The sequence below is a fragment of the Brachyhypopomus gauderio genome, chromosome 15 (genome assembly GCF_052324685.1).
Source record: "Brachyhypopomus gauderio isolate BG-103 chromosome 15, BGAUD_0.2, whole genome shotgun sequence".
NCBI classification, from domain to species: Eukaryota; Metazoa; Chordata; class Actinopteri; order Gymnotiformes; family Hypopomidae; genus Brachyhypopomus; species Brachyhypopomus gauderio.
Window position 1 is genome coordinate 9928540 of NC_135225.1, and position 72089 is coordinate 10000628.

General features: G+C 43.2%; 3 protein-coding genes and 1 long non-coding RNA gene across 13 annotated transcripts in view; 2 read left to right on the forward strand and 2 right to left on the reverse strand.

Moving 5' to 3' along the window:
• LOC143476374 (uncharacterized) overlaps positions 1 to 2655 on the reverse strand; it is a 17881-nt gene extending 15226 nt beyond the window's left edge. The window contains exons 1-2 of the long non-coding RNA XR_013121285.1: positions 2524 to 2655; positions 2001 to 2104 (exon numbers count right to left, since the gene is read on the reverse strand). This is a non-coding gene — a long non-coding RNA (uncharacterized LOC143476374). The remainder of the gene's footprint in view (positions 1 to 2000; positions 2105 to 2523) is intronic.
• A 6468-nt stretch (positions 2656 to 9123) lies between these two features.
• cyp1b1 (cytochrome P450, family 1, subfamily B, polypeptide 1) lies at positions 9124 to 13722 on the forward strand. Its single transcript, XM_076974548.1, has 3 exons — positions 9124 to 9497; positions 9671 to 10685; positions 11681 to 13722. Exons 2-3 carry the CDS (start codon positions 9679 to 9681, stop codon positions 12234 to 12236), a joined length of 1563 nt encoding a protein of 520 aa, XP_076830663.1. The 5' UTR covers positions 9124 to 9497; positions 9671 to 9678; the 3' UTR covers positions 12237 to 13722.
• A 1897-nt stretch (positions 13723 to 15619) lies between these two features.
• rmdn2 (regulator of microtubule dynamics 2) lies at positions 15620 to 42349 on the reverse strand. 8 transcript variants are annotated; one of them, XM_076974636.1, is made up of 11 exons: positions 42267 to 42349; positions 38960 to 39364; positions 31515 to 31689; positions 31027 to 31129; positions 29899 to 29959; positions 21885 to 21960; positions 21092 to 21169; positions 19942 to 20040; positions 18202 to 18255; positions 17672 to 17752; positions 15620 to 17560 (listed from the first exon to the last, which is right to left on the reverse strand). In XM_076974636.1, exons 2-11 carry the CDS (start codon positions 39361 to 39363, stop codon positions 17513 to 17515), a joined length of 1179 nt encoding a protein of 392 aa, XP_076830751.1. In that variant the 5' UTR covers position 39364; positions 42267 to 42349; the 3' UTR covers positions 15620 to 17512. The 8 variants fall into 8 exon arrangements, with proteins under 8 accessions (XP_076830751.1, XP_076830752.1, XP_076830753.1 ...); XM_076974637.1 differs by lacking the exon at positions 42267 to 42349 and adding an exon at positions 41439 to 42191; XM_076974638.1 differs by lacking the exon at positions 42267 to 42349 and adding an exon at positions 40732 to 40799.
• A 17860-nt stretch (positions 42350 to 60209) lies between these two features.
• On the forward strand, positions 60210 to 68669 carry cdc42ep3 (CDC42 effector protein (Rho GTPase binding) 3). Of its 3 annotated transcripts, none has more exons than XM_076974954.1 (3): positions 60210 to 60872; positions 63820 to 63989; positions 66902 to 68669. In XM_076974954.1, the coding sequence occupies exon 3, from the start codon at positions 67116 to 67118 to the stop codon at positions 68106 to 68108; it is 993 nt and encodes a 330-aa protein (XP_076831069.1). In that variant the 5' UTR covers positions 60210 to 60872; positions 63820 to 63989; positions 66902 to 67115; the 3' UTR covers positions 68109 to 68669. The 3 variants fall into 3 exon arrangements, with proteins under 3 accessions (XP_076831069.1, XP_076831068.1, XP_076831067.1); XM_076974953.1 differs by having other exon boundaries at positions 63835 to 63989; XM_076974952.1 differs by lacking the exon at positions 63820 to 63989.
• Positions 68670 to 72089: the final 3420 nt, after the last annotated feature.

The window sequence follows — 72089 nt, forward strand, 5'->3', positions numbered from 1 at the left end:
GATTTCATTCCACACTATTATCAAGGTAGGACAAAGTAATAACTGTAATAAAGTAATAACTGATCTGAGGGGGTATTTGAGTGTCGATTGAGATGAGAAGGTATTTGAGAGTTATTTGAGTTGAGAGGGTATGGATTAAATAGATAAATGTATGATAGCAACAATTTACAATTTCCAAGTCACAATCATGCAAATTATGAAGGTTCACAAAAGTTTACCCATCAATTTGATTGGATTTAGTGTTATTTAAAGTATTATTATTATTATTTGTAATAAATTTGAAGTCAAAACGCATATTGCTAGCAATACCAAAATTCACATCTTAAAACACAAATTTCTTTTTCTTTTCTTTTTTTACCCTTTCAAGAATTCATGAAATTATTGATAAAAACAGAATTAAATTTAGAAATTGAATAAACTAACGTTATGTTTGTACAATACATATGAGTGCGGGAACATAGTATAGCTTAGTCAAATACAATGGACATTCAACACAGTCGATGTGTTAACATTGGATTTATGGATATTTAGGGATTTAGGGATATTTATGGATCATAATTAATAATAAGATTTTTGTGGTATGTTTTTACATGAGTGGTCGAAATGTTCTTGATGTTTTTGCAAATTATTTAAGTAATAAAATCTTGAAGTTATAAAATCTTGATTGCGAGGACATGTTCTGAGCAGAACCTGGAGGCCACTACTGCACACCCTCAGCAGGTGAAATGTGGAGTGTCAGGGACAGATAAGGAGTGAGAGGAGTGAGAGGGTTCTCTCTTCTACTGCAGACGACTGAGTGAGGCTACGCTCAGATATGTGTAGACACACACTGTGCCCTCCAACTATGTTTCTATTTCAAATAACAAATTCAGAATAGTTCATATTGTTCTTTTACTCCTGCACTCCTGTACAAAGCACATAATAACAGCAGCATCAACACTAAATATAATAATACAGTACGTTCAATTTATAATGCCATTTTCTTAAACTCAGCACTACAAATGATAATAACAAAAGTAAAGCAAAATAGTAGTTTAAAAATACTTCCAACTTCAATGAAAGCCAATCATAAAAGATCTAGAACTTTAAAGCAGAAAGGTAACCCAACAGAAAGAGTATTAAAATAGGGTACCAAAAAACAAAGGCGTGTAATAATCTCTCAGTGAGAGAAAAGGACTGAGTTATGTAAATGGAGCAAAGAGGTTTTGGTAATGTCTTTGATGTAAGAGTCAAATGTTAACTGACTATCAAATATGACACCTAGGTGATGTACTTAAAATCTGCATTGTAAATAGCAAAAGTGCCAGACTTGTGGATTGATGACTGCCAGTTAACAGAATCTCAGTCTTAGAACAATATAGCTGAAGTAAATTCTGCTGCATCCAGGTTTTTATTTGAGGGAGACGGGGTTCCAATTCCAATTCCAATTAAGAAATAAAGCAGATTCTTAATTGCACTTTGTTCTGATACAAATTTGGGTGTCATTAGCAAAAAAAAAAGTGATCTGATCATAATGATCTGATCCAAAGGTTAGACAAATATTAAACAATAATAGCGCAAATACAGATCTTTAAGGGATGCCTTGGCAAACCCATATCAGAAATCTATTGCTACATAACAAAAAACGTGGACGGTCAGAAAAGTAAGATTTAACCCAAGTTTGCAGAGTTCCTGATAAACATTTTTCCATACAGTTTAACAAAAGAGAGTGTCAAACTGCATCAAATGCAGCACTGCAGCCCAACAGAATAATAATGTTAAGAGCCTCTGAGTCCACCAAAACAAAAGAATCATTCACAAACCTCACCAGTACTGATGCAGTGCAATCCCCAGCGCACCAAACCCAACTCTTCATTACCTTCATACTGTATCAGATGTTCTTGAAGTTGGGCCAAAATAACACTCAATGGATTTTAGCCAGAAATGGGAGATTAGAAAATACACAATTACAACCTAACACTGTTGAGAGGGCCAAAGTCTAGTGTGGTTTGGTGGTTTACCTGCTTAAATGCCCCTGGTTCAACTCATCGATCACTTGCCAGGTTTAGTAGGTCTGAGCAGAGCCATCACCAAACTTTGCTGGACAGGCCCTCCAGTCAGTCAGCTACAAGCAATTTCAATACCAAGTTGAAAGATCCATACACAGCAAATTTGAAAGTGTTAATTCAACTCCTAGGGTGTTAAATTCAACACTTTCAAAGTGTCTATATTGGTCCACACGGGATTGAGTTAAAATAACACTTTTGAAAGTGTTAACTGTGATAGTGTTAAAACAACACTCTCAATAGTTGAAATTTAACACAGATCAGTGTTGAATTTATCTAACACTAGAGTGTAGTGTCAAATGTTAACACCATCTATGGTGTTAATTCAACAACGATTAAGGTTCAAAATATAATAACTCGATGGAAAGTGTTAAATATAGCTCAACATAGAAAACTGAAATTTTAAATACTTCTAGTAGTCAATAATCCCCAAATTCACTTCCAGGAACAAACCACACAAGTTGCAGTTTGAATTCACCTGTATATCAAACAAGCACACCACCTAAAACAGCACTGGCTTTGCAATAGCTACAACAGAAGTCACGACGTCAGCTCCAGACTATATGAAACTGCTTGTGCTGTAGACCAGCGTTTCTCAACCAGGGTGCCGCGGCACCCTGGGGTGCCGTCTGTCTTCCTCAGGGGTGCCGTCAAAATATTCTGATGTGAAAAAAAACTACAGTGTTAAAACTTGAAGTTTTTATACGCTTTAAAACGCTTTAAAACATAAAAAAAATTTGGTGGGCGTGTGCTACGTAGTATACGTAGGAATTCTGGGAGAAACTCTGTCAGGTGTTGATTTAAAACTCAACACCATACAGAGTTTCACAAATTTAACTCCCCGGAATAACACCAACTCTTTTGGGAAAAAACACTCATATCGTTGATCTAGAGCAGGGGTACTCAACTGGCGGATCCGGACCCGAACGCAGTCCTGTCCGGACCCAATCTCATTCCTGATTAACCGGATACGGACCAAAACAAAACCGGAGCATTTATTTCAGGGCTATTGAAAAAACACTCCGTCACGAGTGTTACGTTCGCCACCCCCCCCCCCCCCACCACCCACCCCCACCCCTGCCTGCCTGCGAGGGTCCGCGCGGCGAAAATGACGTAATCGCTGTGTCGGGTCGCGAGGTCTCGAATTTTGTAACTTCGCGCGCGAACTATTCAGTCAAACAGATATTTGTTGTGAAACCAAGTAGTTACAATTTCAAGCATTTTAAAGTACTTTAACCTAAATTCCAGCACTTTTCAAACCTGAAGCACATAGCAACATTAAAATTGGTCAGGTAAATGTTCATTCCCCTGTTTTGAGGGGTGTTTCTATCACATATCGTTTCGGAGAACACTGCAGTGACGCTCGCGAAAGTATAAACGCCCCCCCCCCCCCCCCCCCCCCCCCGCTCAACAACGTTCGCCACCCCCGCCGCACCGGACCTCAGGTCACAGGTATCTGCCAAAATTGGACCGCGGACAAATTTAGTTGAGTACGCCTGATCTAGAGTAAACAAGTGTTGAATTAACACTGTATTTTTAACAGGCAACAACAACACTGGAAATTTAACACTTCTGAATTTGCTGTGTACATACATGCCTATAATTTAACATGTAAAATATTCTCTGCTACTCAAACATTACAGGAAGAGGTCCTAAATTCCTGTGCTGGCCTGTGGGGGAATGCCAGGAATTCTCAATGATATGCCACTACTCTGTGAATAAGCAGGATATCTGATATGGTCATAACAATAGGCAGCGATGGCAATGTGTCTGTTGTAAACGACATCTTGATTAAAGTATAATGTTACTTTAGGAGTTTGGTTTCCACAATAATGGGATTACATATATTGTTTACAATTACATTACATGAATCCTGAATCAGAGGGTAGGGTAGAGTGTGAACCCTCGAAGCTTAAACGCAGCCATTACAGTGATTTATGGGAGTTATTAAGGTGAGCACACATGCACATTCGGAAGAGGAGCACACTAAAGGGGCTGGACTTCATTCCACCATTTCTTCTGGTGGAAGTAGACAAAGTGAACACACGGCCACGGGGCACACACACCACGTGCAACAGTCATGCACAAGCACTTCATCATATGGGTGACTTCAGACCAATACTGCTGAAAAGCTCTGAGCTCGCTGCGTTGCGTGCGACTGACAGGGCAGGAACACACACACACACACACACACACACACAAACACTTAGAAGGCTTCAGACCTGTCTTCCTTCACAGTTTTGACAATGCTCCATATGGTTCATACATTATCACCAGCTGCTTTTTTAGAAGCACTCCTTCATTAGGAACTCATACTTCATTAGAAAACCAATTACAATTTAAATAATTAAAATATTTAAAGTAGCTTCAATTTCTTCATCATGTTCAGCTTTTTACTGTCCTTTTTTTTGGACTGCTCTCAACATAAACTAAGAAGTTGGTGAAGAGGCTAGTGAATAATACATAATTTATGCATGTACAAAAATATACAGTATATGTATGTATATATTGTATGTGTAAATAATAAATATTTATACATTTGTTTCCAAAGCTAGTTCTTTCCCAATATGTATTTAAAAAAATATATTATATAGATAAAATATTGAAGTCTCAAACACATTTGCAAAAAAGGAAAATATACAAGAAAATATTTAATTATAATCTTGGTACTGGCAATAAATGTCGCTACAGAATGATATTTAGAGAGTCGGCATAGAGTCCAAGAAACATAAAAGAAAGAAAAAGAAATATGTATGGCTTTTAAAAACATGAAAATGCTGATTAACTTACTACTTTAATTGTAACGGAATCTTGGCAGCACATTCTTGCCTCAAACCCCCCCTCCCCCAACCCCCCCTGGCCTCCCCCTCCCCCTGAGAACATGTTACTCACATGGGTGTAATGAACTGGGTTTACGATATCCAAGGATTCAGAGTTCTGTAGTGTACAAGTACCAACATAACTTACACGTACACACACACACAGAGTGAAACTCAGCACATTATCAACACAGCAGTATAACAGGAAACAGTACACAGAGGTTGTCTAGCTATCAACACAATTATATATATTTTATTTCCAAGTGAGGTATGATTGAACAATAAAAAAAAAGAAAAGCTATATCACAAAACAGTGTCACAGCATATACAACTTGCATGTGTGTGTAGTCTGTCTATTGAGGATAAGGAGCTTTACATGTCTGCATAGTTCACAGAAGTGTTGGGGGGGGCACCGCCCTTGCAGCCTGAGGTGATGATACCAAACACAGCTCACATCTGCTGTCCGTCACTTCCTCAAAGACATGAAGCAGTTAAACGTTATGTAATGTGTAAAGGACATGGGCAGGAGGTTCTTGCCTGAATGTACCTCTGCCTGCCTGCACAGAAGACACAGAAGATGCATGCTGTGACCAAACCACTCAAACCCTTGAGACATGGATTCAGATATGAGAAAGTCCTTTTAACTGTACTGTGAGGGGGCAACCCACCACCTCACAGTACAGGGTGAACTCATTAGCTAATTGTGTTGAGCCTGCAGGATGTTGACATGCCTTAGTTACAGGAGGCATTAATTGTGCAAACACACATCTTTCACCACTGATTCTTTATTGCGTGACAACCTCCCGTGACTGCTGGCAGATATGTGAGAAATGCCGCAGTGTTAACAGCCAAGTGAGATTAAGCCATTGCTTGCCTTGCGCCATAAAAGGGATCATGTCTCTCAATTTACACGCATTAACAGGACAGAACATCAACAATTAATCACACAAATAAGTCCTGTTAATATAAACAATATGCTGACATATTATTGACATAGATTTGGATGGTTAACATACTACCTTATAGATTCCTTGTGAGGCTTATCTTTTAATCTACCTATATCTACCTTCCTGACATAACATAAAACATAGAACAATAATTAAAACCCCATTGACATAAGATTTTGAATAAAAGAAATATTAAAAGCATGAATATAAAAAACAAGAGTATATATTTATAGTTAATATATAATACCATAATATTTAATATTATAAACAAAAATGTACTGGTAAATGTTTCTGTCTACTTCAAACTGGAATGTTTCCCATTTATATACTCTTTTCAGCAAAAAAAAAATCAAAGAATCTTTAAGTGATTTGAAGTTTTTTAAGGCTGCATTGCTTAACAATGGACTCAATTGCTTTAGGAAGAGCAAAACCTTTGCGCCCAAGAAACAATAGTGAAACAAAAAAAAAGATTGCATGTAAATTTATTTATTTTAAGGGGAGTAAAAATAAATTCGGCTTCGGTTTGATACTGCATTATGATCTAAAATTTATGTTGGTACATGATACTGTAAGATGATGATGGAGGCACATGTACAAAATTATGGAACATGGTAAGACAAATCAAATCAGGCTAATGAGTTAAACATGCTACTGTACATAGGATTAGGAATTCCAAGGTAAGAACATATTAAAAACATATATATATATTTTTTTTACATTTTTAAAATTAAATGGTTTTGGTGTGTTTTGATGTATGAAACTAGTTTGGTCCAGTGGTGCTAGTGAGCATGTGAACCATGATGATAAGATACAGCACTAAGAAATAAAGTCACACAAGTCTGTAAAAAAGTGCTATTTAATGGTAAATTTTGCTACCTAATTTTACTGCTTAAACACCTTCCACTTCTGTTCTCTACGCCCACCTTGACATGACAGCGTCAGTGCTTAACATTATCTGCGGTTAGATTCGTCTACCCATGCGGGCTAACTGTATCATTTATGGCTTTGAAGGCAAATAATCCCCAGAGAGCATTCAATATTTTTCGGATACAAATTTGGGTCTTTCGAATCAATATTTTCGATTTAACAGACTATTTTATTTATTTAAAATCAAAGACATGAACATTTTTAAATCAACACTTTAGTCTTTAGTCGCCTTCCCCACATTGGGATCCTTTGTAGTCCGTTCCAAGTATTCTCCCCACCTTTACTCGAAACGACGTTTGCATGTGCATACGTGCACACAACACCTTCTGTGCTAATGGCTTGTCTGGGTCGAGACTTCCTTTGTCGACGCTGTCCGTGGTACTGAAGAATACCGAGTATCAAGATGCTACTCGGGCACAGACAGATTGAAGCGCAGATGCTAGCTATTCTGTTTACCTGTTAGTGTAAACACATAATATTAAAAATTGCTCGCCAGTGGCTTCCATTCCTTATCAAATCACAGGCTATTGGCGAGCTTTTGAATGTCTAATAATCACTTAGTAAACATTTGGCATAGTTTAAGTAGTAGTGCACTCTTCCATCAGTTATGTACCACACCATAGCGTTCTTACTTTTGCTTATTTCAGTCATAAAGTAAGACAGGAAAACGCAAGCGAAGAAGAGGATGGCAAACTGTAACGGATAATGCTAATACGGATTATCTAAGAGTTATAGATAGCCTACTTTATAAATAAGGTAAAAAAGTGAAATGAAAAAAAAAATTTCCTAAAATCATAGACACATCCAACACACAGTATACTCTTCAAATGCAAGCCAGTATGCAAGCCAAAGCTCAGCCTCATAGGGATAAAACACCGTCAGTATTTGGTACTGCCTGTTTTGTCTTTGTTAGGCTAATTGTCTGCCAGGATCTTAGGTTGACGCTACTTAATCAGATCGACACTATAGCCACAACGCACGAAATACGAACTGTATTTAATACACGGAATACTGGGCCTATATGGTTGCGAACATTAAACTTTAATTCATAATCAGCTAGCGAATTATCTATATTTTACTTTTCCGTTACAAGTTTGTCTTGCTATAGTCCTAAAGAAAACAACAACAAAAACACTGCTTAACAGATTTTGTCCCATACAAAAATTCCTTTCTGTGATGCATTTTTACACTCTGAATCCAAACGTGTTTTTCAAATTTCTTTATCACTCATAGTAATAAGAAGGATGTTCAAGCCCGGGAGATTTATGTCCAAATCCGACCCAAAATTATTTTTCCCTCCCAATCGGCCCAAACTAGAGACTGAAATGAGCCGGCCCATCGGGAATCCTCCCGAATCTCCCGATTAGCCACTCCGGCTCTGCTCAAGCCAAATGTAGGAGAAAATCGTACTGCTGAACGTCTATAGATATTTAAAATGTAACAACACTCTCATGTAGTATGCATGTTGTATGCACGAAATATGCATGTAAACTTAGTATAAAAGTGAGTTACTCTGTCACTTAAAGCATGCATTATAAAAAGTCCTAAAACCAGATTTGAATTCAGTGTAAAAACTAATACTTATTTTAACTATTTTAGTTTGTGGGTCAAAAAAGGAAAAATCTGTTGCCCAGAAAACATAACTGCAGAACAAAATGTGTTATAGTGCACGAACATAACAGCAACATCCATGTAATACCACTACAACTACTAGCCTACTATTATTATTACTACTAATAATAATACATATAACTACAGTGGAGGCCACCTTACGGTTCATCCATTGGATAGGTCGGTAATATGCTGTGATCAGTAGCCTACAATAGTTGGTCGGTATATGTCTTTTGGTCTACGAGTAATGCACTAAAGTTTAATTTAACATATGTTGCTTGTTCCTAGGAATAATCACCCAGGAAATGCATAGAACATATGCCTAGACTAGAGAAGCTTTATCTGTCTGTAGGTCAGCAGAATCACTTAAAATCAGTAATGCCTACTTGTTTTGAGCTACAGTGTTCACTACAATCCTTATGTCTGTCGATAAAAACTTGTTTCGCATCATAACACTAAGGACTTACTTTTGTTTTGACCTGCTATCTTATTTTTACGAGTGTGAAAGTAGCAACCTTAAAAGTAGCAGTACCTTGAGTTATCTGTGGAGTAAAGTCCCGTTACTGAGCTGAACTTACTGTGGTGACTGAAGCGCTAAATTGCTGATGCCGCATTCACCGCGGGAGGCACGAGAGGCAAACATTACTCACGCGCGCGCCTCTTGAGTGTCCCTGAGTGTGTGTGTGTGTGTGTGTGAGTGGAGCTGAGAGAGAGGGAGAGAGAAAGAGAAGGAGGAGGCGAAACCCTATATGTAATAGACTAGCTGACGAGCTATGATGTTATTCGCCAGTTTATGTTTCTCGTGATAAATCACTTTACTGCGCTCGCGCCAGCACTATTTGAGCTGAGCGCGTGCAACGGCTCCGTTTGTGCAGAGGCTGCATATCCCAGCGGGGTCGCCATTCGGTAGCACCGACTTAATACCATTTTCTGCTAAACTAAAATATTTGGGCTAAAATAATTTGCGTGACATTACAAAGGAACGAACTTTCATTTTGGCATGTGTATATTCACAAAGCACTGCAAGTAAAACTTAGACGTCGCGTCTAAGTCAAGTTTTCAGTGAAGAGACGTCTCATTTTTGTGCACTGCGTCTGGTCCAAAGTGACCATAACATCTACTGGACTGGAACAAATGCAAATACACAGGTAAACTGATGCTTAGGCAGTTAGTTTTTATGCAACATTGTTTTGGTAGACGCTATTTTGTAGATCCTGTGCAACAGTTTAACAGACTGAGTGATCTCGGTTTGGCATTCAATTTAACGGAATTAGTCATTTTGAATATGACATGCAATAATTGATTAGATCATTTTTCATAGGTAATGCAATGGATCTACCAAGAATGATAGCGGACGCCACCCAGTTATCCACGCGGAATGTTTTACTTATATCGGTGGTTGTTCTGGTGGGAATACGCCTCTTGTCCTGTCTCCTGCAACACGGGAGCGCGCACACCTTACCGGGTCCTTTCTCGTGGCCGATCATCGGGAACGCCGCGCAGCTTGGCCACGCGCCTCACATTTATTTCTCTCAGATGGCTCGGAAATATGGTGAAGTGTTTCAAATCAGACTCGGGAGCAAACCCGTCGTGGTACTGAACGGCGACGCGATCAGGCAAGCCCTCATCACCAAGGGAGCTGACTTTGCGGGGAGGCCAGATTTCCAATCCTTCAAGTTCGTCTCGGCGGGCAGGAGCATGGCGTTCGGCAATTACAGCGAACACTGGAAGATGCACCGAAAGGTGACCCAAACCACACTACGAACTTTAACCACTAGGAACATCCATACCAAGCAGACGTTTGAGAACCACATAGTTAGTGAGGTACAGGAGCTGATCAACATCTTTTTGCGCGAAACTCAGAAAACAAAACACTTCCAGCCAAACCATTACCTGGTGGTGTCTATCGCGAACATCATGAGCGCCTTGTGCTTTGGGAACAGGTACTCTTACGACGACCTCGAGTTTCAGCAGATGGTGGGAAGAAATGATAGATTTACAAAGACTGTTGGGGCGGGGAGCATCGTGGATGTGATGCCGTGGCTCCAGTATTTCCCAAACCCCATAAAAACGTTGTACGGACAATTTAAAGAGCTAAACGACGAGTTTTACGAGTTCATGCGTGTCAAGGTTGTTGAGCATCGGAAGACTATCGAGTCGAGCTTCATCCGTGACATGACCGACGCCTTCATCGTTGCGCTAGAAAGGGGACTGGGCGGCTCGCCCGGAGTCTTTCTGGATAAGGAATATGTAACACCTACCATCGTGGATATCTTCGGCGCAAGCCAAGATACACTTTCGACAGCTCTACAATGGCTACTTCTAGTGCTCGTCAGGTAATTTTTTTGTCATGTTTCTATATAGAACAATATCGAACATGCATCATTGTAAGGGTGGTATTACCATAAACCACCTTTTAAAATGTTAAATCGAGCAGCCGCTAAGTAAAAGTGTCCAAGCGTATGATAAATGTCTGCGAAAGTGGAAAGTCATATTTATTTACTTAAATATTTATTTATAGTGTCCTAAAAACCGAAATATCTCTAGTGAGCAAATAGCTTTGGTTATGCCCGTGTTTAGCCTTCTAAGAACACTCATTTCCTAGAGCGCGCGCTTCACTGCGCACGAAGGTGTTGCGTAATCACTAGAAACGTTGCCAAGGGGACACTACAATCTACCCAACAGCAGAGGAGCCCACAGAACGCACGCTACATAAACTACATGAAAAGGACGAACCAGAGCAACACTGCGAATATGCATCACGAAGAAATAAGATTACCTGCACAATTCCAGCGGTGGGATACAGCAATGCAATGTAGTTTCTGCATCTCTACCAAATATTTAACTCGCGCCCTTATTGTCAAGCCCTTTATCAGATCAATGATGTATGCGTAATTTAAATAAATGTAGGTGCAAAAAGTAATGCAAAATAGTTTATTTTATACTTGGTTTCATAAGGGCATAAATAATGTCAGAAGTCATTAATGTGATTGCTGGTTAGTCTGGTAAACACTTTGGCTGAGGGAAAGAAAAAAAAACTTTTCTCTGTTCTACACTTGAGCTTCAGTAAAAATGCAACATAGTATGCCTATCATAGGGAGATTTTCCTTGCCACTGTCGCCTTTGGCTTGCTCATTAGGGATCTGGACCCATGCGATTGTAAAGCTGCTTTGTGACAACGTGTTGTGAAAAGCGCTATATAAATAAATTTGACTTTGACTATTAACATAATTAAGATACTATGCATATTAACATAATTAACATAGTATGCCTATTAACATAATTAACATAGTATGCCTATGAACACAATCTGTTTCATCGCACACAACAGGTATCCAGATGTTCAGAAGAGACTTCAGGATGAAGTAGATAAAGTGGTGGGCAGGAGTCGTCTCCCCACAATACAGGACCAGCCTCGTCTTCCATACGTCATGGCCCTCATCTACGAGGTGATGAGATTCACCAGCTTCATCCCTCTGACAATCCCCCACTGCACAACCACCAACACCTCCATCAATGGCAAGCTGGTCGCCAAAGGCACCGTGGTCTTCATCAATCAGTGGTCCATGAACCACGACCCCAAGAAGTGGGATCAACCAGAGATCTTCAACCCGCTACGCTTCCTGGATGAGGACGGGGCACTAAATAAAGACCTAACCAGCAGCGTGCTGATCTTCTCTACAGGAAAGCGGAGGTGCATAGGGGAGGAACTGTCCAAAATGCTGCTTTTCCTCTTCACGACCTTCATGGCACACCAGTGTGACTTTACGGTGGAGAAGCCACCACCCATGGACTACCTGTACGGGCTGACTCTCAAGCCCAGCTATTTCCAAGTCGCTGTCACTTTACGTGAAAAATCACAGTGCGTCTCACAGGAAGTCCAATAAGCTGTGTCCGCTGTACCGAACACAAAGCACAAGAGCGTGAGCAGCAGCTCGTGTTTGATGCACAAGCAACACAAAGACAGAAACACTGTGCTATATGCAAAATGAAGGCAACATAATGTACAGTGAACAATGAAGTAACACATACACATGTACCGTGAGGTCAAAGTTAACATAGGCATGTCTTAACATATTAATATATTTATAAATTGACTATACTCAGGCAGAACATTTTATTTGACAATTTATGTTGCACCACCTAGGACTACACTAACAAGAAATTAATTAAATTCAGGTTGTGGAACTTTATAGCAGCACTGAAAAAATGACTTGTAGTTATAGGAGAGACATAAAGCAAAATTCAGAGCCATGTGACAACCTAAAATAATCTAAATAAATGGGTTTCTAAACTACTGTTTTGTGCTCTGAAAGGCCGTTGATGTTTGTTCTAATATCAGTGGGCCTGTCTTTTCCTCTCCTTCTATTCCTGTTCTATTCAGATGACACCGCCTCTGAATGGAAAATAGCTAATCTGTCTGTCTGTGAACAAAGCACTTTATGTATTTTGTCTGATTAGCAGTTAACAGTTTTTGCAACCTAGCGTTTCTTTATTCTCAGTGCTCACCCATGTGAGAGTGGCACCAACAGTCCATTACCTTCAACTCAGTCTCTTTAGGTTCCTGGTCACTATTGTACTCCTGCTAGAAGAGTCCATACTGCAGTCTTCCCTTTAATAAAGCTGGGAAAATTGCAAGAAGGACTAACATATTTTAACAAGTAGTGGTGTAGAAATGAGAATGTATTAAATTGTATATTCAACAGGTATATAAAAACTATGGATGAATGGATCTTGCAGTCAATAAGTGATATTTTGTGTTATGAGGTTTGGAAAATGTGTTTAGTCAATACCAGAGTAGAATATGCTAGGTTTGATGAACAGTGCATTAGCAGAGACAACCTTCTCAGCACCCGGGTGTCTCTTGAACTATCTGTAGGGAATAGAACTGACAGAACTGGATATTTGGCAGGTTGAGTTATAACAATATATCTAAGTGTGCTTAAGATAGGAAAACCTCTATTGCAAGTGTGTTGTGTCCAAAACATTGTATTTTCTCCACATTTTCTGAGCTGTTAACAAGATGTAATATAAGCTGTTAAATCTTATTAAATCAATCCCTGCACCTTTAGATGATATATAAGCTACTCAGGGTACAGATGAACATATCATAGATGAAGCATGACCCCCCCCCCCCCCCCCCCCCCCCCAATTAAAACATCGTCATCATCATCATGATAAACACTAGCAAGAGAGAATCTCAGGGCTTGCTAACTAACATGTATATACATTACACATTAGCAATTTTTGTTTGTCATAATTGTCATAGCACATGTTTAACATTGTAAGAGATCTATATATTAATAACAAATCTAGATTATATCAGTGATTTTTTTAGAAAAGGTATTATTTTCCTGTCATTATTTAGTACAAGATGCATTTATTCTGCACTTTGTGATTCAATGATATATTGTATTTTTCTACCTTATATAAATGTAGATTTTTGGCTGTTTTACAAAATACAGATGTATACAGTTGATGGCTCGTGTTTGAGAATTATTTAAACATCAAATGCAACTTCCAAATGCATATCAAAAACAATATTACAACGTTTAGTGTTTTTGAACCTGAGATGATCACCTAGATAAGTAATTTATAGTGAAAGTGTTGAACCAATTAAACACACTGTATTTACTGTTGATTAGCCTGGGCCATATCTGTAGACTTAAATCAGACCACCCATGACATACGGTAAAACCATCATGATTGTACCTTCATTTGTTTGTGCCTTTACTGATAGCTACTATCAAGCACGGCGCTGTTCTGTTTTAACATGACTGTAGAGTCTATATTTATGGGTAAGAGCTCCATCCAGAGCGGCTGGAAGCAGGTGAGGTGTTTAGGGCAGACCTTTCCCTGCACTGTGCCTTATCTTCCTCCCCCAGTACATCCTGTTCTCCATCGGCCAGAGGCCTGTAGCTAGGCAGCCAGTCCTGAGTGCGTGACAACCGCAGATACAGCCAGCTGATTACTGACACACCTACACCCCACGCGCCCCACCGCTAAACCCGGAAAAGAAAAGGCAAAAATGCAAACACTTTCTTTGCTATTCTGAGATCTGGAGTCATGGGAAGGGTCAGAAAAGGATGCTCTGTAGTAGAAGCACACGTATTTTACATCATTTTCAACAAAGTTTGAAGCATCAACTCAAACGAAAACACAAATAAAAAGATCACCCAGCACCAAATCTACAGTCATGTACAGACACTTAACAATCACTGGAATATTAACAGTCCTGAACATGAAGGGGCATGGACACATGAAAAAGCACATGGACGGAAAGAAAGATTGTGAGCACGGGCCAGTGCAGTTGACAAAGCCATAGCTTAAGGGTCCTTCCCATGACAAAGTGCATGGTCACGAAACCTTAGTTCTTGGGTTCCTGCATGAGAAGGCTCACATTTGATCACTTGTACATAGACACTGTCATTAGCCAGCAGCCCTGGTCAGAGAAGGACATTTTAAAGGGGTGACCGATTTTCTGATAAAAGTGAGATATTTAAACAGCTAAATCGAGCGTGTATGACTACACAGCTCATGTCTTCACCGTGGATATACCACTGCCTGGTGTTTCCAATGAGATAGGCCCTGCTTACCTCCACAAACTCTGGAGTATTTTGAATTTTGTATTACTTCGCAAAATTCTAAACTAACAAACCTAGCAAATATCTTAAATGTCTGACAATTTTTTATGGCTGGTTGTCAAGTATGCAATTTAATTCTAATTAATATAAGAATCTTACATGATCAACTAGAACCCCAGAGCTTTGGACTGGAGTTTGCAGGATGAAAACTCAAACAAAAAAAAAAGTAGTTACATCAGCTGATGAATTACATCAGTTTAATGCTAAAACAAAACCCAAGAAACTCCGCAGCCTTGCCATGCTGCCTGACACCAGCTTGCAGAGTGATGAACTCGGGCCCTTTGAAACACTGTCCAAATTCACAGCCACATGGGAGAAGCAGTTGTACAGAGGTGAAAGGGTCACTTCCCTCTGGAAGCTACACACAGGCAATGATGGCTTCCTCTCCACAGACCCTGTGATGAGTTTCGGTTTCAGATGTCCACATCACGGGAGGACAGGGGAGAGAGGATGTGTAACACGAGAGGGGTCTCCGTGCTTAGAAAAGCTCTCTTCCACTTCCTTCCTTTTGTGTTCTTTTCTGGGCATGGATCATCTCCTGATGGCGCTACCAGTGTATGCTTTGATTCTCACCCAGCAGTTAGAGCTTCCCAGGAGCAGCAAGGCAAACTAGACATTTCCTCCTCTGAGGTGGGAGGTAGTTTATTTGTAATAGTTGTATTCAACTGCAAATGACAAACTAAAACAAAGTTAAGTCTACAAATTCAATCACAATGAAAGTAAATTGCACACTATTGTATTCGCTTCATTACAACCACACATCCTTTTCTACATATGTCAACAGTACAATCAGTGAATAGCATATTTAATAAAGTAATACCTAATATATAGATCATTGTATGTGCACACTTCTATGCACAACTCATCGGCAATACACAATATAGGCTGTAAAAGTTTTTATGGGAGCACAACCCTTTAGATTACAGTTCAATAGATTATAACATGATACATTCATCTCTAGACCTGAAAAGCACATTCTTGGACTAAAAGTAAATTATGATCATTATAAGAAATCTGTTCATAACGCAGTTATACACTCTTCTCTAGCTTTGGTATACCTAAAACAACTGTAGTGTCTGAAGATACACACAAAAGTATAATAAGTTTAGCCAAAATACATCGTGCTCCTCAAACAAAAAAAATCTGCCATGTGCCTCAGACCATTTAAAATAGTTTTTAATAAATCCTTAAAAGTAAAAATATAACGTTTCCAATGGTTATGCATCCCTATTGTTAACAATAGAATGCAAGTAGAAAATTAAAGTAAATACTGCAGACCATCACCATCATTTCTGCTTATATCAAAGGAAAACGGGAGCTGGTTTAGTTCATCTAGTTATCTGCACTTGGAAAACCAGTGCAGTTTTCTTTTCCATTTGGTTTTTAATCTCTGCACCAGGGTCCTTAGTTTAACAGTACGGTATCCCCGCCACGGTATCGTTTCACGTTGTCTTTCTGGTACAATGACAAGAAAAACCCCTGACCCACACTGAACCACCCATTCCCCTGTCAAAAACGACTGTTGCTTTTAAGCTAAAATATAATACTTTAATAACAATATTTGGAATATTACGGAACATTATATGTATAATGGTGAGCGTTTCCATCGTTATGTTGCATTATCACTGGAAAAGGGCCCTTTTAGTCACACAGAGGCTAAAGAGCCTCTTCCCTTCTTAACAACAGATGGTCCTTCAGTTATGTTAAAATGACTGAACCAGCACCGCCCTGTCGGGAGCAAAACGCCAGAAGTATGAGCCAACATGTTTGAGCTCAACAGTCAGCTTGAATAAACAAAAATGCTAATTTGGTTAACAAAACAAACAATAAGAAACACAGACTCAGGAAAGCACCATGTTTGGGCCAAGTCTGAAACGAACCGAGAGAGGTGAACAAGGTACAACATGTTAACTGTAGCCATGCGGTGATGATAGGCTTTGTGTTGTTCTTGCATTTGTTGTTTGTTTGTTTGTTCTTGCCAATGGAATGTGCTAGAAACAGGGAAGAAGCAAATGAAAGGATGGATATGCAGCAATAGTGTTCCAGAGGTCCAGACTGCTCTCTACCAGCTGAGAGTCCTAACAGAACCCACGTAATCAGCAGTAAACAGGCACTGATGAAAGGTTTTGAGGTTCACCATAAAAATGCAACTGTGGCTATGAATGTAGACTGCTGTAGGTCTACTGTGAGGGCAGTTTATAAAACAAACAAACAAACAAACAAAAAAGTTTAGGTGAGACACTAGTTACATTGACATCATGTCAACAAGAGTCTACAGTATATCCACTGTACTCCGCACATGCACACCACATAATGGTCAACAAAGTACACGTCACGTCTGACAGAAATGGTAGTCCTCAGTCGAAGGATGAGAAGAAAAGAAACAAAAAATATGTTCATGGTCAAAACTGGAGCCAACGCCGTTAGGACCGTGGAGAAGGAATGGCCCCTGAAGGCCCCGGAAGGCCCCGGAAGGCCCCGGAAGGGCATGGCTCCTGCCTGCTCCTACAGAGACCCCCCTACAGTGACGGGAGGAGGGAGTCCAGCTCTTTCTGTGCCTCCTCATCCTGTCAAAGGACAAAGACAAGCTGGGTTTGAAATATGTGCACGGTGCACCTGGGAAACCACCACATCATCTGAGTGAGTAGAGTGGAGGAGCCCTGCAGTGTGTGACCCACCTCCTTAGTCACGCCGGCCATCGCAGACGCACAGTCACACATCGCTCTGGCTTTGCTCCTCTGTCCTAGATCTTTGTAACACTACAATCATATAAAAGGAAACACACACACACACACACACACACACACACACACACACACACACACACACACACACACACACACACACACACACACACACACACACACACACACACACACACACACACACACACACACACACACACACACACACACACACACACACACACACACCTTAGGTTCTAAAATACTGGCACAAAAACACACTTCACCTAAATCGGTATTTTAAGATAATCAGACATTCAGAGCCACTATCCACCCCCGACATGGGATGAAAGCATATAGAATCTGCCCATTGCTCAAACACAGCAATCCAAAGATCACATCAAGAGAGGGCATGAACGCACACCCCTCACAATGAGCATGCGTCTCATAAAGCGGGCCAGTTCGGTCAAGGATGTCAGATTTGCAGCGTGTGGGGACAGTGAAGAAACAGCGAATACATTTACCTTGGCTAAAAACACATAGTTTAACTTGGAGTACTTCGGACAGATCTCCTCCGCCTGCGAAATGAAACACAGAGAAAGAGTTCCTGCTGAACACCAACCATCACCTTGTTTGGCTTTAACATCATGCTGTTGTTAACCTTGGTAATCATGTGTGTGTCGGTTTACTTCATATAATACTATCTGAAGTTTTAGCTCTTGATATTGGTATGGCATGTAAGTAGTGTTTCGCTGTCTTACTCAGAGCTGGGATAAAGAACTAGAACAGTAATGAAAAACATCTTGTAACAATGTTAGCAAAGCATTAAGTAGAGCTTTAACATAGACACACACAAAGACACACACAATCAAAAAACAACCCCCCACCTCACCCCTCCAACAGAACAGAAACACCTACACCACTAACGTAAACTCCCGGAGGTGTCTGTTTAACGAGTTCGAAAAACATTTACCAGTGTACGTCACAACCATCGTGCATAAAACTTCGTCCGCATGTATGACAATTTCACTTTGGTATCCCACAGTGCTCTCTCACCTCCAATTAAACCTGACATTTACACTCCACCATTTCAATCAAGCAACAATTACTTATAAAATATATGGTGCTCTGGTGGTTGTGCAATGTTTTTATTAAAAAAACAATCAGGCCAGTATATGTGCCCTCTGAAAACGAGGACCTGAACGAGGACCTGAACGAGGACCTGAGTGAGGACCTGAACTAAGACCTGAGTGAAGACCTGAGTGAGGACCTGAGTGAAGACCTGAACTAAGACCTGAGTGAAGACCTTAGTGAAGACCTGAGTGAGGACCTGAGTGAGGACCTGAGTGAGGACCTGAACTAGGACCTGAACTAGGACCTGAGTGAGGACCTGGACAAAAATCTTCTCGTCCTGTCAGGTCCTAAAGAGCGTGGTGAGCCAACTCCGACACTCTGACAGCAACGAATAAGACCAAACGTAATTCTACTTAACATATTGTGTGGTCCTGCTTGACGATCTGCACCCTGCGTGTGCTCGCAGGAGACAGACCACAGCCAGGGGATGTTGTATAACTCCACAGGATGTGTGTGTTAGAACGCGAGACAGCCCTTGTCCTCACGGCAAGGTGCAACAAGTTACAACGCATGCCACTTAAAACCCAAATTGATGGGTGAAATACACAAGACGAGGAAGAGGTATGCAGGAAAGCGTCTTGGCCAGGAGTGATTTTATTCCTCTATATAAACATGTGAAATGTGGGAACACAGATTATAGCCTTTTAAATACCTGGTGTTTGGTCTGTAACTGGGTGCACAAGTAACTCGGGGGCAAAAATCCCTACTCATCACTAAACAAACAGGCCCTGTCTTTCTGCACTACCAGACGGCAGGAAGAACTGTGCATGGTGTGGCTTGCAGGTCTGACTAAGAGCTGGGTTTATATCCGAGACTGGCACTGACATGGCAATAATGATTTGCGAAGATGTTTACCTTAGTACTACAAATGGCAAAACCAAAGCTGGGCCTGCTGTAAATACTGAATGAACACAAGTCCGCTTTTATGTGGCTCTTAATCTAAACAAGTCCATTCACAATGACTCTGCATGCCATGGTAGCAATTTAAATCTAAATACATGCGTGCTGACTGACCGAGCATTCCAGTTTTACAGTTCCAATGATATGAGTGTACTTGTATAACCCTTAGTATTCTAAAAACAAAGAGAAGCCCTCAGCTCCCATGATGGCTCCCAGAGCCCTCAGCCCACCTTCAGGAAATTCTGCAAAGCATCTTGGACAGTTGCACTCGGAGGCTCTCCAAACAACGTAGCAGCAATTTTTCTCTCAATCCATGTGCACTGAGCCACCTGTTGACAGACAGACACACAGGCACACGCACGCACACACACACACACACACACTTTTCATTTAATAAATGGATCAATCACTACACTAGATGGTGTACAGAAAAACACATTGTAATATATTCTATAGCCAGGCCTAATGCAGACACCACGCTCAGCTAGAACTCTCTCTATCAGGAGAAAACGACCCAGAAGACGATCCGGCACCCAGACTTCACTCTCATGTCAAACTCACAATAGTATCTAAGCCTCCAGCTCTCTGAAGATCATCCACCACACAGATAAAGGACCTACGTCCGCCCCTTCTGCTGACCCACATCATGAGGATGACATTAAAACCAGAAGTTAAAAAACCAACCCGAACAAAGGAATCACACATTCATCTGTTCACAAATAAAAGGGTCGTTAGACACTAGGAAGGCATTTAGCTTTCAGGAATCTTTTCTTTTCAGGAGTAACAAATGTATAATTGCATAATTAGACACACAGACACATGGTTTATTGTAGCACATTTCCTGGAAGACACGGTTAAGTCTTTGTTCTTTGTATGAAGGTGCGAGTTGTACAGATAATGTGTAATGTCAGTGTTAACACTGGTTCTTTGTTCAGACAACATATTGTGTAAAAAAGGGCTTCTCTGTGTACACCACTGAGTCCTCAGTAAAGTGTGATGTTACTCAGGTACTCATGTGGTATTATTGCTACTTCAGGAGGAAATTCCAGCTTGTATGGATGCAGAGTGCTCGTGAATGAGGCTTATGAAAATAATTCCACAGAAAGGGTTTGTTTAGGTTTATAAACTTTGCCACAAGTAACACAATTCTAGACAATTCAATCTCATTCTAACCGATAAACAAAACATTCAAAATATACTACATACTATATAATAAAAATAACTTTTTTTCTGTGTGTATTTAGCAAGGACAGGGGATTTATTCTGTACCAACTTCATAACAATACATGGTCAGGTCAGGTCTGGAGTTATGAAGCAACGTTTAGTCAGTATCGGTACGGCAGTTGTGAACAAAGTGCCTTTACTAAATGTTGCACTCACAGCGTAGCACCAGCGTCCCATCAGGTAATATGACAATGGATCATGAGGCTTCAGTTTAATGGCTTCATCCAAATGATCCTTGAGAGAGAGAGAGAGAGACAGATAGAGAGAGAAAGAGAGAGAGAGAGACAGAGATAGAGATAGAGAATAATAAAAGATATTAATTACTACTACATCTGTCCTGCTCTGATGTAACACACAAGATTTCTCCTAGCATGAACTCAGGCAAACACTGGTGCAGGGGTTCATGCACGCAGTCCTGTCCATCACTCAGTGCCCTGTCCCCTTTACACCTTCTCCGTCTCAGCTCAGAATAATCTCCCCCCGCCTTTTTCTCCTGTGATAGTTCCCCTGCCCAAGCCCAGCAGGTAAACATAGTCGGAAGGCCTGGCTAAGATAACACACTACGTGCAGAACCACGGCTCTGCGCTTCGTGACACGAATCAAAGCGTCCGTGGGGTCTGGAGGGTAATACGACTCTCCTCTTGTCCACCGAAACTGCAGCTTACCGGCCTCTGAAGTTGCTCGTGGATACTGGCACACAAACCTGACGCAATAATTCCCTCAACTCAAGACTACTGTGTAAAACAAGTATGGTTGAGTTATTGGATTTTGCATAGTAATAAAAACACACACGCAAGGGAGTTGTGTTGCTTGCCGACAGCAGGAGTAGGAAATTCACTCGAATGGAAATCTATAAAGCTTATTATATGAATATGCAAAAGACTTAAGCAAAACTGCATTTTAGCGTAGCTTATAAACGTTCAAGCTTCTCGTGTTCCTTCACACTCACCTTATAAAGGTAGCCATTCTTAATCTTATTTTGGACAGATTCATATTCTGAGAGCAGCCCGCACAGAATAGCATACCTGGGGACACACAGAGGAAAACAGAGAGCAACATGCATTCAGTGCCATCTACATCACACAGCTAGTCTTCCCATTACTGATCAGAGCATCAGACCAGGGGCACAGCAGCCGGCCCGGCATCACCCATCACACCAATCCCACTGGTTACAATCCCACTGGTTACAATCCCACTGGTTACAATCCCACTGGTTACAATCGCACTGGTTACAATCCCACTGGTTACAATCCCACTGGTTATAATCCCACTGGTTACAATCCCACTGGTTATAATCCCACTGGTTACAATCCCACTGGTTACAATCCCACTGGTTATAACCCCACTGGTTACAATCCCACTGGTTATAATCCCACTGGTTACAATCCCACTGGTTACAATCCCACTGGTTACAATCGCACTGGTTACAATCCCACTGGTTATAATCCCACTGGTTACAATCCTACTGGTTACAATCCCACTGGTTACAATCCCACTGGTTATAATCCCACTGGTTACAATCCCACTGGTTACAATCCCATTGGTTATAATCCCACTGGTTACAATCACAGAGCTGAGGGGCCCTGGAGAGCCCACTGCTCCCGTACTGACACAGCTGGTGGTTTTTCTCCACAGCAGCCTTCTGACTATTAGCTGAGCGGCTCTTTCTGGGGATGGCAAAGAGACAGAGAAATTCGGGGGATTTACAACAGAGAGTAAACAGGCTTAGACATTATCCCCAAGGTTTCACAACTCTGCAGTGCAGGCAATTAGCGAAACACCGATGAGGATCAGGCCGTAAGCCACCTGGGTGACAGGGTGAGGGTCAGCACTGCAGAGAGCTTCTGATGGCATTGGGCTGTGAAGCAGATGAGTTGGTGTGTGACCAGTATTCTTAAATATTTGGCCATGCAGAATAGGAAGTCCTGGCTAGACACACACTGGTGCTGATTGTTACGAGCTGTCAACCCATTAGAGGAGTGTGGACTGAAAACTGACACTTTAGCTTCCAAACCAAACATATGGCAGTGCCGGTTTTGGCAACTGCTTCCTCACTGGCTACTGTGAAGCGAAGGCAATAAGAATGGTTACGAAAACATGATACGTTCTTAACAGAAGAATAATGAACTCTCATAGGACAAGAGAGACTAGTGCTGCCCACCGCACTGCGGTTTAGGGACATTTGGTTTCTGTTTAGGCACTGAAGTGTTTCCATGACTGACTAAGATACACCTCTGCTGAGGAACTGTTGAACATGGGAAATATCTGCCATCAAAGTTCAGCCAAAACAGCCAATTAAATGTTTAATGCGAGTTGCATGATTACGTCAAAATGCAATTTAATAGCTTTGTTAGCTGAAACCAGCAATAGGAAATACAGATGCAGTCAAATGCAGATATACTCTATTTTATGATATTCCTCCAATTCAGAGAGAAATGCCTAAAACAAATTGCCATGTCAGCTGGTGAATTTTAATTGTGATTAATATGGTTCAGAGGCAATATGAGTAACTTATGAGTGGCTTATAAATGTGGCCTAAAGTAAGATGAAAAAGGAACACTGAAGATAAATAGCAAAAGTTTATTCCTAATTGCCCCTCACACCGAAGACTCTTTAAAGTGGGGTTAAAACAGGTTGTTCAGTGGTCCTGAGGGTAATTTGGGGTTTTCTCCTCCTGCTTGATGAGGTGTGCCCATTCAGTGCTAGCACACAGCTGTCATGTTCTGGCAGCAGATGCAGTGTGTGTTCGGACCCAAAGGTGTCTGAGTCAGCCACTAAGCTTCTTTTGACTGACTAAACACATGACAGATTTGGCACATATCTCTGTCTCTCCTCGAAATCTGGGATTTCCCTACACTGGGGCATTATGGGTAAATCTATTCAGTACATTGTGGAATTGCCCTTTTAAAAAAAATTTACATTTAATTTTTTTTCCACAGGAAAACCTTCCTGCGGCGCTGAACACCACTTACATGTACAGATAACTGTCAAATACTAATCATAACAGGATTATGGCTATATGTACAGCTCCCTGAAGAGGAGGAATGAGGTACAACACATGCTGCATCACACCCTCGCCTGTCTGGCTGAAGACACCTTCATTCACGCCTTTAAGGCAGATGATGCTTCATGACGAGGGTGCGTTTCTCCGCCCACCATTCTCATGACCTTCTGCCACAAGCATCTCTCTCCATCTCCAAACACTCTCCGAGCCTTTAAGTGAGACGGGGTTGTACCTAACTGCTCATCTTCAGCGAGCAGTGGTCATATGCATAACCCTACATACTCCTTCAGTCGACTCACTCGGTACAACAGGTAGTATAGGACAGGTGTTCACGCCCCGCCCAGTGAAGAATGAATTAAGGGCCTGTACCTTGGTGCACCCATACACAGTGCATGCACAGGCCATGTGCCACAGGCCTGACCTTTGACATGTCACGATGACATGTCACGATTCACGATGGTTGTGCTCAAAGTGCACGGCAGGTCACTCACACCCTGTGCAAATGTCAAGGGGAGGAGCAGGGTAGTCTTAAACTAGGCCAATCTCATACCCAATTATCACAGAGGCTTGAGGGGAGCTTCATATAGAACCTCAGAGACAATAGTCAAATCCCAAGAGGGGACAGCAGATCTAGAAACAGGCCACACACACCCATGAAATTTATAGCAAGAGGACACTTGACATGGTGACGTGGCAAAACATACATGGCACAATATCCACTGTAGGACACTGGGATGAAATAACAACAAAACAAAGGGGAGTTTTTGCCACGTTTTTGCCAGTGGTGGGTGGCGAGGCGCGTGTGGCGAGGCGCGTGTGGCGAGGCGCGTGTGGCGAGGCGCGTGTGGCGAGGCGCGTGTGGCGAGGCGCGTGTGGCGAGGCACGTGTAGTGAGGCACGTGTGGCGAGGCGCGTGTGGCAAGGCGCGTGTGGCGAGGCGCGTGTGGCGAGGCGCGTGTGGCGAGGCGCGTGTGGCGAGGTGCGTGTGGCGAGGTGCGTGTGGAGAGGCACGTGTGGCGAGGCACGTGTGGTGAGGCATGTGTAGTAAGGCACCTGTGGCGAGGTGCGTGTGGCGAGGCACCTGTGGCGAGGTGCGTGTGGTGAGGCACGTGTGGCGAGGCACGTGTGGCGAGGCGCATGGTGAGGCGCGTGTGGTGAGGCGCGTGTGGCGAGGTGCGTGTGGCGAGGTGCGTGTGGCGAGGCACATGTAGTAAGGCACGTGTGGCGAGGCGCGTGTGGCGAGGCGCGTGTGGCGAGGCGGGTGTGGCGAGGCGCGTGTGGCGAGGTGCGTGTGGTGAGGCACGTGTGGCGAGGCACGTGTGGTGAGGCATGTGTAGTAAGGCACCTGTGGCGAGGTGCGTGTGGCGAGGCGCGTGTGGCGAGGTGCGTGTGGCAAGGTGCGTGTGGCAAGGTGCGTGTGGCGAGGCACGTGTGGCGAGGCGCGTGTGGCGAGGCGCGTGTGGCGAGGCGCGTGTGGCGAGGCACGTGTGTCACAGTCAGGCCTTCTTGACTCACGGTCTCCAGAGTCAGCAAGACCTGACCATGCTCATACTACGGGTGTGCTGGTGCATCAACCCCCAGGGGCGTGCTGAGGGCAGTCAGTATTCTCTCAGGAGATGAAGAGATCTTCCTCAGTATTCCCAAAATCAGAATCCCCATTTTTCACACCTGGGGACCAGCCCTAGAGAAGAGGTCTACTTCTATTGCCTGGGACTTGTGCTGCTCTGAGTAACAACACAAAGTTTCATAAGAGGGTTGTAAGATGAGTCCCCTTGGTTGTTTACATGTGGCCATTTTGACCAGGTACCCTTTTAGTGCCAGGAGCTGGATCACGTTTACTCATTCCACATAGATGATGTGGAATACATGTTTGAGCCAGAGGCCACACACAGGAGGAAGCTCGTTCAAACGGATCACATGGGTGACACGGACTAACCAGCATTCTGGGCAATGACACAACCACGGCAGTCGCACCTCCGCTCAGCATGAGGGATGTCTGGAGGACGAGGGACGAGCAGCGGGTATTGGCTGAACAGATCACCCACTATACGTGGAGGATGTAACTCAACGTCCAGCCTTTACACCTCAAAAACACATAACAACATAGCTAAATGTTTATACCCCCACATGAAAACCCATCAAGATGATTTTGTTTGCACAGCTAATTTGTTAAACCTTCAAAAAGAAATGCAGGAGAGAGGGAGACAGGGAGAGCTCTTTCAAACGGGCTGGAGAGGTTATAAAGGCCTCGGAGGCTTGGCTTCTCCAGAGGGTGGGCAGTGTGGGTAGAGTTTATTCTGTCGGTATGGAAAAAGGTCCCTCCAACAATGAAGGGAGGGAGAGAGGGAGGGAGAGAGGGAGGGAGAGGGCGCGTGATGGAGAGAAAACAGAAGTTGGCACTTAAGTCTCATCTTTCAGTTAAGTTCTTCGGTACAAATATAAACTTTTTTTTTTTTCCCACGCACAATGCCTCTCTGTCGCACACACAAATTCACACTCTTGTTCACACGCACTGATACACACACACACACGGGAAGGTGGGGCGGGGGGGCGGGGGGGGATGAGAGAAAGAACAAAGGGGAGGGAGCGAGAGAAAGAAACCAAAGAGGGACTGATAGAGATGAATGACTGAGTGTGTGAACTAGCACTAAAAATGAATGAATGACACCGGCGTGTTCGTTGCCAGAATGTTATGCAAAGCAAAGCCGCATCTTCCTCACGGCACCGACATCCTTCAAGTCGTTGGCCAATAACAAAGGCTTCTAAGAAGCAGCTGGAAAACGGGAAAGGGAGGATTCATGGTGCCTTTCCTCCAAGAACAGAGAGCACCTCCAGCAGTATGACAGAAAGCTGCTGCCTGGGGCCCTGTACTCCAGAGTCCACCTGTGTGTGTGTGTGTGTGTGTGTGTGTGTGTGTGTGTGTGTGTGTGTGTGTGTGTGTGTGTGTGTGTGTGTGTGTGTGTGTGTCCTTCTGCAGGCCCAGCACCTGCAGAAAGGGCAGGTCGTCTCACGGAGCCCGAGGGAAGGCAGCATGACAGAGTGACAAAGCGTGGGAAATGGAACGGCCATTACAGACAAGAACCAAACAAATTCTGGAAAACTCACTCTCGTTAATCCTGGACTCTGGCATGAGAGGACTAAGTCCAGACCGGTGGGATATACAGACACTAAACACACAGAGGAACAGGTGAGGAGAACTGTTTATTAGAACCTCTAATACCACTGTGTGAGCCCTCTCATCTCAGGAGAGTAAACGATGTAGTGCATAAATCAAACGTCAAGCGAGTGTCGGCTGGTCAGTCAGAGCGGGGACGCCTGTTCCCTAAGACACTTCATTTCTCCCAACATGTATAGCTATAGTTTTGATGTGCACTATGACCATAGACAACGCAAATACAACTGAAGTGCATCTAAAAATATTTGTAAAACAACTTTAATCACCACACATCACAAGATAATCCCAATGGATTCCATCACTCAGCGTAAATACCAGCATGTCTGAATAACACTGTGCCAATCCCAGAGATCCATGTGAAATGTGCCATTCCTAAGAGGCAAAACAACCTCATCACACTATCGCATTTTTTGATAAGAAATTATAATCGAAAAACACCGTGTGACACAAGCAGGTGAAAGGGTCAATGTTTGGCTGAAGGGGACCGGTCAAGGTTTCACAGGGAGCTCACACTCTGCTCTGTGTAGGACACTAGCTCCCTGGGTCAGACTCCAGCTCAAACCCGACAGTATGAAGCACAGCATCTCTGACCGGTCATGAGCCGACATGAGCTCTTTAACACAGATGAGTGCTTCCTTTTCAGCTCCAGAACATCAAAAGAGTTCCAGCCCTTCCCTGGAAGGGGGGGGGGGGGGGGTTGCTTTGGGTTTGCTGTCGAGAAAGGGAAAAACCTACGTAATCTTTGGAGATGTGATGAGTGCTTTGTGGGCTGCAATGACAAGCGGTGTGTCAGCACCCATCGAGTATGCGGTGAGAACGGAGCCTTAACAAGAACAGCCCAGGTTGAGTGGGGAAATAACAGGGATTAATAAAACGCAACTTCAACAGTTTCTCAAACAAGCTCCTTAAGAACATAACCAAGCTTCCAACTCACCAAATTCAGATCAGTTCAGGCACATTTGTTCCAGTGTAATGAGCTGGAGGTTATTTACTCATCAGTGCCTTGTGCATTTATCATTTATTTATCAGTACAGTCTGACAGATAGAACACATATGCACATCTGACATTACTCATCAGGAATAATGCAATGAGTCCGTGTTGTTAACTTTTAAGTAGCTTAATACAGCGTTCATGCAGGGAGGGTCACAGAAGCAGCTACACACCAGACAGCGTGCCAACCTGACCTCAAGAGTGCACACGCACAAGCTCTTACACATTCGTTCATCCCTTAAAGCAGGTCACCTGCAATACTGTGCTGTGCCTTGTATTTGACGGTTACATCCTATGCAATGATCTTTAAAGATCCTGTGGCTACCAGAACTGAAGTTCGATTTCAGAAATTCCATAATTCCTCGTTTTCCAGAGGTAATATTTTAAAAATCTGATTAAAGATGAAATGTAACTTTGTGTTGGTTGGAGAAGTAGATGATCTGAGTAACTGTAAATTTGCACTATCCTGGACACTAGTCAGACAAGAAAGATTTTTTTTACTGAGGTACTAATACATCACTGAACTTATGTAGCATCAATCGTGTGAAAAATATATACACAAATAAAAATAAAATTCTTGTCAGCATACTCACTGTAACGAATGCTGTGAATGCCAGTACTTAATAAAGAGGCCACCTAGTGTACAGCGTTGACATTGCAGGCAGACGCTAATGATGATTCACATATGATGAGAACAGCTACTCCAAATACCTACATCTCTATTCATAGCTTCTGTGCATTTTTTTAAATCAAAGCATTATCAGATGTCATCATGGTGTCTAAAAGTATCATATGTTTCCTGGGAAATAGATGTCTGTTGCATCACCGTGTACAACTGAGCAAGTGCAAAGCCAAGGTAACTGAACCTCTTCATGTAACCTAAATGTTCAGAGTCTCAATTTATGAATTTGGTGTGCGGTGAATCCTCGTGTTAAGACATGAGGTGGATTTCTGATGAAGAATGCGGTATTCAGCGTTCTGTAGATACACAGATACCAGGCTCCTGCGCTATTGTATGGCGTGGAGAGGCAGAGTGCGAGGGAGTGAGATGGGGAGGGTGTGGTGAGAGACACAGAGAGCGTGCGAGACCCAGTGACTAATCAAACACAGGGGGGATTTCCCAGCACCCAGCAGCACTTCAGTGGACTGCGTTACAGGCCTGAGGGGATAAACGTAGACAATTTCAATTACAGAAATCTACCTGTCTATCGCATTATACCCTGTACCAATTATATGTGAATGGCCAGACATTCAAGACAGCAACAGACAAATAAATAAATAAATAAATAAATAAATAAATAAATTCATTCAGGGCAGTTTGAGAGTGAGTTCTATGTGTATTTGCATTCCTGTGATGTCACCATCAGAGGACGCACAGAACACAAAGATACCTGGTGCACTTCAGGTAAATCAGCCAGAACAGCCTGTGCTCTTATTATTGTGTATGACACACAATAAAGGGCACAGCTAAAATGGACTTGGGCTTTTAAGTAACCTGACAATTATGCTTTATTATACCATTAGATCACTTAAAGGTGTAATGATGCAGTCAGTTAAAGAATAAATCAAGCAATTTGACTGAAGAAAACGCCTTGTTTCCTAGCAGCCTGCTTTAAATACATTTAGACACAACATATAACTAGTCCTGGCCATAAATATGCCATGTGTGAAAAGACTGTAGACTCCACAGATCCCGAAGTGCCTCAACACACTTATGGAAGCGATTCACCTTCAGAAAGGTGTGAGGAGCATGTTAGTGGCTCAGCAGAATGACGTGACTACCAAGACACTTACCACTGATGACTTTCAGCACACAGTGGGTTCACCGATATGGCCAGGGCTCCAATTTGCTTCCCTACAGTGGATGAGACATTCATTAAACTGAATCAGAAATGACCACATAGAAAGGACAGAAACAAAGTGGTGGTGTCGAAAGACGAAAGACGTTTGAAACTTTGAACAAAAACTAACGCAAGCTCAGACAAATCTGTCCATTTGCATTAATCTTCTTAAAATTAAACACTTCTTAAACACTTCTAAAATTAACACTTCTTAAAAGTGTTAATACAAATGATTACCTGTGATTCACTGAGGTAACTGAATTCAAAGAGGTGAATATGAGAATTTCGCCACACTATTCTGCAGTTCAGTTATTAAAACACAACGCTAAAGATTAAATGTACAGCAGTGTTCACATTATAAAGACAATTCAGGTATTCCGGAATGATTTGTCAAGAGGTGCATTTTGCATCCTGAGCAAATCATATTTGTAAGTTTAACCCATTCACTAACATTCACCCTGTCTGCTATTACTGCAGCCAGCAACTGACCTGAGAGTTCTAGATGTAAGGGAAGAGAGAAACCCTGGGTGGGCTTGACCTCTTCTTTTGGAACAAAGAATTAAGATTCTACAGGCGTTCTAGCAAAGATTTTAGATTTTAGCAAAGTTCTTTTAAAGCACATCTTCCTACTACTGAACACAGTGAGTGGTTCAGTCAGTATTAACCCATTTATATTAATTCAGTATGTTATCTCATAGAAAGAATCTGTTCTTGAATGTTTATGCCTATTTAAGGTAAAAGTTACATTATCCTAGAATAGGATACTGACATGTTCATCTAACTGAGAATATGAGAATATGTTTGTAAACTCTGCCTGAGAGTGAGATCACTCATATCACCGAGATTGCCAGCAGGCTGGTCATTTGCATGCAATGCAAACTTTAATGCAAAAAATGCCCCTTAATCATACATGGATAAATATGCTAGTGGGAGTAATAAGACGCTAAAATGTCTTTTATCTGTACACACACGCACACATTACAGTTCTGAAAACTAAAAAAATCACTGAATATTTTAAAATAAAGATGTAGTGTATTATAATAATGTGACATATACTAATGGTGAGTATCCAAATGATTACCATTTTCAGCATATTTCTTTTTCTCTTGGGAATCTGCGGTCATATCATGGGCATCAGCGTAGGCTCTGGTAAGCCGCCATAGATACTGACACTTCTGATCAAACTGATGAGGACGACAAACAGCTTTAACAAACCATTTCAGTTGGTATACTATCACAGTCATTATATTACAGCTATGGCCACATCCTTAAGCATATAATTAAGAAGGATTCTATAGTAGCTATACCTGTGAGAACACAAGTGTTAGCAGGTGCTCAGCTGAACTGTGATTGTATAACTCAAGTCCTACAGAGGTGTGGCCCTGCTCAGCTAAGCCTGCTAATGCACCAAACTCATCTTATGAAATACTGCAAGATCAACTCCAAAACGAACCGATACTTAAATCATCTCATGTGGGTTCTTATGTCTGTCTAGACAGTCTGCCAATACATTATAAAATAAACAAATCTCTATAAAATTAATAAATAAAAAATGTTTGCCACATGTACCTCCTCTTTCTTTTCGAGTAGAGTGGAGAGTCCTTCCATCTTCTGAGCTCCGTTACACTCGTGTAGGCCGTCAGCCTTCCGTAACAGGACGGTGAGCTCGTCCAGCTGCTCTTGAGCTTGTTGGTCTTCATCTCTCTGGCCCTCTTCCTCAGAATCGGTCAGCGCCGTCATATACCTGACACCCGAGCAAAAGGAGGAAGTCAACACAGCGCTTGACTCTGAAAAAGCAATTCAGGCTGCTAAGATCCTGGAAGGCCCGGAGATTGCGCAAGATGACCGAGATGCTCCTCAAACTCCCGTTACAAGGCACTCTGTGCTGAGATGGTCTGGAAGGATGAGCAGGTCTCCAGGATGAGTGAAGGTCGACTCTGAAGTGCTGTTGCACTCACAAGGCAAAGGCCAGGGGAGAGCACCAAACACAAGCAACCTACAACCTTTACAAACATTTCAGGGTTTCTCGGGTCTAAACCAGATGGGTAGATTTACATTTTCTCATCTATAAAATCCACTTTTATTTGCTCTTTTTTACTTGTAATTTTAATCTTCTCAACAGCCAGTGCTTTGGACTTCTATGTTTACAATTTTTTTATTACTGTCACTCTAGTTTATAATATTTTTATGACGTACTGCACGTTAATTCCTTTCAGACCTATTCACCAAATTGCTTGACAGTTTTAGGAAAAAGAAATGAGATGACATTCCACTTTTACTGAGTCATCCATAGATACGCTGCATGAGTCACCATGGTGGAGTCTGTGAGAGTCCTGCACTGTAGGCAGCTAACTTGCTTCTCCTAAAGCAGCCAGCCAATGTTCACTGAGCACCTGGATGGCCAAGAGCAGAAGCTCTGTTCAGGGGTGACGTGGCCAACACACAGCTAACCTTCCAGCTTATGTGGGCTCTCTAAAGCACCTGCAGGAAGGGGAGGAACTCCAATGGTGGGAAAAAAAGAATAAAATTAATCATGGCACAAGCAATCAAAATCCAAACTTAATGAGGGAGTTTTCACAAGATAGTCAACTAGATGCTGCCAGAAACAGAACAGCATTGACTCACCATTTACATGCAAAACACCCACAAGACTTGCTTACACACAAACAAAAAGACTACCAAATTTTTTTTTTGTCAACCGATTTTTTTAAATAAGTGCCAGTGGGTTTTAAAGGACATCTTGATGTGTTAGTACCGATACCTTTTTTTCAGCAAAAACACTGCAAGACTTGTTTGTTTCTGTCACAGTGAGGCACGCAATGCCCACATTAACTTTTACACACTTAAAGAAAAAAAAACCAAAAAACAAAAAAGAAAGTCCCTTTCATTTACGGAGGGTATAACCCAACACCTCCAGCGCACATCGGCACACAGCAAAGTGTAAAAAGCAGCATTAATAACAGACTAGGGTACAAATGAAAGACCAAAGTGGAGGAGAAGTAAAAAACATGAAAGGGATCCATTAAGAGTTGGCAAGGGCAACATTTGCGTCATCTGTGGTACGGGGGAATGTTTGGTTCTATAGGGATGTGTTGTAGCCGGCCATGCAGACACAGGTACCTCCAGACACACATACTGCACACACACTAATGTCTTGATTGATATCCCAGCCTTCAGGCCCCTGCAGGGTTCAAAACATACAACTTATGAGACACGGGGGGAGAGGGAGAGAGAGACTTAGCCACTACCAACAAAGTGTTGTAGCACCTTGGTTAATGGCCAACACTGGAGAACGCTTCACTATTTCAGTCCATTAATTCAGTTAACACTGTCTGTCAACACGGAGAAAATTAAACAACAATGGCTGACATTTTGGAGGATTACCAACTAAACTGTAGCACTGGGCACAGTACTTGGGTGGTAAATTCTGAAAGATTACAGTAATTTTTCAACTAGAAATTCTTGAGAAACCAGTCACCGGTCAAAACGTGCAGGATTCTACTTTTTATTCCACCCCCCCAATTTGTAGACATGTTTATGTCAATTTCCTTTACATGTTCAAATGGGAAACTGCTACGCTCTACTCTTGCTGTGTGGTTGAGACATTTGTTTTTGTAGCAAATGTCAACAATTATAAACAATCACCACATACTTTGAGATCTGCAGCATAGCTCCACAACTCAGTGAAGCATTGATGGACCAACACCTGCATTTCTTAATCCACCAGCTTCATAGATTCTGCAGAGAATGCAACATTGTGAGATCAACACATTTCTGCATTACATCCCATGATGCACAGCACCTGGAAAATCTAAATCACACAAACCAAAACAAGTGGATTCAACCTCCACTGCCGTTTCTAGATGTCTAGAGAAATTCAGGGCACATCCAAAAAACAAACTGCACACAGTTTGACTGGGTCTTTGCTTCATTTGTGAACTGTATCTATGGGAAAACTTTAAAATCCAGTTTGTTTAGCGTGTCTGAAGCGCCGTCTGCCCACAGAAGTGGCATAACCATATTGGAATGAAGCCTCATCACTCTAGACAGAGCCGCTTTCCTTTTTAAAAAGTTGAATCCACCGATTATGCTTCAGCTGAAGCTTCCAAATAACTGCTGAAGCATTAATATGCGTGGCCAATCCCTGAGATAACACGCTCCTGCAAAGGGAGATTAGGCCCGAGCAACTGTTGCCAAGCCAAGGGCCTTGAAAACAACCTGAGGTGCTGTTGCCATCCCAACAGTTCCTGGTCCTGCATGAATTCAGATGAGCTCATTCAGACCAAACCCCCAGAGTCTGTGCAGAACGGGTCTATCTGTCTAGTGAAGTACAAACCCTTCTCTGTTCTGGGGGGAAAAAAGGTGCAGCTTGGTCCTCGTTCAAGACTAAGGTCAAACATCCTTTCACAATCAGAAAGCCAAGTAATTTCTCACTCTCTCTCTCGAAGAACAACCCCTGTGCTCCCATACCCATCCACTCTTCCCACGCTTCTCTCTGTTTACCCCACGTCCCTGCTGACATCATTACCTACCAGGGCATTGAACTTGTGCCACCTGTTCGCACTGAACCAGGTGTCAGTTGCATCAATTAACATACTGCAGGCCCATTTTTTATATTAATTTATTTTTCATTTTTTGCTGTTATGGTGCAGTCAACGGCTGGAGACCGTGTTCTATGTGCTCCACCTCTGCTGCCAGAGATTTCCGCTCCATCACCCTCGTAGCGTTGTCCAGAGGTGGGAGTGTGAACCTGTAACTCATCAGCTATGACGCAAAACATTGGCTGCAGTTCACACTTGCATACAAAAATTCTTATAAAAGAAAACGAGCCCCAATTACGGCAAGTAGCTGCTAGAAGGCAGGGTCTGTTTCCTGTCAGAGGAGAAACCAAGAAAACTACTTCCTTCACCTCCAGACAATTAACTACATTTCCCTGTGTGCCAAATGTTCATTAGTTTTATTACCTGAAATGCAGCTACTTCTGCATGTGAGGAACCCGTACGTCTACAACACGGTGCCACACTGTGTCACGACAGCAGGCCAACCATGAACCATCAACCTGCTCAAATCTCCTCTCACTCTAAAAACATTTCCAGGACTTTTCTATCTACATCAAACGCTCTCAGATAGTTTCCTGGGAGCTTTCCCACGTGTCCATGCACAGAACCGGGCATCTGGGAGTGGAGACGCGGGTGGCCGATCTGAAGTAGAGCCTTCGCAGGGGAAGCGTGGACGAAGTGGGCCGAAAGAGGGCGGTGGGACCCAGCGTCCACTCGGGCCTTCGCCAAGAGAGGCGGGCCTTCCTGTATGCCCCATGATTCAGTGGCAGGCTAAACCAAAGAGATCTTCAAGAGAAAGGTCTATTTTTTATCTAAAACTGCATCCCAACAATGCCTCCTAATTAGAACTTTGTGCAACATACCATAGGAAAGCATAATAGCATCCACATATTTTACTAATCCAATATTATAATAATATGTAATCTAAAGTTTACAGCACTGCAGTTTTTGCTACCAGCTGTTTTTATACCAGTTTTATACCAGTTTACCAGTGTTGTCTACTGATCACCAGTTTTATCATATTACTATTGAAGGCTTTTTTAAATTCAAGCTCACTCTCCTAAGCATGACTGGATACGTCTCTCACCTATATAAACAATAACTATTTATTCTTACACAAATGCTTCTTGCTCATAATGTTATCATCTCAAACGCACACGCTGAAACATCTGTGTGCAACACAAGACAGCCGTGACGTGAGGACTGTGCACGGTCAAAGGAAGTACATGTTCCTACAGGAGCTGCTCAAATTAGGCCCTGGCAAGCTCTCAGCCACCTGCAGTGATTGATGGACCTGTGTGGAAGAGAGAAAGAGAGAGAGAGAGAGAGAGAGAGAGAGAGAGAGAGAGAGAAAGAGAGAGAGAGAGAGAGAGAGAGAGAGAGTGTGTGTGTGCTGGAAGAAAGTGAACACAGTGGCGGTAGAGCTGTGAAAGTGATGTTTCTGACCAATCAGGACCCCAACACGTCCCGCACGCAGGTTGCTCCCCCGTCCCGCACACAGGATGCTCTCTGGTCCCACCAAGTACAAAGCCACACCCAGTATGCTTCCTTATCCCTCAAAACATGTTAATCTACATAAAGCTGTTAATCTACATAAAGCTAGGCATGGTCTGAATACACTGCAAGGGGCAGAGATAAATACAGATTACTGAAACTTATGAATGTGCCATTCAGGCAGATTTTATGAATCAACATATGATGATTCTGCAAATCACTCGAGGTAGCCAACTGGCTCTGCTGCACAAACCTTTGTAAACTCTTGAATCAACAAATTGCTGTTGGTGGTTAAGAGGATAAACTTAAAAACAAAACAGGAGTAAAAGTGAAAGAACAGGAATGGACCATGCAAGACACACACACAAAAAAAGACTTGAAGCTTGAAGGAATGATGGTTGGTGAGACTGGACCAGGCTTGCAGAGGCTTGGTTCTGAAGTCTATCTAAAAGAAAAGCTGGAGACGCTGATTTCTGCTTCAGATGGTGCATGTGTGCATTTTGTATAGCGATTGCTTTCCTGAAGGCCCAGGTGATCCTGCACCATTCATCTATAACCATCCTTACAGTCTTCTACGCAACACTCCAGCGTCAGAACCACCTCAGCCCTTCCACTGGCACAGACGCTACACGCAAATTTGATCTTGACCAAAAAATGATCTGTCTGATTTTCTAACAGTCATGGCTCAGAAACAGTACCCCTCCTTGTCTGAGACATAACAAATTCATTGATAAATTCATTTTAACGATGCTGGTCACAGATGGGTTGGGCTCGCCTGCAGTGGGGCGTCGCACTGTGGACTTTCCCGGTGCTCCAGAACCCCGTAGAGAACGAAGGAGGTGTGTGAGTAGTGAACATTCTACACACGTGTCTGACTGCTGTGCTGGTGCGACTGCACAAGTGTGCAGCGAGATAGAGACAAGAACATCACTGTGAAATCTGTCAGTCAGCTGCCGGCTGCCACAACTCCCCATCTATCTCCGTGCGGAGAGCAGAGAGACAGATCAGATCTACCCCTCTGAGCTGGCGGGAAGACTCACAAATGCAAGTATTAACGGTGTAGAAGAACAGGGACTTGTAGAATCAAGTATCTGAAGTGAATTCTTTAAATTGCCTGAGAGGAAAGAACACGAGAGGAAAGAACACGAGAGCAAAAAACGCTGCTCAACGTGACAGGAATGGCCAACCTGTGCCGCTCCTCTAGACAATATTTTAGTCACGTTTGCGCACATACAAGAGACGACAACAAAAAAAAGAGGGGGGGGGGGGACTGAAAGGCAGAGTGAGAATCAGAGTGATGGAGACAAAGGGGGAGGAGCAGAGGGGGGAGGAGAGGAAGTCAAATGAGGTGAAGTCTCATTCTCACTCTAGCTGCCACACATCCAAGTTGGGGCAAAGCACCCTGAACAAGCTCCAGCACGGCTCCCCGCACGGAGCACGTTCGGACTCTCACGCGCACACGTAAACGCAGGCAAACGCACACACGTGTGCACCAAACACACGTGTGCGCACATATCTAGTGCATTCACTCAACATGGCTCAACCAACTGTTTTCACAGTGCAGGAACATTCCATAACCTGAATCTCACACACCTTCTACGAACTCCTCCAATGGCTGCTAATTGCCAATGCCAATGCTCTTACCATAACCTACAATACAGATATACTTGCTTAATATGGTAATATCTTTAGAGATTGAAAAGCCTGTAATGACTATGGCAATGCAGATGACCTGTTTTCAACCTGACAAAAGACAAAAGCAGCGTTTTCCCAACAGCTCTAAATTCTACTGTGACACTTCGTGTGAGAACTGATTGTGCCACATTTTCTTTGAACTGTTGCTAAGGTACACACACATACAACAGAGCCAGAGCGGGACAAGTATTCACGCGCATTCTAGTACATGAAAAACAAAAAAAAAAAAAACAAAACAAAACAAAAAGAGAGTGTGAAATATCTTTGTGAAATATCTCTGTGAAGTTAGGACAGTGGCAACTTGCTTGGTGCTTAGAGGTTCGTTCTGCACGCCGTGGCGCTGCACCTGAAGCCCTACGCAGAACAATACACTGGATCATAACACACTCCTCGTTCGGTGCTGTTTGTCCTGCCTGGTTTCCACTGCACAGTGACCAGAGTGCAGACTCCTAATTTCAGTGGGATCTCATTTACTGACACGAGGCCTGGCTCCTTACTGTGTCTGATGCGCTTGCTGTATTTTTAGTAGTGAACTGGAGCGTGAACTGCAACATTATAACAGGCTAAATGCATCACTCGCACGGAGGAGACAAGCTGCCTGTCATAATATTCGTCGTGTCCTTGCACCCTGCTAAAAATATGAGTATACTGTTCATTTCTCTTTTGGCACAATTACCGGTAAATCCAAACAACGGTTATCGACGTAATTGTCTGAGGGCAGCCACTTTGAAGTGCTGTGGAACAGTATGAACAGAATGCAATGAGGATTTCAGAGTGTGTTTAGGAGAATCCTCACAACATTCGCTACAGGGCATGAAGTGAATCACTGCTTGTGCTACAGGGTACAGAGTGAATCACTGCTTGTGTTATAAGGTACAGAGTGAATCACTGCTTGTGCTATAGGGTACAGAGTGATTCACTGCTTGTGTTATAAGGTACAGAGTGAATCACTGCTTGTGTTATAAGGTACAGAGTGATTCACTGCTTGTGTTATAAGGTACAGAGTGATTCACTGCTTGTGTTATAAGGTACAGAGTGAATCACTGCTTGTGTTATAAGGTACAGAGTGAATCACTGCTTGTGCTATAGGGTACAGAGTGATTCACTGCTTGTGTTATAAGGTACAGAGTGAATCACTGCTTGTGCTACAAAGTACAGAATGAATCAGTGCTTGTGCTACATAGGCCAGATTTTGTCAATAATAATAAACAGTAATAATTCTTTCAATTCATGGGTGGACTGGTGAAAACCAAGTCAGGTACTCACCCTCCTTCACTCTCCCCCTCCTCTGAACTCTGCCCCTCAGCTCTGGCCACTCCCCCGGCCCTCTTCCTCCTTGTGGGGGTGGTTCTGTTGTAAGGGCTGGCCTTGCGGGCCCCGGCCCTCTCCCGCAATTCGTCTCTGACGTGGTCCTGCAGGTGCGGCAGGGCATCCTTCAGAGCCCTGACCTCCTCCTTCAGCTCCGACACGCACTGGATGAGGGACGCCAGCTGCTGCAGCACCTCCGTCTGCCCTGCACCGCTGCTGCCGTACGACGCTGGGCGCCAGGCGCCCGGCCCCTCGCCAGTGCTCACGGCCCTCCGGCTCTGGTACCAGACAGCGGCCAGGCCGATCCCTGCTGCCCCGGCCAGAACACCTAGAGCCAGGACTTTGCTGTCACCCTGAGCCATCCTGCGTATGCAAGCAGAGAGGTAATGTGCTTTAGATGCTATACTGCGAGGCAGGGGACAGTAGTGTACACAAACACAGCTGTGAGAGGAACTTGCATTTTGAGATCTAAAGCTATAGCCCACTCTCACTTTCATTCACATGCCTTGTACACTATAGTAATGTATTACTGATACTGAAGCTAGTAATATTCTTTATATGAGTTATAATTAAACTTACACAAACTGAAGCTATAAATGCATTCGTTATATTGTCCACATTACACCAAAATCTGTGAACACCAAATTATGTCACTGTAGAGTCAGCAGCACACAGGTGACTACCCATATGTGACCTCACTGTACCATCATAAATGAGTTTAATACCAAAAACAATGTTTTTAGGTTGTGTTTTCTGTCCTGCTGGGATAATGCCAGACATACATAACTTTGTGGAAATGAATCTGAGAACATGACGCAACCTGAAAACCTTAAAAACCTGATTGGTCTTTAACTCATTTATTATGAAGGTACAATAGGGTCTCATATTCTGATACCTGCACATGAGTAAAATGTGTAAAACTAAATATTTTATGGCAGTGTAGGTAAACAGAGCAAGTAAATGTCCAGTCCCAGTATTCCTTGGTCCCAAATCTCGGTGCAACAACAGGATGACATCGTGGCGCTGTTCACCTTCAGAGACTTCACCTTTTCTTCGTCGTGATTAATCGTGATTATTAAAGATTATCCACAAACCAGTCGGACATGTACCACTGCTTAGCTACCTAACTACTCGTACCTAATGCTAGCTGTCTAGCTACATACCTGCGTAAAAGAACATAACTTAAAGATCAAACAATAAATATCCTGAAGACCATTTTATCTGAAAAATCTGTGTAGTATTATTTCGAGTATAACTAATTTAGATAAACTAGTTTACTTAGCGAGCTACCATAATAATCTAGTTAGGCAGCCTAACTGACCACCTGCCCTCAGGATCAGGACAGACTCCAGACAGGCTGCAACGACATGTCTAGATAACAAAGTACAACACTCCCATCCTTAAACATAATGCAAATTAAATAAAAAAAACAATAATGTAAACGTCAGAATTACAGGTTAAATCTTACTGCAAGGAAAGCGCAGTTGGTTCACACGAGAAAACTACATTTGACAGTCTCTAGCGCAACCTCAATAACAGTCCGATGTACGCACAGGGTTAGTGGGGAAAGGTTCCGGTACATGGTCAGCGGATCACATGTTCACCTAGTAAACTGGACCTCGGCAGAGCTACGTGTTTTCATAAAAGTGCAAAATATATGTTGTTAGTACTACCTCGTTTAAACTTACATCTCACTCAAGTTTTGATAAACTAAAAAGAAACATTTTTACCTGATTTGGCTTTTGGGTGTTTTTGTAGAACAGGTCTACTCCGAGCTCACCAAAACAAATTCAACATTTGAGCCCATGTATCCATGATATAATATTTCTCCAAGACTGTACGTTTCAGGCTCAAACCTCAAGGTTAAACGTTGAAACATAACTAGGTATCTACCAAAAAGTAACTGCTAAAGAGAAATGACAAAGTTCATCACGGTCATTTATTAACTGGTTTTTGAGTCAGGAGTAGTGATTGAAGGTTGTAATCAAATAAATCTCGTGATATTGTGTAGGCCTATATAAATTTAAACAGCATAACGCAAAATGAAAGGCAGTTTGTGTGAAACAGACAGCACGGTTATTGTATCTTCAGACGGGAAGGTTATTTTAAAATGAATTAACACTGTCAAATCAAAAGTAGGATACTCAAAGGGAAAAATAAAATTAGGCTATTCTGGTTGCAGCAAACGTAGCTAGGTTAGCTAGAACCTGACATAATACAACACGCATTGATATAAATAGCGAATAAACTATCATAAATGTAGGCCTATTCGGCAGAATATTCAGTTCAAAAACACAAAATGAGTAACTTTCAACATGTTTTAGTAAACATCTAAATCAAAATCTAAATCTAATAGCTTCGCTGTAATGTTATTCGTAAATATCACTTCCATTAAGTTCCAATCAAACAAATGCTGCGTAGACCAACGGCCACTTACCTCCGTTCAAAATAGTTCAAAAAGCAATATAAATATATATTTTATGTGTGGTAAAGTATAGCCCTATCCGGACGGGATTAGTTTTTCAGGGGGACGTCTGTGAAAAATATTTCACCCTTGTACTCAGTGATAAAACTCTTGCATCCGGACAGCAATTGAAAAAACAGGAGGACCCGCGAGTTTTTGGCTTTCTCGGTCACATGACATCGCCTTGTCACGTGATAGCATGTTTAATAATGTCACACTGCCAACTCTGATGATTCCTTTTTAACTTTTAACTTTACTACTGTTCAGTTCAGCATTTAAGATCTCCGTTTAAGTTAAGCTATTTTGTTAAACCAATACAGAAAACACATTATAAAAAATCGCTAATGAATGTAAATAGCTAAATAAATCCGTTAAATAAAATAAAATAAATCCATTAAAAAATCCAGTAAATCCATTTTCGCTCGCCGCTGTCTTTACGTGGATCTCCGTGAAAACGCGCGCCCAACGTGTAACTACGGTGCGTGGCAGTGGACATATAGCTGTTTTATTAAACGCGAGGTGATGTCTGCATGTATAAACTCAGACATGTGGATCCGGACGGGACTAAAATTACCAGACGACCACGGAGTACAGCGAAAAACAGTAGGTAATTCCGCCTGTAATTTTCTCTGAGGACGTCTGAGAAAAACACGGACATGCTCGTTCCGGACGGGATTAAAATCACAGAGGACCCCCCGTAAAAGAGAAAATTACCCCAGGACCCCCTGAGAAACTAATCCCGTCCGGATAGGGCTTTCGTTGAAAGTATGGTCTAAAAAACAGCAGAAAATTGCAACATACTTAAATGGAGCGGAGAATCCTATTTTGATAAACCTTGAACTGTCCTTGAACCTTGAATTTTGAGCCAGGTTTCTTTAACTAGCAGCGATTGTGTTTATTCATGGGCTGATCTGCATGACTGTCTGGGACAACGATGGGACACTATAAAGTTCGCCAAGAATTATTTTTCTTATATGTAATATTCGTTATACGTCTGCATAAGATAAACATGGAAGAAACTGTGTGACCAACGTTTGGGTTTTTAAAAAAAAGGACAATTTTATAGGCCGAATAGTAGGCTATTGCCTTCAGAGCCTATTTAGCCAGATCTTATTCCTCTCTAATATGCATTTCCATACAATAAGATAACGTTAATATAATAATGTACATAAAGTAAAAAACAAACAAACAAACAAAAAAGGTCATAGAATAAATGAAAACCAGTTGCCATAAAAAACCCCACTACTTTACGAGACACTTTTTGGTAGTGATTTATCCAGATATACTTTCCTGAAGAGCTATCTTTAGATCCAAAAATGCTGTTTTAGCAAGTTGTGTGCAATTCATATATGGTAATCTAGTCTGTCACAGATTTCCATACAAACTCTGGCCAGTTCACATGTGTAATCATGTCAGATTTATTTTCAATTAAGTAATTAGACCTAAAGTTATTATAATACATAAACATGTATTATACACAAAGTGTAGGTGGTGGGGAATCATCATAATGAGACTGATTTATGCCAAATTATTTTGTTGCCTGCTGTACACAAACAAAACAGACATCAAATGAAAATAGTCCAAAACTCAAAGCACCACTATTGGTTCTGTGGTTGGGCATTGTAAGCTTTGGTAAGGCATTATACAAACGGTCATACTAAACTTTATGGATCCTCTCTGACCATATGTTTCTGTGGAGCAGCTGCTCAATTGCTGAGTGTGGACATGCAATGTAAAAAGGGTTCTGCACTGTGGATGGTGAGAGTAGAAAGCAAAAAAGAAAAGGAAAGAAAGACAAGCATTTGGAATTTTAGAAATCTCACATAGACATGTTTTTAGGTCACAAAAAGAGATTCAGGAAGAAGAGGACATGTGACCACCCTACCTTGACCCAACCTTGTTTGTTATCATGCTTGTGCAACGGTTTATTGTGATGAACATTCAGTACTGTGTACATAATGGAGACGGGGTTATTAGCTAAACTCTACATCTGTGTCAGTTAATATGTAGGTAAACCTACATTCTTGAACTTTTTCAAGATTCAGCTCTTTAACTATGTACCTAAGATTCAGCTCTTTAACTCTGTACCCAACAACTCTTGAAAGATAACTGTGTACTATTACTCTGTTGAAAGTCCAGAATCTTCCAACTTGACTTAAAGTAATACAGAGCATATGAATTATAAGCAAATCACCACGAAGAAGGCATTTATATTGATATATTGAGTTATCTGCCTTCTCTCCAAAAACACAAATAAATGTGCTTCTATGAAATTAGTTACATATACGGCCACCATATACGGCCACCATATACGGTGATTTCAGCCTGACATTTGCAGGGTCTGAATCGGAAAAAAACAAAAACAGTTACTGCAGTTACTCACCCCACCATTATTTATGGTCTGTTATAGCATGTACTCGATACCCTTATTCCTGCAACCATCTACCCACCACATGTGCAGATCCCCACATCACAGTGCACCCTCACCATCTAGTTGCTTTTCAAAGAACTCAGTAGATCAATAACTTTGCAAATGTGATCACTTTTACAGATAGTTGGTCATGGAATGTTGCGTGATCCAGGTTGGCATTATTACTATTTGGGGTCACTGAGATATAAAGATATGTAAATAGAGGTATTCTCAAATTGTATGTGAAATGGTGGTAGTCAAACTTTGCAGGAGTAAACCTTTTCTACATTGTTTATCTCAGGTCCAAATACATTTCTTGTAATATTTGCGATACGGTTTGCAACACTTTTCCCAAAAGGAGATACACCCTTAATGCAATAGCAGCTATTTTTGGAAGGAAGCTTGTTTTGAGAAGCTCAGTGGAGCCTGGCGGTTATGGGGGAGCGGGTTGGGAGGAACAGGGCCCACATGGAGGTGGGAGAGTTCTCAGGACGGCTGCTCCCACTGCGACGACTGCTACGTGCAGTTTCTTTGAGGTTCTTCTCTCTTAGAGAACACTGTATTGTTCAACGCCCACATGCAGGATTCCCTTTACCTGTAAATACATCACATGCATGCATGCACGCACACACATAGCATACCCATTCACACACACGCACGCACGCACGCACACACGCACAAACACACACACACACACACACACACACACACACACACACACACACACACACACACTTGAAGGAGAGGGAGACACTGCATTTTTGGAGCTTGGCTGCTGTTCTTGGGCTAACCCAACAGTCAACAGAAGAGATGAAGTGATAACACTCATGCATGCAGCCATGGCCCCACTCTGTTCAGGTCAAGGCCTGCAGATCACACACCGTCCTGAATACGAGGCCCCACAGCTGGACTCACACTTCAGCACCGAACATGCACACAACCACCATGACTCATATACACAAGCACTGAAACTGTTGTTGAAATTAAATGTGAAGAGGTGGTTAAAATCATCTGTGGCTATTAGAACATCAGAATGAGACCACAGACGTGAAGCATGAATAGAACTTTTTGATAGAATAATTATAACTTTCTTATATAGTAAATCTGTTCTTTGTATTGACATTAAAACTTGTATTACACATATTCAGTAGTTATGGGGAATTTTAAGTTTTTTTTAGAGAAACTAAAAACTATATAACTAGATTATAATACAGGCAATCACCAGGTAAAATGAAAACAAGGGAAAACTGTACCCTATTTAAACTCTATATGACTGGCACGGACGTAATTTTGGGGGGGGGGGACGGGGGGACATGCCCCCCCCACTTTTTCAAAAGCCGGCTTTGGTCCCCCCCAGTTTTTACGGTTAAAACCAAATATTTAAATAGCGACAAATCCATGTCCCCCCCACTTTTGAAATCAAAATTTCGTCCATGATGACTGGTAACATTTATTGACAGAGTCAGATGAACAGATATAGTATTCCCCAAAAAGATTAGATCAGTGAAATCAGAGCATAAACTATTGTCCATGTCAAAACACATTGTTCCTTTTGACATGTGCGTTGCATGTGTATTGACTGATTAAATATTGCATCTCACTCCAGGCAGCAGCATTAAGAACACAAAACTATTCTGAGACACTGAAACCATAGATGCTTGTTAGCTTGCCCAAAGGTGTTTGGCGAACATAAAGGAGATGAAGTATAATTATGAAAATATGTATCTGGAACATATAAATACATCCTTGGTTACACTTTAAAGATGCATTTATACTCCCTGGGGTTAAAAGCACATTTTCAATTCCTCAAATTTCACAGGCAATAGAGCATAAGCCCAAATTCCAGAAGTTTAGATTTATGATCCACCCAGACTGCATTGTGGACCAAATTCCTAGAATGTTTTACATCCACAGTAATGTGCTTAATATACTGAAAGCAATTTTATTTATCTTCCTCTGTTTTTCATCCTTAATTCTGAGGCATAATTACCACAGGGTTTCTATACTAATTTACTTGACTAAATTCTCTAAACTAAAACTAAATTCCTAATGACTGGTGTCAAGAAAACTTCATTGTCTATTATACAATGTTTACTTTAATTATCTGTTTCATCATACATAATAATCAGTGTTGTCAAAGCAAGGAATTGATATACATATGTTGTAGTGCATGTTTTTAAATTGTCTAAAATTATTTGAAAAGCATTTGACCTTCCAGACTGTGTGACAGTGTGATATTGGTTTCGTGAACTCAGGTAATGGCAACAGAGACACGTATGCCATTATAATCTGATGTATGATAAGTTTTCTCCCCAGATAATGTCTGTACCATTTTCCACTATGAACTGCACAGAATGCCAGTACAAACTAGAGGCAATACTGCCCCCTAGTCATTGTGGTTAACCACTTAAGAGGAAAACGGGGCTGCACTTGAAGAATAAGGATTTACAATTAGAGGGAAGAGGTCCACTCAAAAGCAATGTGCAAACCACCATTATCAGAAATAAATAACTGTATTTGTAGGTTTAAAGTATGAATATTAAATACAAATCATTAGCCATTTGTGCACATACATCTGAAGTAATTGAAAGGATGTAACTTAGTAATGAATCTACCAGCTGATTAAGGAATCAATTGCATCAATGCAAGAGTCATTGATTGATTCAGTGCCTTTATACACTAATACAGTTACAGTGACTCTGGAGTCACAAGTCTAAAAATGGAACGATGCAAGAGATATTTTTGGAGGAAAAATGTAACTGTCCTCTCTATGAACCTGTCCACAGTAATTCAGTGCCCTCATCATGATATAATAGAATCTAGGTTCCTATTGGCAAAGGGCCCGTGAGGAACAGAGGAAGATGATCTGATTGGTTTCTCTATTGCCTGCATGCCGGCTTGAGGCTGGCACTGTACGTGACACAATGCAGTGGCCTTACATACCAGCAGCAGGAGATATTCATCAGGTTCAGTGTCTGCCCTGAGTCTGCACACTGCAACACTGAACCCACTAACCTCTGCTGGACTGTGCGTGCTCATCCGGACCGCTTGTGTTAGTCCACCAGCGCAAATGTCACAGGAGGGAGAGCGAGAAGGTGAGGAGAATATTAGAATTCAAAAGAACTAAAATAAAGAAAAGAATTTACAGAACAATTATGAATCGCACTTCTTCCATAATATAAATACAACTAAATGTGATGGCATATAATTATTGCAAATTCTGAAGCATTTTTTAGAGCACTAAATAACTTCAACGTTGTTCTTATACCTGGACCTGTGGTTGTGCGAGTTAAGTCAGATATTTACCAGCAGATGGCGCTTGTATTACAGTATTATCATTGGAAGATCTCTGTACCACTTTACAATAAGACTTCCTTCTGAAAGGTTTTTAATGGTCCAGAATTCCAGTTAGTTAATTAATTCCTTCATAAATAGGTGTTAATTAGTAATAAACACAATAAAAGTAAGTAATAAGAAGACACAACACAAATAAACAGTGGACAGTTTTGTGAAATGTGATGTGCCATATTTTGTCAATTGTGATTTTTACACCGCAATCGAAATTTGTCCTCCGCTTTTAACTCATCTATGCAGTTAGAACACACACACACACACACACACACTAGTGATTACTAGGGGGCTGTGGATCACACGCGCCCAGAGCGTTGGGCAACCCTAGCCCGGCGCCCGGGGAGCAGTTTGGGTTAGGTGCCTTGCTCAGGGGTACCTCAGTCATGGCCTCAGGTCTGGGAATCGAAGCCACGACCCTCCGGTCACAAGACCAGTGTTTGTGTTCAGTGTTTGATGTGACTTTAACAATAAATAACATTACACTGTAAGATACAGTCAAGAAACCCGAGAGAATAAAAACGAGCACAGAGGATGGACGCAGCAGCATCTCGGGGGTGAAGTCGTGTCTTGCCACATCATTCTTTGTCCAGCAGAGGGCAGTAATCGCGTAACACCCCTGGCTCACGCATGTGTACGCCGCTGCCGTTATGAGACCCATGTGAACTCCTTCTTTTATGCATGCCAGTAGTCCTGAACTGCAGCTACAACACTAAAAATTTGAAGCATTTGCAATTTTTTATTTTATTTTTTTTACACAGCAATGTTCCTATTGCTTGTCCAAATGTGAGCACTGGAGAGGAGGGGACAGCGTGGAAGTTTTCTTCTTGTTCATCTCACTCCTCACTCCCCATGCTGGTGGTTTCCTGGTGGGGCCAGGCGGGTGGAGGGAGAGGCAGGCCTGCGGACTCCCACGTGGGTTCCTGGCTCGCGCACCCGGCTCCCGCTGTCGTGTCCCGGCCCGTGGAGGCTGTTTCCTTATGGTGGTCAGGCTTCTGCCTACACACCCTCAGCTATTCCAGTCGCACTCTCTCCAGCTCTCTTCTCCCTCGCTCCAGCTGCAGACGGATGGAGGGAGAGAGGGAGAGAGGGAGAGAGATGAAGGAGTGCGAGAGGCAGATGCCGTGTACAAGGCAGCCAGCACAATCTGTCCCTCTGAACCCGAATGACAGAAAATGAGAAGACCTGCAGTCACAATCAGAGACAGGTATAATAAACACAGCAGGACCACTATATCCAAAGGAGTGAATCCGTCTATATTCACAAAATAATCCCGAAACAAATGCTGTGATTAATGCAGCAGGCTCCTCTCTGCTGCCTCAAAGGCGAGCAATGTCAAGCATCTGGTTTGTTTTACATGGATATGAGCCACTGAATGAAATCAAAGGCTGTGTAGTATGAACACATGCATGAAAAGAAGCTAGAAGGCTGTTAAAGTGGTTGAACTTGGCACAGATGCTTTTATGCGATGTTTTTTAAGTAAGGCGAGAACACTTGCATAACACACAAGTATTCTTTCATGAGCTACAGGGGGCCCGGACGGTAATGAGAAGTCCAAGGAACCTCAGGCTGACCTCTGGTGCTTCTGGTTGCTCTGGATGGGTCTCAGACAGCTGGTGGGACATACAAGCATTCACACGTACTGAAAGTGGACCAACATAGAATACACAAACAAATCACTCTGTCATGTGACGGGAATGTACATCTTAAATTGACATCTCGGCGCATGATATAAAACACACACATGTCATGTGTGCACACCTTTTACAAACTCTCTGTAGTGGACAGCAGCAGACACCACTTACTTTTCCACATTTCTTCTTCAGTAACACACATGTACACACCGCTACATATCAAACATCCATGTGTGAGCACATATACCGAGACAAGTTCAGTATTAGGCTGGGGTTCTGTACTGGGTACGGCCCAATACAGAACTCCTGTCCAATACTGAAGCTATCTCGGGCATTTTACTATGGTCTTCTCTTTTACACGATCCTTTTAAGTCCTGCGATGGACTGAGCAGCTCTGCTCTGGTGTGACAGATAACCATCCGCAGCTGATCTGTGGGGATGGGTGGACATAGCCAGTGATGATTTACATCCAGCTCAGTGACAGTGTGGGGAGGAAGGTCCCGATAACCCGGCTCTCCCTCCGAGAAGAACTCAAACCACATGGGAGCAGAGGAGATCCCCTTTAATCTCAAGCATGCGAGGAACACGAGAGCCCAACAGGCATTTATTCCCAGCTGCAACTGGGTGAGGATCTCATCATTAAGGTCATGTGAGAGTTATATTTTACACCAAGACAGAACATGATGAGTTTCACAGGTTGGGCTGGGAAATAGACCGAGCTATCATTCTTTATTGGTGCTGGGCTGAGCGGTATGGTCCATACCAGGACATATACCTGTCTCCCACATGTTCTAGAGACATGAGATATGGCATGTCTGACATACCGTGTCATGTAACCAAAAACCAAGGTGTTCAATATAGAAATGTAATACAATCCTATGTTTCAGACATATTAGCATTAAATTCTCTCTTTAACATAATGTAGATATGGAAGAAAGCAACAGCTCTGACATGAATTATTATAATGGATGTTTTTCCATACCCCTTTGGAATGGGTCAAGCTAGGCTATATGTCAAATGGTTAGACAACTTATAGTGTCTTCTCTGATTGGACATATAACGAACGCTCAGTTGACAACTAAATGACGATTCTGGTCATTGTGTGTAACAGTGACCTTCAGAAACAAAAATAAACAGCAAAAGAGTGGCAAAAGTGAACCACAGTGTAAAATATTATTTTAGAAAATTTATATTTTGTCATTGAGAGTCACCAGCATGGAAAGATTAGGGGATGTTGATGAGAAGGAAGAAAGCCATGGTAGTGCAGTACACTCAGAGAAGCTCTTCCTACTGGTAATAGAGTACACTCAGAGAAGCTCTTCCTACTGGTAATAGAGTACAATCAAAGAAGCTCTTCCTACTGGTAATAGAGTACAATCAGAGAAGCTCTTCCTACTGGTAATAGAGTACAATCAGAGAAGCTCTTTCTACTGGTAATAGAGTACAATCAGAGAAGCTCTTCCTACTGGTAATAGAGTACACTCAGAGAAGCTCTTCCTACTGGTAGTAGAGTACAATCACAGAAGCTCTTCCTACTGGTAATAGAGTACAATCAGAGAAGCTCTTTCTACTGGTAGTAGAGTACAATCAGAGAAGCTCTTTCTACTGATAATAGAGTACACTCAGAGAAGCTCCTTCTACTGGTAATAGAGTACAATCAGAGAAGCTCTTTCTACTGATAATAGAGTACACTCAGAGAAACTCTTCCTACTGGTAGTAGAGTACAGTCAGAGAAGCTTTTTCTACTGGTAGTAGAGTACAATCTGAGAAGCTCTTTCTACTGGTCAGTAGCGAACCGTGACCTATAAACCTGGGCCCGCTACACACCCCCCCCCCCCCCCCCCCCCCAAAATTTTTTTTTTCCTCTCTTAATAAACTGCACTAAATAATAAAGAAAAAACCGAGACGACAGTATAGCTTTAGAAACGCATGTAGTGCGTTCAAATAACATTTGTACTAGATAACTTGTTAAGCAAAATAAGTTTCCAAACAAAATAAGGTTTCACAGCTCCGTGGTTCTCGCAAGCGGAATATGTAAATGAGGACGTCAAAGGGCCGAATCGAAACTAGCTAGCGGCGGTAGGCTAACGACAGCTAGCGTCACCACAGCGGGCGGAAATTATCATACAGTTAAGCCCGCCCACTAAGAGGGAAGATATGATTGGTCAATTTTACTGTCATTTGAAACTGGTATTGCGCTGAATTATAACTGCCAGGCCCTCTGTAAACGAACAGCGGGCATCACAGTCCTGATAGGGGGAGACACAGGCTCACAGGCTTCCACTTAACCCCTCACCTTCCAACACAGATTGAATAGACACGGTTGAATATTTTATTTGCTTATATTTTTTGTAATTGTTTAGATGTCGATTGTAATACTGTAAGTAGATAAAATAAAATTGGATAATTATATATATAATGTTTTAAGAATATTTTAGGCCCTCTGAGAGGGCGTAGAGGGCCCTGACGGTTCCCCACTGCTACTGGTAGTAGAATACAGTCAGAGAAGCTCTTCCTTCTGGTAGTAGAGTATAATCAGAGAAGCTCTTCCTACTGATTGTAGAGTACAGTCAGATAAGCTCTTTCTACTGGTAGTAGAGTACTGTCAGAGAAGCTCTTCCTTCTGGTAATAGCTTACAGTCAGAGAAGCTCTATCTGCTTGTAGAAGACTACACTCAGAGAAGCTCTTTCTACTGGTAATAGAGTACACTCAGATAAGCTCTTCCTACTGGTAGTAGAGTACAGTCAGAGATGCTCCTCCTACTGGTAGTAGAGTACAGTCAGAGAAGCTTTCTACTGGTAATAGAGTACAGTCAGAGAAGCTGTAGGTGGAAGAGTGTGCTCAGAGAAAAGCATGCAAGGCACCAGGAATCCTGTGTATGTAAATCTGTAAACATCTGCAAGAATATACAACATGGTCGTTTCACTGGGAAGCAAAGAGCTCCAACCAAAGAGCTCTAGATGACCTACAACATGCAAATGAATGACTGCAATGAAGCAGGTTGTAGAAAAATGTTTCACAAATAAACCAGCCTTCCTTGAACAGCAGCTTTTCAGGAGCGTAAAAAAAAAGTTTGTCTGGATTTTCTTTTGCTTCAGCCCAAATGTATCAGAACTATATTTAAGAGGAACGGGGAAACAAGCATACTGATATGAAGAGGAACAGACAGATCTAACAGCAGTTCTAACACTCACAGCCTTTGTAATTCACAGGACATTGTAAATGCAATTTTGATTATTAAATAGTTCTTTCGTTATTTTGTAGATGTATCAGTAGTTTTATATGAAATAAACAAATGAAATATAGTCTTCTAGCGACACTACACTGTATGTGTTCTTATAATGAATAAAGGTCAAATTTACGGTAAAAACCTTGACAAGGTCACCCGTGTGTGTACATGGAATGGATGTGTCAGCGGGGATATTTTTTTCTTCAAGGAATGTCTATTTTAGCAGCGGTAATAGTTGCCTACATGTCCACAGATGGCCCTGAGGTAGTGTAAAACACCTGAAGGAGAGGCTGTGGGTTTTCCACAGAGGCACGGGCGGAAACCGCACTACCGTCTACTGGGTGGTGGCTAGTGAAGTGTGGGCCTACAGCCTTGTAACTGAGTGGAGAGCATTGATAAGGAACTCCAAACGCACAGCACTCCTTTCATGGTTGGCTTGCACAGAACAAGTTGTACCTCTAAGCAGAAAGAGGTAAAAGAAAAGTAATGAGGGAAAAATGGGAAAATTCCACTGCAAATGTACCCAAGTGAAAGGACTTCTGTGCATTTAAAAACAAATCTAGTATGACTTCTGAAAAGCACGTTACTACAGTAACTGGTCCTTAAGCTCACTATGGACTTTGAGCATAACTCCATCTTGTCTGACTGTAAAACGGCTCTCTCGGACCACGAGAGCGTCCCAACGACTCCCTCCCTCCACATGCTTGTTTACTTTTCCTCTGTTGTAAAATGTCCGCGGCAGCTCCGCTTCAGGCTGTGAATAAACACGATGGGCTCTTCTCTCTGAAAACCGTTCTGTGTGTACCTTAACGTGTACTAGGACCTGAATATATTTATTAGTCCCCACCAGAAATAATGATGGTTGCCTGCAAACATAGGGAAAAGAAACTCAATTAAAAGAAGCATTTGGAGTATTATGAAACAGTGTCTTCATACCTGGGAGTAATATGGCTTGAGAAAAATACCTTGTCATCAGGTAGTCATGGCATCATACTGACATCATGTGATTACATGCTGTCCAAACTGCATATACCATGTAATGATAGCAAAATGACACCATTATGTACAAAAGAATGCACCTTACATAGTCACAGCTTGCAGCAAACAAGTCAGGACTGATTAAGTGTATTTTAGCTATATCATCTTGTGATATCAAAGAAAGCAAGACTTGTTTGAGAGTCTTGATATAGTAAAAGCTTAATGAAGTAGGATTATTTGAGTTCCATAATACTGATCTCAGCAGGCCAACTATAACTTGCTGATCACATTTATCTCATGGCTTCTCCCCCAGCCTCCAGTCCAGCTCCAGGCAGGCTGCTCCAAACACACCCAGCTGCTCCGCATGTGCCTTGGGTTTCTGCACACGCTCAGTAAGCCTCAGTACGGCCAAAACTGAAGTATCTGTGGCATGCAACCAGCCCCCTGCATTCAAACACACACACACACACACACACACACACACACACACACACACACACACACACACACACACACACACACACACATTCTCAAGATTTTTTCTTCTTTCCTTTCAAGTGCACATTTATTCTGTGTTGTTTGCACAGTTTCCTGTATGCTGTATAACATCTGCCAAACCTAAATGTCAAAATTTGTAAAAGTTTACATTATCTAGGTGAGTTCTAAACCTGCTAATGAAAGTACACAGGGACAATGTAATGTAGTTTTAGAGCAGAAAATCACGTTGGTTGTAAAATGAGCAAACACATGGACCAAACAGATTTGGTAATTGATTACACACTGTTTTCCCCTCCCAGGCTCACGTGCATGTAGGAGTTTCAGAAATGGCTCCATTCCTGAGACGGGAGGAGAGGAATATTAAGCATTTATCCTCCTCTGTCCTAAGCGCATGATCTGGCCATTACACATGCATTCTAATTCAGGAATTTCAGACCACAGTACATTTTTAAAGGGACGTATGATATATGACACTACCTGTTGTAATAATGGAGACTTGCAGGTTGTTGGCAGTCTCTACAATAAAAGCTGTGAGGGTGGGAACTATAAACACGTTTGGACAGTTGCACGGCTGTAAATGAAGTGCTGAGCTGAGGTGAAACTGTGTAGGGATACAACCCAGCATTCAAATCAGCAGCACATGGCATGAATCTGCTGCTCTAGCACTGTAATGCCAACCAGAAGGCCCAGAACAACAATAAATAAATAAGAGACCTAGTGCTATACTGGGACTCTTAACACAGTGAACTCTTTCTGTGAGGACTGATGTAGATAACAAGACAACACATAACTGATTATAAAACTCTTGTCTCAAAGACTAAACATGCAATTTCCGGGTTTTAAGGTAATTAGAATCATTGCTGCTTTTAGCTCATAACTGTCCTGAGTAGGGAAGATACGTCAATGTAAGACATCAGTCAGCACTGTGTTCACGGCAAGACAATCTAAAAAGCCACAGATCAGTTGAGGTTTCTCATCAGAATCTCTTGGTCTATGGAATGCTATTTACTGACCACACTGATATGGAGAGGAGGACCTTCCGGATTCTCCAAAGGGAGGGACATAAAATGTCCCCATGGGAGTCTTAGTAGATGCTCATTTAGCTTTCATAGATAAAATCTACTGAGAACTGTATATGTTTCATGGGAATAAGAAGGGACTTCTATGAATTTTCAAAGACATAAAAAAATAACTAAATTCTAGTGAGCACTAGTAAAATAATCTTAAATGAATGTCATACCAGTCACTGAAATACATAGGTGTTTATCCTTTCTTTCTCCTGTACATGTAAAATGCAATTAGACTGGACCTTTACTCTCAACTGAACTGCTGATTTATCTGTGAGATAACATGAAATAAGCAAAATGCAGGCACGCAACCACGTCATGGTTGCCATGCCCACCATCCTGCTTGGTCGGCCTTGCTCTTGGTCTGCCTCACTCCACTTCTCCCATTGATCACCTTAAAGAGCCTTATATAGTCCCTGTGAGTCTTATATAGTCCCTGTGAATCATACATAGTCCCTGTGAATCTTATATAGTCCATGTGCATCCTATATAGTCCCTGTGAGTCTTATATAGTCCCTGTGAATCTTATATAGTCCCTGTGAGTCTTATATAGTCCATGTGCATATTATGTAGTCCCTGTGAGTCTTATATAGTCCCTGTGGATCTTATATAGTCCATGTGCATCTTATATAGTTCCTGTGAGTCTTATATAGTCCTTGTGAGTCTTATATAGTCTATGCACATCTTATATAGTCCCTGTGAGTTTTATATAGTCCCTGTGAATCTTATATAGTCCATGTGCATCTTATATAGTCCCTGTGAGTCTTATATAGTCCATGTGTGTCTTATATGGTCCCTGCGAGTCTTATATAGTCCATATGAGTCTTAAATAGTCCATGTGCATCTTATATAGTCACCGTGAGTCTTATATAGTCCCCGTGAGTCTTATATAGTCACTGTGAGTCTTATATAGTGCCTATAAAACTTATATACTCCCTGTAATTCCTTGAAGTCCCTGTAACAGTTATATATTCCCTGTAACTCTTATATAGTTCATGTGAGTCTTATATAGCCCCTGTGAGTCTTACATAGTCCCTGTGAATCTTATATAGTCCCTGCAAATCTCATATAGTCATTGTGCGTCTTATATAGTCTCTCTGAGTCTTAAATGGTCCCTATGTCTTATATAACCCCTGAGAGTCTTATATAACTAATGTGAGTGCTCAATGCCTTTTCAAAGAAAACCTGTTTACTTTAATCTGTATTCATGGCTGTGTTGTTCGTTTCATGTTGCACATATACTGGATGTGTAAGCAAACACTGTGTGTGCCCCACCTCCTGTGACCAAGTCTTCTCTACATGATGTCCCATTCTGCAGGTTGTATCACCACAGGCCATTGCTGCTAATGTAATGAGAAACACATTGGACTTTTAACGTTCTGGTAAAAATCAATATTATACAGTAGTCTACTCACGTCCATTTACCTTGAGAACAGCCAGCCACAGAGCTACAGCTGGTTCTCTTCTCAAAGGTCCAGAAATGTTAACTTTAACTGACATAGCTGCTTCTACATCTGCTGCTCATCTTTGGAAGGCTTCACAAAAGTTATGACTCTGTGTTTGCCTGTTACACAACCTTGCACTCAGGAGATTATTTTGCAAAATTACAATAGTAAACTACAATATTTTTGCACACTGACTATCAACTCGTACTGTAGTTCACTTCTAAACTCTCCCAGCTGTTTGTCTTTGGGGTGGGAGTTGGGTCAAACCTCTGGGTTGGCCTCCGCGCGACGCCCTCTCTCTGGTTCCTCTGCCCTGTACCACTCTCACTCTGTAATAAGGCCCAAGCTGCAGTGCTCCTTCTTAGAGAAGAAATAGCTCTGTGGTCACCCTCTGGGGCAACTCTGGGCTGGTCCAATTGCCTGACCGCAATCTGATTACAAGATTGTCATTGGTCTGCGGAAGAGGTTCCCAGAATTCTTTGGAGAGTGTTCAATCCCACCATAATTGGACTTTTTCCTCATTTACTCTCAAGCGGAAGTGTGCCAGACTTCATGGTGTCATCGCACAATTTAACGCAACAGCTATTGAAAAGCCCCTGTTTTATCATCCCTCTGTCACAGTCACCCATCACTTCCTCCGTCTCCAGTCCACATGCTCATGAAGAAACCAGAATAATTCCTCAACTTATAATGGCCATGTTTTATAAGCCTTTGCAGTTTGGAAAACCCCATTTCTTCTGTATTGACAATGGGGCTTCATCCCCCTCCCCTCTCTTCCATTTCCTAACAAGAGAGCTCTGTGCTCTTCTCAGTAAGGCCTTCCAAAGGGGACTTCATCTGGACCTTCATCCAGCAGAGAAACAGTGCCACGGAGGCATTACAGTTCCATGTCGCTGACCTCTCTGAGGATGACATCGTATCATCTGCATTCAGTAGAGCCAGACGTTTTTCTATGTGTCTGCAGTCAGCTGGACGTTTGGTCAGATCTTAAGGAGGTTTTCTTCCAGGAACCACACCACATGGTTTGGGGATGATGGTGGCTAGAGCTCTCAGTCACTAATGACATGAGACTTCAAGGCTGGATTTCTGAGAGAACATAGAAAAACATTTGGCACAAGAGCATTTAATGAACACGTGTCAGAATGACGTTGACGGAGTGTCAAAATGTGAGAATTAGCTGTGAGATTCACCACATTTGATCACGAATGCAAAACTTTACAACAAGTTATAGAAACTGGTGCCACAACATTTGACTTCCATTCATCTTCAGCACGCTCACAGTACAAGAAAACACTGATGCTAATGAGATGACATGTGCTCCACTCACACACACACACACACACACACACACACACACACACACACACACACACACACACACACACACACACACACACACACACACACACACACACACACACACACACAATGGTAGTGTGAGAACAGGTGTGAGCCATGGAACTAAATTTGGAATTTTAGTGGAGAAGTGCAAATTGAAGAAAGGCAGTATGACATCATCACCCACCTTTTCACTCACAAGCCCCTCTCTTTACCAAGAGAGAAAATGAAATAGAATATGAACAACAGCTTATAGATGTGGCTAAATCTGCTACTGTATTTGTTTCATGAGAATAACACATTTACTGAAGTAGCCTCACTAATTAAGAGGCAACAATTTAAATGTATTCCTTAATATTAGCATGCAACAGTCTATAATATTTTATTACCATGTGCTGCTTCATTGGGCAAATCTCACTGCTGGTTTGTCTCAGGCCTCTAGCATGGCAGTAAAGAGCAGAAGGAAGCTACTTTGACACACAGAGGAGGTAGACAAGGGCAACCAGAACATGTGTATGAAGTTCTGCCCAACCCAAATCAAAGGAAGCCGTCCCTGTACTGACATTACACAGCAGCTCCCAGATTAAAGAGCCATTTCATTATGTGAAAGACTAAGCTTACTGACAAAATTCCTGGTTTAAACTGGAGTGGAACATGACGGGATTTGCCTTGAAACATAACTTACACCAAAACACACACCAGAAATGATGTCATGCCAAAAGAAACAAGGTGTTTCTGCAGCGTGCTCAAGAGATCAGTGTCTTCTACTCAACACTGTTCGAGTTTGACAGTTGAAAAACATTCGGCATACTGAACGTTTAGCCAGCACACTGCATTCTGGGAAGTGTGTCTGCACATTCACAAGGTCCACTTGTTCTCTAATCTTGGCCAAAAACACACGTATTTCAAACCAGAAAAGTGGAGTAATTCCTTCTAAAACACCAGAACATTCGCCAAATTCCACTCCGACCCCTAAGATCTGAAACAGTGGCAGCTTTGGATGATCGAGATATTCCTGGATTTTCCTCAAAAGGTTGAACAACATTTAATAACATAATGCTCCTACTGAAAAGTTGCTAAATCTGAATCAGAGGATTGTGTCAAAAATGTTGTAGAGATGAGAAGTTCTTTTTTTCTTTGCTGGCGAAAGTTGCTCGTTGTGTGGAGCATATTTACTTGTAAAACTGGAAGACACTGCACTGGGTCCTTCCTAGACCATGTGGTGTCCACATGGATGCCTCAGTGAGATCATTTAAAGCAAGTCCACAACACCCCCCCCCCCCCCCCCAATCCCAAACCCCCACCCCATTCAGAAGTGCTGTTTAGATGTTGCTAAATTATGGCTGTTTCACTTAATTAGTGGGTGGCTTAGGTTTAGCTCAGCAGACCCAGGAACAACATCCAAGCCTGAAAAGGCACAGTCAAACACTCTTGCATCGCCCCTCACACGAGGAAACGCAGCTGAGAAGGCAGGGAATGGGTCATGAAGTCTGCTGAAGTGTGAGGAGTCAGTGGAGAGAAAGACGAGTAGATTTATGATGGTTTTTATGAGCGTGGAGCTATGAGTGTCCTACGCTGACACTGTGGTAGCTTAACACGGGGCCTGTACGAACACGCCAGAGGCTACATGCGCAGAAGCAACCTTCCCCTCACAAAGTCACTCATTCACTCTCTTTGTCTCTGTCTCTCTCTCCCTCTCTCTCTCTCTCTCTCTCTCTCTTACTCTCACACACACACACACGCACGCATGCACACACACACACACATTCTTGTATTACTATTATTGTGGGCATTTCTATTGGCTACTAATACTGTTTTACTGCACAAAAACAACATTAATAAAAATGATTGATATAACAATGGATTATAACAGACCGATGAAACAATAGCTCGATTGACCAGTAGACAGATCGATTCAACCAGACTCACTTGAATAAGATGCGTATGCACACACACGCACACACACACACACACACACACACACACACACACACACACACACACACACACACACACAGAAGAATCTAAAACAGGCAGATGCTCCCCTACTCCTTCTCTTCCCACATAATGTGATAACACTGCAGCAACTGCAGTTGCCAAGGAAACCTGCATTATGGAAAATGTGTAAAGCAAGGAGAATCCACTGGCGTGTAGCTTCTACAGGATGTCTTTCAGAGCACTCAGACATGGAGATTTACGGCACACTCACTCTGTGGATGTGTTTGTCCTTTAACTAAACCATATGTAAATCTAAAGGGTTCCCTTTAGGAAAGCTTACTGATACGGTGCTGTACATGTTGTCTGAGGAGTGATTTACATCTGTCTCGTGGTTATGAAGAGAGATGTGCTGAGTCTGGCCAATCTGTGCTGCATCTCACACACATGGTTTAAATTGGTCCTGCTGAGCTCTTTGTCATCTCTCTCTCGCTCTCTCTCTCGCTCTCTCTCTCTCTCTCTCTCACACACACACACACTTTCTCAGTCTTTCTTTAAATCTCATTACCTTAAGTAATGAGAGATAAAGCAGATGAATATGACGCCAGATGAATCAGAGGTAAGACCTACGGAAACGCAGTGCCTGTGTGAATGTAGACTTGATGACCAAGGTGGACGAAGGAACACCCAAAACACACACTTCTAACACTGCTAGTCCCGCATGTCATCTGTTAGATTTACAATGATGGTTTTATGAAGTTGGGAGGAAGGAGTGAGGTGAGGAGAGGCAGGAGGAGATGAGGGGCGGGCAGAGAGAGAAAGAGAAGAGAGAGAGAGGGAGAGAGGGAAGAATGAGAATGAGTGTGGGAGAGGAGGAGAGAAGCAGAGATTCAGGGGCTCTATTTGTTCAAGGGGCTATTCAAACATCCCTCTGGTATAAGAAAGCAAGAGTGTGGAGTGTTGTTATATTGTCACAGAACTGTACCAAGAGCTTAGCGATTGCTCCACGCAGCTCTTTAGCACCAGACACGTCCAACCTGGAGGAAGCAGCATCTCGGCTGGGCTTAATTCCCACGAGTAGGTCGCCGAGACGGGCCAGACGATTTCAGGCGAGCTGCCTACAAACTGGACTGACGATTGGGCAGACGGACAGGGGCAGGTGCGGCAGGAGGAGAGAGGAGGAGGAGATTTCTCCCTGAGTAGAACGGAGAAGAGACGAGCTGCACACAGCTCCACAGAGGAATTCTTAACCAGCTGCCCGGCAGACGTTCTGACTGTGAATAAAACGAACCCTCGAGGGCAGAGAGAGAGAGAGAGAGAGAGCAAGAGAGACACCAGAAGAAAGAGAGAGAGAGAGAGAGAGACAGAAGAGACAGAGAGAGACAAGAAGAGAGAAACAGAGCAAGAAACTGCAACACACTGCACCACCCAGAAGTTGTGTCTAATCTTTGGAACGCATTTTTCGAAAACAAGCCAGAGCACAAGAGGAACAGAGAAATTACTCTTCAGAAGATCCATAAACAGGTAAATGCAGAGCAGCTGGGGGCAAGAGGAATGCCAAACGCTGTATTAATGAGATGAAAATTGAACTGTATATCTGTTTTTCTTATTCATGTCTTTCTAATTTAGATCTGTTTAATCTAATACATCTTTGATTTTGTTAGACTGAGTAAAGACTTGATATATGCATATATGATATATGATATATATATATATATATATATATATATATATATATATATATATATATATATATATATATATAGAGAGAGAGAGAGAGAGAGAGAGAGAGAGAGTGAGAGAGAAAGAGAGAGAGAGAGAGATAATGATCAGATCATTCTAACATTCTAAAGATGCAGAAATCACTGAGGTTTGATCATTTTTGATTTCTTAGTTTATGCATGCAGTATGACTAATTTAGTTTGATAGATGTGCTGGGGTCTCTCAGAGCCACACACTTGCAGTGTCATGCATGTGCGGTGTGGGCACCAGAGGTCAAGCATGTGCTGAGCAAATTCCCTCACACCCCACAACAAAGGAGGAAGCAATCTGACCCCTTGCCACCATTCTCCTGCCAACACCTCCCTGCTCGTGCCGCAGGCTAACCGCTAACCACTAACCATTCACAACTGCCAGGCTGCTGTTCCATGGTAGCCAAGGGAATGTGGCCAGGCGTGGTGGCCAGGCGTGGTGGCCAGGCGTGGTGGACAGGCGTGGTGGCCAGGCGTGGTGGACAGGCGTGGTGGCCAGGCGTGGTGGCCAGGCGTGGTGGACAGGCATGGTGGCCAGGCGTGGTGGACATGCATGGTAGCCAGGCGTGGTGGACAGGCATGGTGGACAGGCGTGGTGGACATCCATGGTGGACTGGTATGGTGGTTAGGTGTGGTGGACAGGCGTGGTGGACAGGTGTGGTGGACAGGTGTGGTGGTCAGGTATGGTGTTTAGGTGTGGTGATTAGGCGTGTTGGTTAGGCGTGGTGGACAGGCGTAATGGACAGGCGTAATGGACAGACGTAATGGACAGGCGTAATGGACAGACGTAATGGACAGGCGTAATGGACAGACGTAATGGACAGGCGTAATGGACAGGCGTAGCTTTCGGTCTCACACTCTGCTCTTACAGCACCACTACCATGTTTATCAGGCCCCTTATTCAGTCAGCACCACCCTGGTTGAGGAATCCACACACTCCACCCTGCATTTCTCCAGCAGCCCTGGAACCTTCTGGCACCTAGAACTTCTGAGGAAGCACCTAGACCACAGTGTAATTAAGGTTGCCTTCATAGCAATCTGCAAAGCCAAGCTGGAGGAACAGACAGCAAGGGTTTGACATCAGCCTTTAATCTCGTTCATTACAGAGAAGAGAAGGTCGTTCAGCTACCCGTGGACTCCTGGTATGTGAGGGGTTAAGGTCGAAGGTTAGCGGCATGGCCGTGCTTCCACTGCTCAGACATGCCTACCATTCAAAGCCGTGGGTTGCATACGGACAGCACAAGATCATCTCAGCACCACAGTTACTCCCGCGCGAAGCAGGAGGATCATAAATACGTTCCCCCCCCCCCCCACCCCAAAAAGGCTCCGTCTAAAAGTGGTCAGAGGGATGCGCAGAGGCCGAGGTGTCACGGGGGCCCTGAGCTGCGTCTGCCCTGGCACGGCACGTGTCTACTGCCAGGCCCACCTGTGGAGTGTCCGGCTTGCACTTGTTTAGGCTAAATCACACTCGCACCCACTCTAATAATAAGTTGACCCAAATACCCGGCACATGATTTAATTAGCCCAGGTCCCACAATTATGTTTCCATCCAGTGAGATGGGCCACCAGGAGACCTGCTCAGCCCTCTCAGTGGCCCCCTCCCCCCTCCAGCCCTATGGCCTCACCCTTCTACCCCCCACCACCCCAGTGTAAGTAAACAGCACCCTCTTAGAGGCTGGAGTGGCTCCAGGGGGACTTGGCTTGCGTTCAGGATGGGAGTTATTCAAGTGAGCTGCTGACACTCTGGCCTAAGGCATCACTCGGGCTGACTGAACCAGCATAGCACTGACATGTCACGAGAAAACGTGGGGGGCTGGAGGCTTTGAGGAGGGGGGGGGGGGGGGGGGGGGGGGGGGGGGGGGGAGGAGGACAAAAAGGCTGTTTTTGCACTGGAGTGGGCAGCCTGGCACGTCATGTCTGAATCTGATCAGGGTTTCTAGGAGTCACACTGCGGTGGAATATTTCCTTGAGTTAAATCTGCAATGAAATAAGAAGATTAGCATTAGCATCACTTCAGTAGCCCAGTGTGATGTTCTGCTAATCGCTGAAAGAGCAGCGTGTGTTGTGTTGCATCATACGTGGCCAGGCTTTGATTTTGTGGCAGCTTCATTTCCTACAGCTGTGTAGGATCACTGTGGGATTTCCAGAGGCACTGACAACATGTGTAATTATCTGATCTGATGATCTGAGATAAAACACGAGTTTCAGGTCCTGGTAACCATGGTCCTGGTGTTGCATTTACACCATGTGACATGGCATGACATCATATCCCACCTCAAAGAAGACGTCTCCACATTCTTAAGAGCATGTCCTGCAGAGACACTGCACACTGACATTACTGGCATCCTTCGTGCTGACTGTGATCTTACTTTGACTAGCCCCCTCCCGCCCCACCTGCTCCCACACAACTGTTAAGCCATTATTGACACAACCATTTCCTCATCCACAATTATTCAAGAGGTGCACATTTTTAGGACACAAGAGAGTGTGCTATTGAATTTCTGACTTGGCATGGCAGGTCCACTTCCAGGATGTGGGAGGATAATCAATAAGTGGGTCAGAGTAGTGCTGACAGTCGCAACACCCGTCCGCTGCTTCAGGACTGTAGATAGGGTTCTCTGTATCTTCACATACTTGTGTGCCTACCAGGGGCAAATGTGTGTGCGGGTCACGGTGGGTAGGATTACACTGTTGGTGTAACAACTGCTTCCTGACTGCAGCGTGCCTGTTAACAGGCAAGGTCAAACTTCAGAGAGTGTCAGGAACAGAAGAGAGGAGGAAGGTGATGACGAGGGGCTTGACAATGAAGATGGAAGGAGACCGGTGTTGTGGGATTGGGGCGAGTGCAAAATGCCGGCTGCAGAGTTTAGCTCGTGCTGCTGAGTCCCCGGTGAGCACTGCAGCACCCCGCCTTCTCTCCCCTCACTCTCCCTCCTCTCCCCTCTCCCTCCTTCCTCTCTCCTCTCTCTCCCTCCTCTCTCCTCTCCCTCCCTCCTCTCCCCTCTCTCTCCCTCCTCTCCCCTATCCCTCCTCTCGCCTATCTCTCCCTCCTCTCCCCTCTCCCTCCTTCCTCTCCCCTCTCCCTCCTTCCTCTCCCCTCTCTCTCCCTCCTCTCCCCTATCCCTCCTCTCGCCTCTCTCTCCCTCCTCTCCCCTATCCCTCCATCTCGCCTCTCTCTCCCTCCTCTCTCCCCTCTCCCTCCTTCCTCTCCCCTCTCCCTCCCTCCTCTCCCCTCCCCTCCTTCCTCTCCCCTCTCCCTCCCTCCTCTCCCCTCTCTCTCCCTCCTCTCCCCTATCCCTCCTCTCGCCTCTCTCTCCCTCCTCTCCCCTCTCCCTCCTTCCTCTCCCCTCTCCCTCCCTCCCTCTCCCCTCTCCCTCCTTCCTCTCCCCTCTCCCTCCTTCCTCTCCCCTCTCTCTCCCTCCTCTCCCCTATCCCTCCTCTCGCCTCTCTCTCCCTCCTCTCCCCTATCCCTCCTCTCGCCTCTCTCTCCCTCCTCTCCCCTCTCCCTCCTTCCTCTCCCCTCTCCCTCCCTCCTCTCCCCTCTCCCTCCTTCCTCTCCCCTCTCCCTCCCTCCTCTCCCCTCTCTCTCCCTCCTCTCCCCTATCCCTCCTCTCGCCTCTCTCTCCCTCCTCTCCCCTCTCCCTCCTTCCTCTCCCCTCTCCCTCCCTCCTCTCCCCTCTCCCTCCTTCCTCTCCCCTCTCCCTCCTTCCTCTCCCCTCTCCCTCCCTCCTCTCCCTTCTCCCTCCTCCCTCCCCCTTCCTTTATGTGCAGAGGCAGAAAACTGCTCCACCTCTATTTATCACACCATCATATAGCCTTTCAGACTTCTTTAGGTTGTGTCAACTAACATGCTATAAAACCTAAGACTTTTATTCTCCTCTCCCTCACACACACACACACACACACACACACACACACACACACACACACACACACACACACACACACATGCACACAAACACCCACACATACACATTCCTTATCTATCCATAGTGCTTGGAGTAGCTATATATAAGCCCCCTGGATGCTAGTTAAGTGAGGGTATAGCTATTTGCATTGAAATGTCTCAGCATCTAAAAATGCCTTTACAGACATATGGACCCGTTGCCTTCTGGGGTGATGCTTAAACAGAACCCACACACACACACACACACACACACACACACACAGAGAAAGAGCAGGGTAGTAGGCTGACAGAACAATGTCACTCATTCAGTGTGTATTGGGAGGAACAGAGACCATGATTGTATCATCCTGCATCACATGCTCACTGCAGTCCAGCTCCATGTTAGCTGTGATACTGTTTACCTACGTCGTCATTTGTAAGCATTTGAGCAAAGTCATGTATCCTAAGGAAATGCAATTACTGACGTCTTGTAAACAGAATCTTCTGTGCCTGCCTCCTGCAGCGTGCAGGGGAGAGTTACAGATGGAGATAATAGACCAGTGTCCTGTTCTAGAGATTTACTCCTGTTGGCTTAACTACAGTTCACTTGCAATTGCACATTCTAAACAGAAGTGGACCAAATACAGATATTCCCAAATAACGTGCGATCAGGGTGTGATATGCTGTATCATATGTACACTCCATGGCAGCGTGCTTCCAGTGAGAGCTAGCTGTTTGGCGCTGTTTGCTGTGAGTTCCTCAGGGTTGCGGCTGCTTTTCGGAGGGAGGTCTGGAGGTCTCACAGGAGGGAGTCTGGGCTCTGCTGCAGCAGGAATGTGGATGTTTTCTCACTCACACTTATTGGGGTGGACTTGGCCCAGCCACTGCCTTTGTGATAGTTTGCAGTCTGTCGGTGAGGGTCAGCATTAGAGGCTTCTCAAAAGTAAATATGTCTATAAATGGGCAAGTACTCTGCCTCTACCCTCTCTCTCTCTCTCTCTCTCTCTCTCTCTGTCCTCTCTCTCTCTCTAATCAACTCTGCCTCTCGATTGCTCTGACTCTCTCTCTCTCTCTCTCTCTCTCTCTCTCTCTCTCTCTCTCTCTCTCTGCCCCCTTTCTCTTAAGCTGTCTAAACGTACACACTCTCAATCTCTAAAAGTCTTCAACACTTAAAATCAACTCAAACTCTGTGTTTCCTCATCTTGGTTTCATCTTTTAGGTCTCGGTTTTACTCAAAAAATATAGCATTCCATGGTCCATATAAAAACAACTGGAGATGTCTTAGCAGATTATAGCAGCACTCTCTCTCTCTCTCTCTCTCTCTATCTATTTATCTCTCTCTTGCTTTCTCTCTCTGTCTCTCTCACTTTCTCTCTCTCTCTCATGGCAGAGATGTAGCTGTTTCTCCTGAGTCCTTTTCAAAACCAATCCTGCTAAAGTCTATCACCTCTCTCAGACCAATGTGGAATCCAGCTGGATCCTATCAGAACAAACCAATCAGGAGCCAGAGAGGCTTTGAGTCATCTGCAGCTTGGGCCCTCCCCCATTCACACCATTACACCATCTTATGCTGATCTGAGACCAGCCCTAAAACCCTCTGTTACTAAAATTAAAGTTCATGCATAGTTAATTCTAAATCTGTATGTGAGGGACTCTTCTATTTAAAGATGCACATGATCGGCCCCTTCTCATTTGGTACCCGTATGTGCTGATATAGGCATATCTCTACTGTCAGGGCACATGACAGGAGATGTACTTCACAAGTGACAGGTCAGGGGTGTTAGTGGTGAAAACATAGTCTATATACTGTATCTGCCATAGCAGAGCAAGAGTTTAGAATAGAATTACAATTGAGTGAAACCTGAAAAACACCAACAAAAAAATATATTGTGTTTTTCTCTCTTTCCTCTCTTTAGGTGACAGACATCTACCCATTAGGACCAAACCATTCTAAGTGACATAGAACAGATTGGGGATATTTTCACTGTAGTCGTAAGACCATCACCTCTCTGAGAATGTAAGTCCTCTCCAGTTCTGGGGAGAACTGTTGATTCTGCAGCATACAGCCACAGGGTTTGCAAGCATTTCTCTTCATCTTCTCTTCTGTCACGGATTTACTGCTCTGAGAAGATGCCTGCCAAGACTCCCATTTACCTGAAATCCAACAACAGCAAGAAAGGCAAGAAATGTCGACTAAGAGACATTCTGTCACCAGACATGATAAGCCCTCCACTAGGGGATTTTCGCCACACCATTCACATTGGGAAGGGGGGTGAGTGTGATGCCTTTGGTGACATGTCCTTTCTTCAGGGCAAGTTTGAGCTTCTGCCAGGCAAGTGTGGCATGATTCGACCTCAGTATGGAACCCATGGAGAGTTCACGAGGGCTAACAGTGCATCTGATGCCTCGTTCATTGAGACACCTTCACCTATCCTGAAGAACGCCATCTCCCTTCCAACCATCGGGGGCAGCCAAGCGCTAACGCTGCCTCTTATATCCACCACAATCTTCCCCATGACCCAGGATCCTCTTGATCACCTAGCTGTGCTGCCCACTCCTCCCGCCAGCTCCGACGGGAGAGATGACCTGGAGATCCTGAAAATGGAGACCCTCCTTCAGTCCATCACTGTTTTCAGACGTGACCCCAGCCCCGTTCCGGAAGAGGTCACAGAGAAACCTACGTTCACCATCAACCTCATCGAGAAACCGTCAGTGAAAAAAACAACTTGTCACAACAAAACACACAACACTGACAACAAGAACACAGAGAAGTTGTTAAAGTCGATGTTCATGAATGGCAGTAGCAATGAAAATGGCAACAGCAATGGGACTTGCAACAGTAGGGGCATCAGCAGCTGGAGCAATGGCTACAATCACAACAACGGCGACACGTTCTTTCAGTATGAGAGAGAGCTGGCCAGCCTCACCGGCGATTGGGCAGACAGGGATAGCGGCATGGAAGAGGGACGCATTTGTGACTTTGACTTCGAGCTCTCAAAAGGCAAGAGCATGTCGCAGGAGTCCGTGGGTCAGGTCAACGGGTCTCTGCTCTCCCTCGAACTGGACCTGGGCCCATCCATCCTGGATGACGTTCTCAACATCATGAGTAGGCCTGAATCTTGAGGAGTGCCAGGGGACAGGTGCAGAAACACAAGCGAGAGACTCGTCTGGCCAGTCGTTACACGAGGCCGGGAATATGGATGTGCTGTACTGCAGATGAACTGAAGAGGCAGGCGTGCCTAGGTTACCTTTCTCTCAGTATGTTTTTATTCCCAGCTTCAACGTCCTTTGCTTGCCTGTTGTTTTTTCTCTTCTACTGCAGGGCATAGGAAAACGTAGGCAAACTGCACATGGACTTTGTGCCTTTTATGTCACTTTTGGATCAGATCAATAATTCAGACAGTTTGAAAAGTTCCATCATGAGTGTAAACAAAACAAATACATGTTAGTGCATACTGTTGATCACTAATGCACAATGTTATATGATAATCAGCCTAATAATACTTCTTTATGAGGTGTACAGCTGTGTGAATTATTTCCAATCCTTGTCTACACTACAATCTCTTGTGCAGATATATTTATACTAAATATTTCATTACTCATGCTACACAAGCGTCAATGCAAATACTTATGTTTTTACTGTGTGGAGCTAAATATGAAATAAATGAGCAAATGAATAAATCATCCATTTTGATAAGTCCCATTCTATTTCTGCATAAATTATGCATGGAACAAAATCCTTTGGAGCAATATTTGTCAGTCCAGGAAAACATAAATCCAAGATGGAATCTGCTGGCGGAGTATCAGGTAGCCCGAGATGTAAAGCGGCCCGCCCCCTCCATATTGCCTCTGGCATGCCTCTCGCTCCCCCACGCTGCCCTGTGGTGGGCTCCAAGGTGGGCGAGCGGTCCGCCGTCTCCATGCCTCGATGCCTGCGCCATTTGTTTGCATGTTGCTGGAATGGAGAGAGGACCGGGGAGTCTTTAGCATTTCCAGCATTCCAGTGTGGCGACACGGGTACCATGGACAGGCCATAAATAAACTGCCATGGCAACGGGCCATGCCCTGTAGTCGAGGTTTTGGCTCGTAAATGCTGGCTGCTCGAGGCCAAACTTAGATCACACCCTTTGTGCTACTGCTGCTGGTGAAAAAGCCATCGAAGCAAGCAGCGCTGAGGCTTGCAGAGTCAGACAGATCTAGTGAAGACGGTTCTAGAACAAGACAGATGTAGTCCAGACTGTTCTAGAACCAGACAGATGTAGTCCAGACTGTTCTAGAACAAGACAGATGTAGCCCAGACTGTTCTAGAACCAGACAGATGTAGTCCAGACTGTTCTAGAACAAGACAGATGTAGCCCAGACTGTTCTAGAACCAGACAGATGTAGCCCAGACTGTTCTAGAACCAGACAGATGTAGCCCAGACTGTTCTAGAACCAGACAGATGTAGCCCAGACTGTTCTAGAACCAGACAGATGCACTTACTGACTGCAGCAGACCGGTGTTCTTTCTGTTCATTAGAGTTGTCGTGTTTTCAACTGATCAATGTACATCCATGAAAGTGAAAGGAAGCCGCAGTTAAGATTCATGTAGTAATGATTGTAACGGCAATCATGATGCTGGTTTTCTTTGCCCCAAAATGGGCTACATTGGAGTAGTGAGCAGACGAGAGTTCCACAGACAGATGTCAGATCTCCCTTCCTGCTGTATTAATGCTGTTGGCCTTGAGGTGAATCGGTGTAAGTAGGGGTGTCATCTTCTGAGCAACACTCCACACTCACTGCCTCGTGTTGGATTCTGGTGTGTGGAAGTTTGTGTCATGTGTGAGCCATTACAGGGGCGTGCTGCATCGTTTCGCATGCGAGGCGATCGATGTGGTTGCATTTCCTACAGTGCTCTTCCACGCAACGCAGGTCACCATGGCCGTTCTGTGCTGAAACTGTATGTCTAAGCAAAGGGGATTTAAGAGAGTTGGATTTACTAACAAATATGTCAATTATTTCATATTGAATTTTAAAAAAGTGCAAATATAGACCAAGCTCCTATAGACCTTGCTACTGAGGTAGTGGCTGTGAAATGACATAGCTTTAGGCTAATGATAGTGTTTGCTCGTGCTCGTACTTGTGTTTTAGTGAGGTAGGACTTAGCTCATTCCTTACAGCTTAAATGACTATAAACATTCTGTCGGCTGTGAGATTCAGGTTTATATTCACTTAGTGAATACAATCCTGTTTAATTCACTTGTGTTGCAAACAGACCGAAAACCCCTTTCAAGCTCTAGGAAAATCTTAGTGTGTGGACATGCAGTTTGACTGCCAGTGTCAGAACTTTAGCCCTGCATACTACATGTAGGAAACTGAAAAAGTCAGGGTGGAGGCGCTGGAGATATCTTCCTCTAAATATTTTCACATTGCTATATAGATTCATTTTCAAAACCTCACAACAACCCTCTGAAACGTTTCATCTTAATCAGGGACCTTAGAAATCTATTTATAACCCATTTCTAATGCTTCCTGCTCTTGCACTGAGTCTAGACATCTTCTCAGGAAGCAGAAAATGCCAGTGCTGACCAAGGTGCTTTATATAGCTCCATGGGTAAAAACGGCCCTGCCTTATGAGGAGACAGACAGAAGAGAGCTGTTTAACCTGCTCTCTGATGTCAGTCCAAAGAGAGGAACGTTTAAATCCATCAGCAACCACATAGTTACACAATAAACAAAACAAAGGCAGAAAGGAGGCATGACATGGTTTACCAAATTTAGCTAGGTCATATTTAGAAGAATTATACATAATGCTCTATAAAGTGTATTTGCTCCAAAAATTTGCTCGAAAATACTCTGAAATTCAGTTCACATGTAGGTTCTAGAGACCAACACAGAGCAATATTTTTATTTATTTCCTGAGTGAATTCATCTGTGACCATGAATACTGAGTTTCTAGACTGAAAGGTGTGGCAGTTTGACACAACACCTCTGCTCTGGAAAAAAACGAAAAAGGGGCAGAAACAGCGAAGTACTGAAGGAGTTACTGAAGGAGGTACTGAAGGAGTTACAGAAGGAGGTACAAAAGGAGGTACAGAAGGAGGTACAGGAGGAGGTACTGGAGGAGATACAGGAGGAGGTACTGGAGGAGGTACTGGAGGAGGTGAAGGAGATACTGGAGGAGGTACTGGAGGAGTTGAAGGAGGTGCTGAAGGATGTACTGGAAGAGGTGAAGGGGGTACTGAAGCAAGTACTGAAGGAGGTACTGAAGGAGGTACGGAATGAGGTACTGAATGAGGTACTGTAGGAGGTGAAGGAGGTATTGAAGCAGGTACTGAAGGAGGTACTGGAGGAGGTACTGAAGGAGGTACTGAAGGAGGTGAAGGAGGTACTGAAGGAGGTACTGAATGAGGTACTGGAGGAGGTACTGGAGGAAGTGAAGGAGGTACTGAAGCAGGTACTGAAGGAGGTACTGAATGAGGTACTGGAGGAGGTGAAGGAGGTACTGAAGGAGGTAATGAAGGAGGTAATGAAGGAGGTACTGGAGGAGGTGAAGGAGGTACTGAATGAGGTACTGGAGGAAGTGCTGGAGGAGGTGAAGGAAGTATACTGAAGGAGGGGTGTTTTTGAATATGCCTGACCTGTGTGTTATTCCAGTGTGCACATAACACAGGAAATAAGCAGATAGGAGGAGCAGCACATCCAGGCAGGTAAGAGGTTGGTTTTTCCTCTTTTCATATAAACCTCCTGCAGAATAATCCAAGCAAACAGAAAAGGAACAGGAAGAAAAATCCCCTGAAAGATATATTTTTCTTCACAGCCATGTTTTTGTCTGGAGTCCGTGCTGTTTTACACTGACTGGATTAGCCATGCTGAACAGAAAGCAGAGTGTAAAAACTGCAACATCCCACTCATAATGAAACTGTCAGGAAAAGATTCAGCGCAATTCAAGAGCTGAGTTTTTGCCAATTTTGTCACAGTTTCCTCAAAAGTTAAATTCAATGCATTACCTCCAAAGCATGAAGCAAGACTGAGCTGTATTAAGTCCATATGCATCATGCTGTTTACATTTTTCACCTTTCTTAAGTAGAAGGGACGTCCTCCAACTCTTTATCAATGATCAGC

Excerpts from the sequence above, each read along its gene's own strand:
- cyp1b1 (XM_076974548.1), top strand. The coding sequence starts at position 9,679 with ATGGATCTACCAAGAATGATAGCGGACGCCACCCAGTTATCCACGCGG. Across the intron at positions 10,686-11,680 it reads CTACTTCTAGTGCTCGTCAG|GTATCCAGATGTTCAGAAGA; the intron begins GTAATTTTTTTG and ends CGCACACAACAG.
- rmdn2 (XM_076974632.1), bottom strand. The coding sequence starts at position 39,498 with ATGAAAGTGAGAGTGGGCTATAGCTTTAGATCTCAAAATGCAAGTTCC. Across the intron at positions 31,690-38,959 it reads GAGGGGGAGAGTGAAGGAGG|GTATATGACGGCGCTGACCG; the intron begins GTGAGTACCTGA and ends CTCGGGTGTCAG. Across the intron at positions 18,256-19,941 it reads CTTTGCAGAATTTCCTGAAG|GCGGAGGAGATCTGTCCGAA; the intron begins GTGGGCTGAGGG and ends TTCATTTCGCAG.
- cdc42ep3 (XM_076974954.1), top strand. The coding sequence starts at position 67,116 with ATGCCTGCCAAGACTCCCATTTACCTGAAATCCAACAACAGCAAGAAA.